This window comes from Chenopodium album, chromosome 19 (assembly GCF_948465745.1).
Source record: "Chenopodium album chromosome 19, dcCheAlbu1.1, whole genome shotgun sequence".
NCBI lineage: Eukaryota > Viridiplantae > Streptophyta > Magnoliopsida > Caryophyllales > Amaranthaceae > Chenopodium > Chenopodium album.
In genome coordinates this window covers 13,720,533-13,781,480 of record NC_137852.1, presented here as the reverse complement: position 1 = coordinate 13,781,480, position 60,948 = coordinate 13,720,533, and the positions used below count along the sequence as shown (strand labels likewise).

The window sequence follows — 60,948 nt, the reverse complement described above, 5'->3', positions numbered from 1 at the left end:
ACTATGTTGCCATGTAAAATATTTTTGGATTAGTTTATAAATGGTCAAATTATGCATTGATAGTTTTCAAAAAAAAAATAAAATAAAATTATGCATTGGCATGTGTATTAGTCAAAATGTTACAATTATCATGAAATGGAAGAAGTATTTCCTCAAAATAAATTCTTAATAATGACTTTGGTCACCCCTATTTAGGTGATCATAAAAAGTGAAACTTTAGGTACCAAATGTATGCTTAAGGTCTATACTTCATAAGTTCTTATATTTTCCGAAGATGCTCAAGTTATTGTATTTTTTTTTTTTTTTGGTGTTTAGAGAGCCACATGGGCGGGGGTGAGAATCGATCCTAGGATCTCCTGGTACCGGGAGGAAGTTGTAACCACTTGAGCTATCCCTCACTCTCAAGTTATTGTATTATCTCCTCTCATGACTTTATGCATTTATTTATGGGTTGCATTTTTTTTTTATTAACTTTTATTTATGTGTTATTTTATCATTTTACCTTTATTATTTTTGCCTCAAAAAAAAAAAAAACCTTTATTATTTAAAAAATAAAAGGAAAAAAAAATTATTTTGTGATAGGAGATACGGAGTATATTTAGTTTTTTTTTTTTTTTTTTTTTTTTTTTTTTTGAGGAAAAGTATATTAAGTTATTTACCTACGAAGTATTTATTTATCAAAGAGAAAAATTTGGATTTTCTCATATTTCTCTTTTTCCCCCTTTAGGGATTGTTCACACTCGAGCGCATCGCTGCACCCCTTCCCCTCTCTATCTCCTCCATTGAAGCAGTTCGTGAGCTTTCTCTCCTTCATTGAAGCAATCTCTGAGGTTAGATTTTTTTTTTTGGGTTTTTTTTTTTTTCAATTATCGAGAATTATTTTCGCAATCTAGTGTTAATCTCTAATACAATTGTCAGTATATTCAATTTAGGGTTCTTCTAAAGTGGATTATTGAACTATTGGCTGTGATTACTCGAAGAATTTGATGTAGTTTTTGTAGCCTACTTTGTTAATTGAATCAATTTTGGTTGTTAATGGTGTTGCAGGCTTTGGTTTATACCACCCTTCAATGTCTGAACGAAGCCATGAGAAGAGTCGATCATCGAGGAGAGAGAAAAGAAGATTTGAGGATGATGAAAGTAATGGTAGGGTTAAGGAAGAAGAGGTTAAGGTGAAGAAAGACGAAGAAGGCGGTGGAAGCCGTGATGGCGGCGATTATAGTAATAGTGATAGGAAGAAGAGGGCTAGGAGGAGATTTGAGGATGGTGAATCTGTTGCTGAGCCTAGTAACAGGAGTGGTTCTCGCCCGAATGTAAGATTATTTCCTTTAATTTTGATTTGTGGTTGTTATTTAAGGTTCATTGATTTTGAATGTACGTTGGTAATTGTATTTGAATTAGAATGTAGTATGATTGAGTAGTGTTAGTGAGCTTTGTGTAATGGGTTGAATGTTTTATTTTATGGAGTTTTCGATTATATGAATGCGTTAGGTTATGATTATCGACGATTGGTTGGGTGTTGGAGGTAGTGCAGTGTAGGAAATTGCAATTGAACATCTTGGTAAGTGTTTAAAAATTGTAGAGTAGGTTGCAAGATTTAGGATTTATGTTGCTGGCAACTTCGCCTGGAGCAACTGAATATGTCTGGATTCTCCACTTGCTGTGTATATTATTTAGGTTATGATTATCAAGGTTTATTGCTTTAGTTGTTTGTTCATGTGTTTTCTATGATACAGGCATGGTGTTCCAAACTCTACTTTCACTTGTGTAATGACCCTGCTCTGTAATTATTTGATAATTTTACTCAATGAAGCTTTGTGCTGTTGAAAAATGAATATAAAACTCTTCTTCTTTTTCTTTTTTTTTTTTTTTTTTCCTCTGTGGGAAGGAGAAAGAGGGGGAGGGGGTGCAAAATTAAGTGCTTTCCCCCTTTCTGAAGCAGCAACACCATAGTGTAAGTTTCAAATGTTTTGTCGTGTCTTATTTGGATTTTGCTACCTAGGTCATTGCTTTATCACTGGCTGTTTACTGGTAGTTTCTGTGATATGAATTTATGCATCTTTATTACTTTTGATCTGCCGAAGTGATATATTTGGGAATCAATATCAAGACAAGTTTTCCTTTGTTGGACACCGTGTCTAATAACCTAGATTATTTGGGGCGATGGTTGAAAATTTTACTCAAAGCATCACAAACTTTTTGATGCTGATTATAATTCTTTTTTCTCTTGCAGGATGGGGATGAGGAATCACTCAACGTGTCATCAAGATTTGCATCCGAATCTTTCTCTGCTAATAATCATACTGCCACCAAGGTATCTTCAATTTCTACCACCAATGAAAATAAGGGAGTTAATATTACCGGATCTCATGAGGTTACTGGAAAATCTAGTACAGATGGGACACCTTCAACTGCTGGCAAGAGTGGCAATTTTTCCCTTGATGCTTTAGCAAAAGCTAAGAAAGCTTTACTGATGCAGAAGCAAATCTCTGAAAGAATTAAGAAGACTCCTTCGGTGCGTTCCTTTTATTTTCTCTGATTTCACATATGCCACATCTTTTGTGTTCAATTGCTACCGTTATGAATTGAAATTCTTTCACAATATTTTCTGCTAATTGCCGCATAATGTTGTAATGGGTCTATTCTAACTTCTTATCCGTTTGTTTGTTTGGGGTGACAGTATAATAAAGAAGAAAATAAATCCTCTAATGCTGCTGGAACTCAGCAGACACCACCTGAAGTTCCTCCAGCTTCTTCTTCTGCTAAGACAGTTGGCATGATAGACCCTGCCAAGTATGAAGCTGTGAAGCGTGCTCAGGAACTTGCTGCCAAGATGGGCTTCCGCCAGGATACAGAATTTGCTCCTTTGATTAATTTGTTTCCTGGGCAGTTGCCACCTGATGCTGCGGCACTTCAAAAACCTGCAAAGGCTCCCGTTCTTCGATTGGATGCTTTTGGTAGGGAAATTGATGAGCACGGAAATGTTGTCAACATATCTAAACCAAGCAGTCTTAGTACTCTTAAGGTTGGCCTATTACCTGTTTATCATTCCCTGCATTATGTGCAAATCTGTCTGTTTTTGACTTAATGTCTTGCGTCAATTCTTTCAGGTGAACATCAACAAGCAGAAAAAAGATGCATTCCAGATTCACAAGCCAGAATTGGAAGTTGATCCAGAGAAGAATCCTCATTTTGACCCAAGGATGGGTATTGACAAAACCAAACTTCTCAGGCCCAAGAGAATGAGTTTCCAGTTTGTTGAGGAAGGTAAATGGTCCAAAGATGCTGAAATCATCAAACTGAAGGTATGTACCTCTTTCTAGGAATATTTTGTACTGTATTCTGGTTTCTTGTGCACTTATATCATGGATATGGTTCTGCTATGTAGAGTCAATTTGGAGAAGCCCAAGCCAAGGAGCATAAGGCTAAGCAGGCACAGCTGGCTAAGGCAAAGGCAGAGCCGAACATAAATCCAAATTTGATTGAAGTTTCAGAAAGAGTTATCACAAAAGAGAAGCCAAAGGAGTCGATTCCTGAAGTTGAATGGTGGTGAGTATTATAGTTATATTTCAAGATAAGCTGAATACATCTTTTGAAAAATTTAAATTTCTTCATACTCAAGCAATGTTCTACATGGATTTTTCTAGGTTGCAGTTTAATCATTGTTAGAGTTAGCCGAGTTAGCCTACCTTATCTTATATATAAAAACAACGTATTTTTTGTTGCATGCTACTATGCACCTGTTGTTCACACACTTAACTGTGTACTGTGTGCTGCTTCTTGAAAATCTTGGTGGCCATTACTCCATTAGGTCAATATCAGTTTCATCTCATGTTCCAATTTTCCACCTTTATTGGGTTGTTCCTTCTTTCTCCTCGGTGGTGGTAGTTGGGGGGGGGGGGAGGTGGTGGTGGTGGTGGTGGTGGTTAAGGAAGGTAGGGTAGCTACATGATGTGCCGGTACATATTTAAGATTTCGACATGTCAAGGTTAGCAATTTTCGAAAAGGGGATTCTGTCTTAAACATGGACATGGGTGCAGGGATATGGCATAAATGGAAATTATTCCTGGTTTTTAAAGACTTTTTGCATGAACTTTAACCTAGAGAACTCAAATACATTTACAAACAATGCTTGTTTGAAGCCTATTTGTGAGCACATGATGCACATGCTCTTTTTCTCCCTTTAATATGTACATTTTTTTTCTTTTCAAGATGATTATATTGTCTGAGTGGGCATTGAAGTATCGGGTAAGGATTTCATACCCTTGTCAGAATGTCAAGAGTGGTGGACACTAATATGGAAGACTATATGAAGAGTTGAAGTTACATAGGCTATAAGAATAGCTGAACATTGTTAATGTTGAGATAGAGTAGTTTTTATGGTGGACACTAATATGGAAGACTATATGAAGAGTTGAAGTTACATAGGCTATAAAAATAGCTGAACATTGTTAATGTTGGGATAGAGTAGTTTTTATGGTGTCAACTTGTCAGTTTTTAATGTGCATGAGTTTAGTTGTTTTTTTTAAAAATCCGTGTTACACTTGCTTTGTTCTGTTTTTTTTGGGAGGCTGATGGCCTGATGGGGAATATGAATGAAATAAAGAGAGGGACCTAAAGGAAAGGATTGAAAAACCCTCAAATTGCATACTGTGATTTGTTGAATGAAATAAATACTACCTCCGTTTCAAGTTAGTTGCAACTTTGGGAGGTTCGCAGACTCCTATGCAAAATTTCATAATGTGTAATTAATGAATTAAATGATATACAATTAAGGGTAAGAGAGAGTGGGGATGTTTAATAATTCAAACCCACCACCAGTTCACTCACTCACTGCCAACACCAATTAGTCAACCACCACCCTCATCAGCACCACCCACCATATAGCCACCACAAACCCACCCCACTCACCTTGAACCACCTCGAACCCACCCCCACTAACATAAACCACCACAAAGAACCACCGTGAAATCCACCCCTTACCTTAAACCACCTGAAATCAGCCTCACTCACCAGCCTCACTCACCCACGAAAACCACTCCCTACTCTAAATCACCTCTAAATCAGCTTCACCAACCGTAAAATCTAACCCGTCGTCACCGTGAACCAACCCGAACTCACGGAATCCACTCCAAACCATCAGATCTAAACGATTAGAAGAGAGAGAGAGGGAAATAAGAACACTGGAGGTAGAGGCGGTGGTCAGAGGTGGCGAAATCGAAGGTGATCTTCAGTGGTGGCGAAATGGAAGGTGGTCTTCAATGGTGGCGAAATGGAAGGTGGTCTTCAGTGGTGGCGGATTCGAAGGTGGTCTTCAGTGGTGGCGAAATCTAAGGTGGTCTTTTGTGGTGGCGCCATTGAAGGTGGTGGCCAGAGCCTTAAAGGTGGCGCCGTGGCGGCGACATTGAAAGTGGTGGTTGGATGAGTTCGTGGAGCTAGGATGAAGATTGATGGAAGTTGCATGATTTATGTTGATTATGTTAGGTTATTATTTAATGATTCATGATGCAGTGAGTTAATTGTGCTTAAGTAAGGATACTTTTGTAATTTTTTTTTAAAAAAAACTTACTAAAAAGGGGGAAAAAAAATGGAAAGTTGCAACTAATGTGTAGCACCCCAAAATGGCAAAAGTTGCAACTAATATGTAACGGAGGTAGTATATTAAATTCTTATTGCTTGATTTGCAGAGGCATAGGAATTAAACTTCCCTTCTTCAGTCATTATTCATTAGTCACTCCATTGTTCCCTACTTTTAAGTGTTCTTATAACCTTTTTTTATTATACCAGCTCAATTGCGTGCTTTTGCAGCTACCATCATGCTGAATTGCTGATGCTTCCTTCCAGTTGCTATTTGTGACTATTGCCACTGCAGAACTTTGTGTTCATTCGATTTGATTTAAAAAAAAAAAGTTCAACCTGTGAGCACATTGAAATACAAGCGGGATCTGATTTTGAAAGGGGGGCTTATATTTATTGGCAGACAAGATCGCGTGGTGTTCAGTGATGGGTGTCTTAGATCACTATTAACATAAGTCTATCGACAATACAATCATGAAAGCAAAGAAAACTTAGGGTAGGAAGCTTGGATACATCATACCACTGCCCCGGAATTGCTTTATTTTGGAATTACATTTTTTTACCATAATAATATTTTCTAAGGTATTGCAAAGTTGCAAACTTTTGAAAAAATGACTTAGAAAGCATTGAAGATATTTAGGGGGTGTTTGATTCACACTATAGTATGGTTTGGAATCAAGAATGAAAACAAGGTGGGAATTTGATTCTTAATACCTTGTGTTTGGTTGTTTTTAGGGAATGGATTTTTTCTTTTATATTTGATACCTTGAGTATGGTATTAGTCATATTGATACGATACCCACCTTTCCCCTTTGGTTTCTAAACCCCATACCTTGTGTGTTTGAGGCTTTGAGCTATGAGTCTAGAAATTGAATTTTTTTTATTTTTATTTTTAATTTTTTTTTTTATTTTTTTTTTTTATTTTTTATTTTTTTTTTTTATAGTTTTTTAAACAAACATTAGGTACAGAATTTACCCATTTTAAACCATACCTTGTACCTAAAATCTATGAACCAAACGGCAAACACTCCCAAACGGAAAACACTGTAGCCTGTAGCATTTGTGGGTTTATGAAGAAGGAGATGGGGAGTTGTGTGGCAATTTTGGGTTGTTGGGCTGCGGTGGTGTGGAAAAATGGGTTAACCACATGATAAGGGGTAGGGATTTGGGTGGTGGGGTTGAGCTTTGGGCTCGGGTTCAAGAAGGGGTTTGGTGTTTAGGTTGATGGTGGCTGTGGTTTTTATTCAAGGAAATGGGATGACTGATGGTGGTGGTGTAGTGGTATCTGGTGTTGGTGTTTGAACTGGATTGTTGGTAGCTTGTGGTGACTGGTGGGGATAAAATATAGATAGAGCTAGTTGCTGATTGGATTTAGATGTTGGTGGTCTAGGTTGGGCCCTGGTAGATAATTTAGAGGAGCTTGGGTAATTTAAGTTCCTTGTGGGGGCAATTATGACTAGATGAGGAATGAGTTTATTTTGAAATATCAATCAAATACGAAGTACCACTTTATAGGCAAATTAAGTATTACCTCCATTCTTGAAACTTTCATTTCAAACACTCTTTAGTATTGTTGAAGTATGTGATTTATGTAAGTTGGTTAATTTCTAAAATGAACTAAAGATCCATTCCTACTCACCTGTCTGTTGGGAGATTACTGTAATTCACATGTCGACAGAAATTTTGATAAATCCAATTATAATTTGCTGCAGATTGCATTTGCTTGCTTACATGTCATTTTCTTCATTGCCAATGTTGTTATTTTTTTCCCTTATTGTCTTGGATTCAAGTCACTTCTAGAACATAGAGGTTGTTGATGCCAACTTTTTGGTTGCTAAATGAGAGAAACAGAATTAGTTTCTTGGCTAGCTGATGTGCTTTTTATCGTATAATTGAATGCTGAATTGTACTTTCTTGATTAATTGACTTATCCATTCTGGTTGAACTCTTGTTCTTTTTTCTTTTTTTTTGTAAACCCTCTGATCTGTGGTCTGTAAATTTGCCTTGTAATGTGCTCTATTGTTGACCAAGGGAATGTCAATATGTCATCATCTATGTGCTGTGAAGTGTGAACCAGCTCCCTTGAATCTGTTATATGGTGCATTTGTTGTGGTTAGGTTTGAGCTAGTACGATATGCTTGCTGTATGTATTTGAACTCGGAGAGTATCTCTTTTGCTTAATGATGAAATAGTGAGACTTACTCCCATGAAAGCGAATTCTTAATGTTTTGTACTTGCCCTTTTCAAAGTAGTACTGTCAATTGCAATGGGACTTATTCTGCACTTCTTAGTTTTTTATTGTCTGTTTTCAGTCAGCAATTAAATATAGAGACCAAATAAGCAGTTTTCTGGTTGTTTTACAGTAAGGGCATGTTAGTGTCTTTCTTAGTTTCAGTAGAACTGAAAGTTGAACTGTGCTGTTATTATTTTCATTTGATTTATCTTCGGTTTGGTTAACCATTGTTTGTGAACATATTTTGATCTTTAGTTAATTGCTAATGACCTGATATAATGCTCAGGGATGTTCCTCTTCTGCGTTCTGGTGATTATGCTGATATTGCTGATGGTAGCACCATTGAAGATAGAATAAAGATGGAGAAGATCACGATGTATGTTGAGCACCCCCGTCCTATTGAGCCTCCTGCAGAGCCAGCCCCTCCTCAACCTCAACCGCTAAAACTTACTAAGAAGGAACAGAAGAAACTCCGTACACAGCGTCGCTTGGCCAAGGAGAAGGAAAGGCAGGAGATGATTAGGCAAGGTTTAATTGAACCCCCCAAACCTAAAGTTAAAATGAGTAACCTCATGAAGGTGTTGGGCTCTGAGGCAACTCAAGACCCCACAAAATTGGAGATGGAAATTCGAACTGCAGCAGCTGAGCGTGAGCAGGCCCATGTGGACAGGAACATTGCTCGCAAACTCACACCTGCTGAGCGGCGTGAAAAGAAAGAAAGGAAGCTGTTTGATGATCCAAATACCCTGGAAACTATTGTATCAGTTTATAAGATCAATGACCTTTCACACCCAAAAAATCGGTTTAAAGTTGACATTAATGCACAAGAGAATCGTTTAACTGGTTGCGCTGTCATTTCTGAGGGTTTTAGTGTTGTGGTCGTTGAAGGTGGAAGCAAATCCATTAAGAGGTATGGGAAGCTGATGCTTCGGCGGATAGATTGGGCTGCCAAGCTGGAAAATGAGGATGAAGAGGATGATGATGATGAGGAAAAACCACCAAATAAATGTGTTCTCGTGTGGCAAGGAAGTGTGGCAAAACCTTGTTTTAATCGGTTCTTCATCCATGATTGCAGAACTGAGGCTGCTGCCCGCAAAGTTTTTTTTGATGCTGGTGTTGGCCACTACTGGGAGTTGGCTGCAAACTTTGTGGATGACCAGATATGATGTTCTCACTGTTTGTACCTGCTAGTCACGCTACAGAAATATTTCTGCTTTCTACGGATAATGAATTTTTGGTAATGGTTGTGTAATTAAAATTGCTGACTTCTCAGGACATACTGTGGAATGGAAGGAAATACTACTATTAGATACGTATAGCTGCACAACCTCGGCAATCTTTCTTTTCTTTCCGGGCAGTAGTTTTTATTGGCTCTTGTCTGTAGTGAATAAGGATGACTACTTCAACCGAGATAGTATGAAATCAAACTAAACTCCTTTTGCAGCAAGATATCAGCTTGACCTGATCAAAGTTAGCGTTTTGAGTACGAGATCAAGTCTTAAAGTAAAAAGTTGTCATTGGACCAAACTTCTACTGATATACAAGCCAGAGATCTTTGTTCCTAATCCTTTGGCCTTATTCTCTGCAGTAGCTTGTTCGACATCTCTGATCACAACTTGTATTTTCCTGAAAGTTACAGCTCCGAGATCTTTGATATGCCTAGCTAAGATTGTTAGTCTTTATTACATTTTACTTGTTTTGATCCTTTACCATTTGAGTTTGTAGTTTGTCTGTCACTTGTTACTAGTATATTCTAATGAGTAACTTGTGATCTTTCTTGCCATACTGTCATTTCTTAAGACCGCGTTGTCGACATCCCGATTGAAAGGCATTGCTCCCTCATCTTGAAAGGGATAGACCGGAGCACACGAGCTTAGAACTTTCTCTTTCACCATCTTCGTACTCTACACATTTTTGGTAAGTTTAATCATGCAAGTTTTACTTTTTGTTAATCCATGTGCACATCTACACAAGTCAACAAAGTTGGGGGCTTGTGGGGATATGTTTATACCTAAAGATTGAACTACCTTGTTATGCATGAGAGGTTCTACGTCACTTGAAAATCTTGCAAATATATGTTAACGTGATCCTGTTATGGGCGTAATATCATAACTTTAAGTCTTTAATATTCGATGATTGTAATCTTAATTATCAAGCTAAGGATGATAATCCAAAAATAACCTAGCATTATTAGTTGATTAGTTATGTTCAGCTTACTTTAATTTTGCTGAATTGAAACTATTTTTGCTCAATTTTTATATTCATATTGAAGGCAATAAATTCCATATCTAATAAAAACTAAATAAATTTATAGGGTGCTAGGCCTTAGAGCCTTAATGAAGATCGTCTCCTACTTACGGTAGACATTATTAATTTTCCGATGAAAACTCAGATTGCATATTTAGATGGAATTGGAGCTTAGTTAATAGTTATTGCTTGAAAATATTACTGAGTATTACGTAATGGGCAGTTTAATTTGTGCATGCAAATGTTTCTAAGCAACAAATTGTTGTGAATGCAATTGGCACTTATGAGAGCAAGTTGCTTGTCCTATTTAACTGTCTTTGTACTCCATATATTGTTACACTCGAAAACTACATTTTAGAGTAATAACTTTGTAGTTTTGTACAACATATAACTTATCACTTGTATTCCATAATTGATTTTATATATTAATACATCATCCATTCATCTATAAACCACTAATGAAAAAGAGCAGGTGGAGCAAGCCAGTGAGGTTACTACCATAATTAAATGGCGATAAAAAGTTCACCATTTCTTTTGAATTCGGCACTCAATTACTCATGCATCAACCTAACATACTGTTATTAGGTTTTTCAAAACACGCAAAACTCAATTTATTACTTATATATACGAAGTAAATATTAATTGTTTCTTGATTTTTTTAAGGGTTATTGATCAAACCCAAATGATTAAGTTTTCGTTATGTCAAGATCTTTTTGTTTATTATCAGTTTAATCTTCCTTAAAATGACTACCATCAATCAATCAATCAATAACATAATACTAAAACAGACACCAGGAATGACACGTGTCATTTTCTGGTGCTGTCTTTTCCCTCCAAATCTCCTCCCCTGTTTTTCTCTTTTTTTCTTCTTTTTTTAGCCAATGACATTAATCTATCTATAACTTTATACTAAAGGCGAAACCAGGAATGACACATGTCATTTCCTGGTTAAAAATTTTCCCTCCAAAAGTTTCTTTTTTATTTTTTATTTTTATTTTTTTTGGCCAAAGCTTCTTAGAGAAGTTTTTAATACAAACTATGCAATAATAATTCACTTCCTATTTGATAAGTATATCTTATTTATATATGCAATAATAGTTTTCTATCTATAACGTTGTAATGTAATTCATAGTTATATTTATTAGTCATGCATATATTATTCTCTCTGTTTTCTTTAGTGTGATAAATTTTTTAATTTTTTTTTTGTAATTACAGAACATTAATTTCATCCTATTTTGCAATTAGGTATAATTTTTTTATAATTAAATAGCAGTCTTAAGCTAATGATAAGTATTAAAAATTACCGTGCATGGCACGGGACTTAACCTAGTTACCTACTATAAGTTTACACAAAATATTCACCAAATTATATAATCTATTTGTGATTATATCGATTCATATACTTTCCGTTTCAATAATTAATATTTTCCATTCTATGTAATTTTAGACTACACATGTAATGTAATATTAAATAAATATTGAGTTTCCAAATTTTAACTATACAAACCTAACATAAAATTAAATTAACGTAGATAAAAAAAAGATACATCTAAAAGTTAAAAAATATTTTTCAAGGAAAATTTATGCTAAATTTATTACTCCGTATTATAATAATGATAATAATAATTAAAGATTTTTGTGAATACGACCGTATTAGATTGTAGCTATTGAAGCGGAAGGTATGACAATAATATTTAATTTTTTTTTCTCTACGGGAGATAGGAAATGAATGAGTCAACTTCTCCTACATATTTATGTGGATTAATATTCATTTAATTTTCAATTAATAATATGAATTTATAAAAAATAAACAAATAATTTAAAATACTATTCAATTTACGTTCCTTTATTTTTGTAACGATCATTAGTAAATGAGCCCTTTATTACTTATTGAATTATATTTGTTTTCTTCCTACGGGATTAGCAATTTAATTTATAAATCATGCATCGCACGGGCACTATGCTAGTTATTATTAGTTTTCAGTGTAAAAAAAATAGTTTTGATTGACTGATTTATTTATTTATTTTTTTGTTGGTAAAACTTAATTAAAAATGGCAGTAAAGGGTATTGGGTATTTACATTATGAAAAGAGATGTTTGATTTTCTGTAGAAAAATTGTGCAATATTTATAAAATCTCCTTAAAATGAAATTCTTGTACATTTTAAGAGCTATGGTAGTATATTAGGAAAGAAAAAAAAAATGTGAGAATTTTTTTTCCTAATGAACTTTATTTTTTTTGGGGGTACCACTTTGATTGTTACACTTTTGACAAATTCTTTTTTTTCTTTTACCATATTTTTTATTTTTATAAATAAATAATTATACACTTCTTTTGTCTTAGAATGATTTATAGTTAAATTTGACACACATGATAATACATTAATTTGATTTTAAATATATACAATTAAATTATTAGTTAAAAATATTAAAAAATTGATATATAAAATTTTAAATTATTTAACAACATAATTCAAGATAAAATATATTTTAATACGTTATTATTAAAAATCATGGTCAATGTTAGTATATAAATAGTAAAATAAGTCGAATAGGTTAGTTATTCTGGAAAGAAGGGAATTTAAATAAATGTTATTATGAATGTTGTTGCTATATGACGTTCATCAATGTATATTTTCAGAATATTGCTTTTCTTTTCTACAAATCAAAATACACATAATAGATCACCTTATTTAAGGTGAAATAACATTGTCTTAATTACTTTCGTTTCTTCTCCTCATATAACTAACTACCAAAATATCAAAGAAAAGAGTTTCATAAAACTCTATTTATATAGTTGATAGTTGGTTTCCTAAGCTTTCCTATAATAACTTACTAAAAAATATCTAGCAAATTAAGCAATCAAAAAAGTCCATGGACTATGGTTCCTTCACATAAGAATAAGGGAGAAAAATGGAGCTAAAAAATAAAAATACATGATGTAATAGTAGCAAAACTATAATAGCAACTAGAAAGTCCATCCTTTTTACTTGGACCAAAATTATTAAAAAAGGCCAACAGTAGATTAACACCCACACCTAATTCCTCCATACTCCCACCCTTTTTTCTCCATACTATATTACATAAGCCATGACTACCCTTCAAACTTAAACACCCACTTCGCCACGTGTCCTCTTAACATCACTAGTAACTACCCTTAAAAAATAATTATTTTTAATTAAAATTAAAAATCAGAATAAAATAATTAAAAAAATTAAAAACCCTTTTGTTAGAAGCCTTGAATGATGCATATGATTTGCTCACTCAAGAAATTTGAGGCGTGTTGACAAGAGATTAGGAGATTTTAGGTCACCTCTCTCTCACCCTCCTCTCCCTCTTTTTAGTATCATAAATTCTTCCGTTTTCTCCACTATCACACCCAATTTCACATTCACAACAAACTATATCTTATAAAAATCAATTTAACTCAACCATATTTTTATCATATCAAAACTATCCTATATATATACATTTCCCATATTTTTTTGCATTTGAGCTAAACTAAACCATCCCATAACAAAAGGGACACTACTTTCATATATATGAAACTACCAAATAATTTTCTTTTTTAACAACAAACAAACAAGCCTTTTATTTGCATAGTTGAAGTAAATCTCTTATTACCAAAAATAGTTTTTTTGTTTTTCTTATAACTAGGAAGTTGCAAAGCTGGAGATCCTAAGAGGTACAACTAAAATGTCTCGTGTGGTAGATGATGACTCTGCTAGTTCATCACCTACTCTTTTACCTTACTTTGGATCATCTAATAATTACCACTCCATGGATCTTGAATCCAATGGTGTTGGTGGTGGTGGCGGTGTTGGTGCTGGTGATAGTCGTCGTGTGTCATTCTCACCGACTTTAGGCCAGCTCTTGAAGCGAGTTGGGGATGCTCGGAAGGAGGCTACTGGGGACGAGACCCCCGTCCACCATACCCTTAACATGAGCCCTGAGACGCGGGCTCTTCCGTTTGTGTTAAGGTTTGCTAACCTGACGTACAATGTGAAGATGCAGAGGAAGTTAAGGATTCCGGGAATTACTACTCATAATTTGTCCCCTGGTGAGCAGTTTCCTGGAGGAGTTTTTTCTCGTACGAAGACGCTTTTGAATGATATATGTGGTGAGGCTCGAGACGGTGAGGTGATGGCTGTGCTGGGTGCGAGTGGGTCCGGAAAGTCAACGCTCATTGACGCCCTTGCAAATCGTATTGCAAGGGGGAGTCTGAAAGGGAAGGTAACCCTTAATGGGGAGCCGCTTGAGTCGCGGCTCCTTAAGGTTATATCGGCGTATGTTATGCAGGATGACTTGCTCTTCCCTATGTTAACTGTTGAAGAGACACTGATGTTTGCTGCCGAGTTTCGGCTTCCTCGGACCCTGTCTAAGTCCAAGAAGCAAGCCAGGGTCCAGCAGCTGATCGATCAGCTCGGGCTAAGGAACGCGGCTAAGACCATCATTGGTGATGAAGGACACCGTGGGGTGTCCGGTGGAGAGCGTCGTAGAGTGTCGATTGGTATCGACATCATTCATGACCCCATCATCCTCTTCCTCGACGAGCCTACCTCAGGGCTAGACTCCACTAGCGCGTACATGGTGGTCAAAGTGTTGCAAAGGATAGCTCAAAGTGGTAGTATTGTCATAATGTCAATCCACCAACCTAGCTACCGAATTATGGGGTTGTTAGATCGTCTTCTTTTCTTGTCTAAAGGACAGACAGTCTTCAGCGGTACACCCTCCGACTTACCGGGGTACTTCGGTGAGTTCGGAGCTCCAATACCTGAGAACGAGAACAAGACCGAGTTCGCCCTAGACTTGATCAGAGAGCTAGAGGGCTCACAAGGAGGAGCAAAGGCTCTAGTCGAGTTCCACAAAGGTTGGCAAATCAAGCACAAAAGCACCCTACCCAACATTGAAGGTGCACCCCAAGACAGTAGGGGTGGATTGTCCTTAAAGGAGGCAATTAGTGCTAGTATCTCTAGGGGTAAACTCGTCTCCGGAGCTACTAACACTGATGCTAGCCCCGCCTCCATGGTTCCAACATTCGCCAACCCATTCTGGAACGAGATAGTCACTCTATCAAAGAGATCAGTCATGAACTCCCGTCGGATGCCAGAGCTTTTTGGTATCCGACTAGGAGCAGTGCTAGTCACAGGGTTTATACTTGCAACAATGTTCTGGCAACTCGATAACTCCCCTAAGGGTGTACAAGAGCGACTAGGATTCTTCGCGTTCGCAATGTCAACAACCTTCTACACCTGTGCAGACGCTCTCCCTGTCTTCCTACAGGAGAGGTACATTTTCATGCGAGAGACGGCCTACAACGCCTATCGACGATCCTCGTATGTACTCTCACATGCTCTAACCGCGCTACCTTCTTTAATCTTCCTTTCATTTGCATTCGCAGCAACTACATTCTGGGCTGTAGGCCTAGACGGAGGAGCCTCAGGCTTCTTCTTCTACTTCGGAATCATATTCGCCTCCTTTTGGGCCGGTAACTCCTTCGTGTCCTTCCTATCAGGTGTAGTCCCTCATGTCATGCTCGGCTATGTAATAGTAGTCGCGATCCTAGCATACTTCCTCCTCTTTTCGGGTTTCTTCATCAACCGTGATCGTATCCCTGACTATTGGATTTGGTTCCATTATATCTCCTTAGTTAAGTACCCTTACGAAGGTGTCCTACAAAACGAGTTCGAAGACCCTACTAAGTGCTTCATTCGCGGTGTACAAATCTTCGACAACACCCCACTCGGGGCCGTGCCTAATGCTATGAAGGTAAGGCTGTTGCAGACCATCAGTGGCTCCTTAGGGATGACGATTACGCCGTCGACATGTGTCACTACCGGTGCCGATATACTCCAACAGCAAGGAGTTACTGACTTGAGTAAATGGGGCTGCTTATGGGTTACCGTTGCTTGGGGATTTTTCTTTAGGATTTTGTTTTATTTTACTTTGTTACTAGGAAGCAAGAATAAGAGGAGCTAGGTGAAATTAAGGGTAAAAAAAAGAAATTGGGGGTTAATTATACTTTGTTAATTAATTAATTTACTTGTAATTAGGATTAGCTAGCATCATGCTAATTAATCCTTTTGTTGCATTTTTAATTTTAATTTTTTTATAAATACAATTGAATGTTACCTTTTTGATTTCAATTGGAAGTAAGGTGGAGTTTGGTGTAAAATTGTTTCATAAATTTATGATAAGAAATACAACGTAATTACTTATTTTCTGATCAACAACTTTTGGACCAACCAATTTTATTTTTGTTTTTGAGTATTACTGAATTTGTATGTTATATGCATGACTAAAAGATTTATTGGTGAACTACTAGTTAACAAGTTTGCTATTCTTTGATTTTGACGTATGTATATGCAAACAAAAGTCAAACATAACCAAGCTAGTCTAACAATGTCTTAAATTTCAAAGGTTATATGATCGAGTTATTCACACCATATACTTCATCTGTTTTGATATAAATGCATTGTATTTTTTTTTTCGATTGCCATAATAATTACAACACTTTCGTATTTGTTAGGTATATTATGGCAAAAACTATAGTGTCACTCAAGTTTTTTTGTTTATGATCTCTATCTATCCTTACCCTTAAAAGGGTGGTATTGTCTTTTAATACTTCATACTACGTAACATCTTTCATCTTTCATACAATAATATTGATGTGCCGAGCAGTGATTCAAGTTATTAAGAGATTATTTTTACTACGTATTAATTTTTTGGAGTTGATAGACTAATACGATTTGAGTATTTTAGTTTTGGAGCAACGTGATTAAAACACACTCTTCAATTAATATATAGGTACCCACAAAACAATAAATAATCAAGGTACATTTTGACTTTTGCATTATGTACATAAAAGTAATATAAAAATAAATGTTGAATGGTGGATTATGTAATTGAATTTGTACAATATAACACAAAAAATTTGCGAAATCTATTAAAGATCACATCATAAAAAAGAGAGCATGCACTACGTTATTATAAATCAACATACAAGTACTTCTTATTTGTTAGTGAAATGTCGTCAAGCGAAGTAGTGTGGTAGTCTTGCTATATCAAATATCCTATCAATAATTTTAAGAGAATTTCAACCAAAAAAAAAAAAAAAATGATGCTTGGAGAGGTATAAGGGCGGATGATGAGAATCGATCACAGGATCCCCTATAACTGAAAAGGCAACTGTAATCACTTGAGTTATTCTCCATTCTCAAAATAATAATTATTTTAAGAGAGAGCGCCAATTGGTGGTGTATTGATCAAGTGATATACAATTTTTTTTTTATTATATTTATATTGAAACTTTGTACATACAAGTATGTGTTTAAGTCTAAAATTTAGTAGCTTTCAAAAAAAAAATTCTAAAATTTAGGGCATGTTCACATTTATTGAGCTGAACTGAACTGAACTGAATTGAACTGATTGAAGCTGAACTGAACTGAACAGAAATGAATATTTTATGAGATAGAAAAATTAGGAGCTGAACTGAACTAAACTGATTGAAGCTGAAATGAACTGAACTGAAATTAAGTAAATGTGAACAAACCCTTAGTATATGTGCTTGAGTCAGTAAATTAGTTTGAGACTTTGAGTAGCACTAGTTTGATAGTCATTATTTCTTTTATATATTATTGTTAATTTTTTTTAAGTGAAATTTATATACTACGTATATTTTACATATTATTGATCATTTTTTTAAAATTAAATTTAATAAATTGGTTTGGTTGTGGTCTCCTTTTAATTGTTCAACAATGGAATATATCAATTTGGTTTGATTGTTTCTTTTTGAACATGTTTCTAGCTGTCAATTACAAATGGTTTTGACATTTTACGTTGATTGATGCTAATTATTTTGAATAGTTGATTGATGCTAATTTATTTTGGGCTTGATTTGTTGATTTTTTAGTCAAATATTTTAGTGGGCACCAGAGTACCAGACTACCTAGCCCTTCATTTGTCAAGGAGTAATATACATGTAACATTGCTTTCACAAAAAAAAAAATAAAAAATAAAAAATAAAAAATAAAAAATAAAAAAAATAAAAATAAAAAATGTAACATTAAAAATGGCGCAATTATATTGCAATGTAACGGTATAATACTTCATTCCGCGGTTCTTTTTAATATTTTCACTTGTATTTTGTGCAATCTCCAATGCATATGTTTGACCAATTATATCTTTAATTAAGCTATATATATTATGAAAATTTAATATTTGAATAATACACATTGAAACAAATCTAACAAGATTCATGATTATTTTTGCTCCATATATATGTAATAAATACGGTCAATTTTTTTTTATTTTTTTTATTTTTTGTTTGATTCAATAAATAATAGGCGAACAAAAAAAAAGAGAGAGAGGTAGTGTAACACTATAGCAAAATTTTTTCTTAATTGGGTTATTTGATTGTAATTTTGTGCATAACTTAGTGGGGACTAAATTCAAGCTAATTTGAGTAAATATTAGGTACCAATAAAGGGCTTTCTCTAGATAGTTAATGCTGCGTGTAAATTAGCCACACGCCAAAGCAGTGTATATTCAAAAATAATAAATGAAAGAAATTGACTTGTAAGTAAGGTAATGAGATACTCACAGCACATTGATTAGAGATTAGACTTGTAATTGTCATTATAATTTGGAATTTTCTTGTGGCGTGATCTTATCTTATATAGTTGTTTACCAACGTACATTTTGGTCAACGGTTAACAGGGTTGTGTATTAGTATGCCACTTCTCGGCTTATATCTTGAATTGACTTATTTTCGAAAAATAAGTTTAAATAAGAGTTTAAGAAAAATTCGTTTACAAAATAAGTTTAAGAAAAAGCAACGCGTTAATACCATGTGGTCACTTGTAAAAGAACCAAGTAACTCCAGTAACACTTACCGAGTAATCTCTAAAACACTAACCGAGTAATCCCTATCAGACGAATTAACTCATGTAACACTAACTAAGAGCCTGTTCACATTTACTTAATTTCAGTTTATTTCAGTTCAGTTCAGCTCCAATCAGTTCAGTTCAGTTCAGTTCAGTTCCAATCAGTACAGTTCAGTTCAGTTCAGCTCTTAATTTCCCTCTCACATAAAATATTCATTTCAGCTCAATTCAGTTCAGTTCAGTTCAGTTCAGTTCCAATCAGTTCAGTTCAGCTTCAAGTTCAGCTCAGCTCAGTTCAATAAATATGAACAGACCCTAAGTAACTTCTATAAATTAACGAAGTAACCACCATGTTGGCTAGCTATACAAAAGTTGGTGAAAAAAAATAAAGTTTTTAAATATTAAATTAATACAAATAAGAGCTATTTAAATTTAATTTACAAAAGCATAAACACTCTCTTTCTTCTTTCCTCCTCCTTTACTTTAGCTAGAGTTTCAATTATTATTTTTTTTTTTTTTTTTTTGCTATTTAGGCCGGAAGGATATTCCACTTCAAAATCATATGACAATGAGGGAAGTAGCCCCTTAGCCTAAGTGGACACAACAATCTTGTTTCCTCAATGTGGGATATACTTTTCAACACTTTTATTCTCTTTCAACTAGAATATACTCGTGCATTGCAAGATTTAATTTATTATTATTATTATTATTATTATTATTATTATTATTATTATTATTATGTATAAGATAAAGTTTTATCATATGTGTAAAAAAGAGTGGTAATTTTTTTTAAAGAAAAATGTATAGTGTAGGTTAAAAAAATGAAATAAATGATGACATCATAAATAGAAAAATGGAGAGAATTTTTTTTTTCTTTTTGAAAGAAGTCCTAAAGGACATTAAATTTCATTAATAATAGCCATACGACATCTACAATTGACAAATAACGATAATGAAAACGAATTTAACAAAACCAAACAAGAATTAATCGGGGAAAGGCTAAGAATCCAAATACATAAATATAACAATTCGACACATTCTCGGTGCGTTGTCTCATACAACTTTTTGAGTGGATCTGTCGCCGCTTCGCAATTTTGTGAGAAAGAAAATTCTTGTGTTGATTCTGTAACCCGAACCTGAGCCATAATCAATAGTAGCCCCGCACAACCATAGACCAAATCAAACACAGATAAAACTTTGTCTTTCGAAGGATTCCGAACAACCTTGTCTTTCGAAGGAGATCGAAAAAACCTTGTATTTCGAAAGAGATAAATCCATTCTTCCGATGGAGACATTATTGTAACCTAAGAAACAAATTAAAAAACTTAAAAGAAAATAAAGATTGGGGCTTTCAACCGGTGAAATCCGATGGAAGCCCCTTCAAAATTGATAAGGAGAGAGAAGAGAGAGAGAGGAGGCTAGGGTTTTTTTTTAATAGAGGGAAAATTTTTAATGTTAGAATGACACATATGATAATTTGAGGGTTGATGATGTCAGCAATGTATTGTTTTAGTAATAGTTAATAGATGTGGGACTATACTTTCACTCACATGTGAATTTGTTCATGGGCTCAATAGATTTATACTGGATTGCAAAGATTGTCGAATTTTAAACTACATTTAAATGATAAATCAGATGAAATCATCCTCATGGAAACAAAAACTCGTTAGAGAAAAAGAAACAACCTACAACTAAATACTTGTATATTTTATGGGGTAATAAGTTTAGATAAGTATATTAATATGGTTTTGAGTTTCAATTCATTTGAGAATGCAACATCATTGGTAGGTTTGGAAGAGCTTTCCCCCGTTGGAGGAATGCAAGCACAACCGACTTGATTTTGACTTAGTCAAATTACAAAAGGCTTCGTTACATCATCTCCTCACATCAATTATTTCAATCGATCATGCTCAACAAATTAAATACTGTAAGGAAATGAAAAACATCATATCAATTAACTTAAGTAAGGAGATGAACGAACTCAACCAAGCAATTTCAAATTGAAAAACAAATTGACAAAATTGCTCACCAAATTAGAAAATTCAATCAAAGTTCTCACACCACAAAGACAACCACGTTATTTATCTCAAGAATATCTGCTAATATAAACATTTTAAAAAAAAAAAAATTGAAGCATCAATTTGAATTTTAAGTTGATATAAATAAATAATAACTAAAATTGGTAATACAATTATATTTGATATGCATAACAATGCGTCTTTTGTGTGGCTGCCCACGCCACATGGTCGCTTGTAAAGGAACAAAGTAATCCCTATAACACTAACCAAGTTTTCCATCTATCTATAACTCTGAGTAAAGTAGAAACCGCTGACATCACCATTGCATATGTGTCAGCTTTTTATTAAAAAATTTCCCGCCAAAATTATAAGTGACATCATCCTTGTTTTTTTTTTATTTTTTTTATTTTTTTTTTAATTCTATTTTTCCCTTTCAAGATAAAGCTATTGTTTGAAAAAGCTAAATTAGTTACACATTTTCATAAACTTTATGTTTTTTTTTTCCTTCTAAATTGACTAACAGCACAATTTTCTTATTGAAAAATAAAAATAGTATGTAATTGGTGGTAGGCTCTTTCATTTTTCCTTCTTTCCTCCTATATTAACCACTAAACACTAATGCTACCATTTTTTTTAATTTTATTTTAATTATGAATTTAATTAGAATATTTGACATCATATCTTCTAATGTATATGATCAACTATTTTATTGTTAAAATAAATCATGCATCGCACGGGACTAAGCTAGTGGAATATTATCGGAGTAACTCATAGCACTAATAAAGTAACCTTTGTAATACTGACCAAATAACCCCTATAATACTAACGAAATAACCTCTATGATGACTGACCACATGAGCAATGTGGCCAACCACATATAAGGATTTGTGTATGCATAAATATTATAATTAACAATATGATTAATTTCTGAGAAAAAAAGGTTAGAATAAAAAGCTTTTATTCCAAAACCCCAATTCTAACCTCTCGGTAGCTATATGCTATATCATATACTCCCCCTGTCCCCAATTGTTTGTCCCAAACCATAAATTCACTTTATTAAGGTTTTGGGCAAAAAATGGTGCACATGGGTTGACACAAATATCAATGAGGAGAAAGATAGAGAGAGTGCAGCGCAAGTGAGAAAACATATCAAAAGTAGTATAAGACAATCTTTTGGGAACACCTTAAAAAGAAAAGTGACTGGAGCAAACAATTAGGGACAAAGGGAGTATCCATTAATATTGCATTATCTCCACCCATTTAAAGAGAAAAAAAAACAAATTAGTTAAAGACAATCAAAATTGCAATCAACATGTCAATTAAATGAAGAATATATTCAACAAAAAAAAAATGGAAACATCAAATAATTGGAAAAAATTGGATCATTTTGAATAATCATTGATGTTTCCATTTGAGAACTTGAATAATCTAATCCAACTTGTACTGTCAAATAATCTAATCTGTCATTCTTATAACATTGGTACGAGTATGCCTCTTATTGTTGAGGCTATGACCCTTTACAATGGCCTTCTTTTTGCCCGATCCTACAGTTTTTTTCGTATTTTTATTGAAGAGGATAACTTACTTATTATTAAATTTTTGCAAAGTAAAGCTTAATGTTTGTGAAAGATTTAGTATTTGCTGGAAGATAGTAAATTTGTTTTGAAAAAAAATTCAGTTGGGTTAGATTATACTCTTGAGAGAAGACTGACTTAACTTCTTATATATCTTTCCATTAAAAAAAATATTGACACAAGCACAAAGTCCCACACATATCAAGTTGGACAAGTACTTTAATTTTCTTGTTCAAAGGTTTTTTTTTTTTTTTTTCCTTTCTTTTTTTAAAGAAGTTGCAATAATAATATGCCTTCCGTAATCAATTTTAGAATTGATATGATTGAAATGGATTAGTCTAAACTCTAAAGTCTCCAAGCTATTCTTAAGTCTTAAGTATAAAAAAAAAGGTAATTAACATTAAAGAAGGCAAGTAAATAGATAAATATTTTAGAGGATATAATTGTTCAAACACTATTTAAAACTTATAAGAGGCAACTCAAACTTTAAAAGGTATGGATATTTATCTTTTGAGTAATAACCAGGAAATTTTGACAATTACCACCTACGATTCTTTCCATTTTAGCAATTATCACCTTCTATTATTTTTTTTGAAAATTACCACCTACTCTTTTCTAAAACATCAAAAGTTACCACCTTCTTGCCTCCTAACTACCACATGAAGTCATCTTGGCCCTACCCTTTACCTTCCCTCTATATTTCCCTCCCATTTCTCATTCCTAACTCAATTCTCATCTCCTCTTTCAATTTTTTTCCCCCAAAAAAATCTGAAACACTTCAATTCATTCCTCCAAACCAAAACTGACGAATAATAATTGGTGTTGGTGCAACATGACAATGATTCCCAAAAGAAAAGTATGTTGTTCATCTTAATTTAGGGGGTTTCAATTGAAGTTAGGGTTTTCGTTTTTCAATTTGGGAATGATATCAGTGTAGTTGAAATTAGGGTTTTGCAAATCAAATTAGGGGTGAAGGTGTTCAATTGGTGAACTAATTAACAACAATTTGTGAATTATTACCTGCTTCTCTAACTTATAAGTAGTTGTAGCTAAGTAATTGTTTGATTCTGTGCAGACGGATTTTCACATCTGCAAGTGTGGATATCCAGCTTCCAATTTGACTTCATGGACTAAGCAGAATCCAGGGAGAAGGTTTCAAGCTTGCCAATTTTATGAGCATGACACTAGTAGAAAGGGTTGTGATTATTTCAATTGGGTGGACATTGAAATGACTGAATGGCAAAAGGATGTGACTAATTCACTAATGGCTTATGTGAACACGCAAAAGATTGAGTTGAGGATGCTCAAGAAGGAATTGGATGATGTGAAAGCTGAAAATGGCCGCCTTGAACATGAGAATGAAGCACTTAAGGGTCAATTGACATTGATGAAGCAGCATGGACTTATGCTCCCTGCATTTTGCTGTTTGCTAGTGTTTGTGGTTTTTGTTGTAATTCTGTTTAGGTAGTTCTTGTAGTTTAGGTTAGTTTAGATGTTGGTGAAACCTTGTTGGTGATTTCCTTTTGTTGAATTAGCTAAGAATGAAGCAATGTATGTGTTGCCTAGAATGAAGTGTGATGTATTGAATGAACACAAATGTACCTTTTGGATCCTTTAATGAAAAAATGACACTTTCATTCACTTTTTGTGCAAAGTCTAATGCTTTACATTGTATATGCAACATAACACAAAGAATTTTAGCATAAAAACCATAATTGGCACTTTCATTAATCATGTTAATCTAGTCATGTACAACAAAATATCATTCCCAAAAGCTAACCATAGTTTAAAAAAGCATACATGTGGTGCTTTAACCATCATTCCCCAAAAAAAATACATACCACATTAGTACATCAGTTGTTCAAACATACACTACTACTAGTTATACAAGCTACCTATAGTCTTTGTTTTCCCCTTTCTAACAGGAATCTTCTTCCTAGCCTTGCTTGGTGTTTGTTGTTGTTGTTGAGGTTGGTTTTGACTTTGCTGAGTGGATTGAAGTGGGTGGTCAACAACGTGAACTAGGCTGAGAAGAAGAAGCAGCTTGTTGGGTTCCACCTGCAGCCACCTGTCACAAAATATAAGCACAAAGTCAGGTAGTGATGAAGACAGGAAATGCTTGACAACCTAAGTTTAAATTGATTACCTTACTCAATGCCCTGACTTGCCTCTTCTTCCTTTGCTCTTTAACCCAAGGTGTGTCTAAAGGTGGTCTGCACCTTTGTTAATATCTTTTACCACCTGATCAACAACAACTTCATTCTTGCAAGTCAGTTTGTTGTGTTCTAATTGCTTGCACTTGCTACATCTTGTGGTCATCTTAGGAGGGGCAGCTTTATCTTGATCTTCTCCTTGCTCTTTCTTTCTTTTTTTAGACTTAGGTCTTCCTGGTAACACTCTTATGGCAGGAGGTAATGGTTTCCTGAAAGCTCCTGGTATAGGAAGTATAGGAGTACAATAAGCTTTCAGGTAATTTCCCCACTGTATGCGTCATCAACATAATCATTTGGATCTGCTCTTTTATCCATTAAACAGGGATAAGCATGGATGCAGGGGATTGCAGTAAGCCGCCAATGGTAGCATGCACATGTATTTTCCTGAATATCAACTACAACTGTATCTCCTTCAAACTCCACCTCATAGTTGTCATCCCTTGACAGCCGCACTATGCATCCTCTAGCCACATGTTCAATCCTTTCAAGTGTATTGATGATGTAAGGCATATTCTCCCCATTCATTTTCAGCACTCCCTCCCACTTCTCATTGCACCTTCTCATCATATACCTTCTCATCCACTCCATTTGAGTGAGAATAGGTTTATCTCTTGCCTCTCTTATGACAGAATTGAATGTTTCACACATGTTGTTCAACAACATGTTTGACTTGCAATTGGTTGAGAATGCATGCCTACACCAATGTCTTGTAAGGATGTAGACAAGATATTCATATACATCTTTACTAAAAAATTTTATGCTCTCTATGGCAATTTCATAATCAACCTTCAAGTACAAAAGCTAGTAAGCAAAAAAATTCAAAGAAATGAATGCTCAAACATTAAAAACTGAACAAATTAACCAAAGTTACAGGGCATGTACCAAAGTTGTTGCCCTTGCTGCTTGCCAAAACAGATCTTTGAAATGGGTACTAGTGAACTAAAGCTTGAAGTTTTCCCAAATATGTCTTACACAATATCTTGTTTCTGCTTTAGGCACAACTTGGTTGAATGCTTCAAGTAATCCCTTGTGAAAGACACACATAAAGCCATATAAAACTACTATCACAAATAGTAAACATATTAAAGTAAAAAAGAGAGGTGGATGGGAAGCAATACCTTCTGTCTGTCCGACATGAAGGTCCATCCTTCACCTTCCTCACCAGACAAGTCCTTCATTAACATTTGCAAAAATCAAACCCAAGTCTCAGTGTTTTCCACCTCTACAGTTACCCAAGCAAATGGAAATATGTTGTTGTTTCCATCCTTCCCAACAGCAACTAGAATTTGTCTTGGGTATGCACCCTTCAAGTGACAGCCATCAACACCTATGATTGGCCTACAACCATTTGTGAACCCCTCTGTAGTCCATTAAGTGCCATATTGATGTGTCTAATTTATATAGTATTTTATCCCCGTCCCAAGGTCATTATTAGTGGTGTTTTTGGCTCTTTAAAGCCACTTTTATTACTAATTGGTGTTTTCTAGTGTTTTTGTAGTTTTGGTTAAGTTTTGTAGGGAATTGCACTTTTGGAGTATTTTCCCGGGTTTTCTTAGAGCAATTACAGACATTGGAGGAGCACGACCGTTGATTATAGCCCAAGGCCGGTTAGAGACATCAAGTTGGTGATTAAGGGCTCGACTTGTGGAATACGAGCGTTGGATCGAGCATTCAAGACCCTAAGTGGATATTCGGATTGGGCTAAGATATAAGCCCAATCAAATTTCAAAGCTTCAAGGAGAAGCCGGGCCCGATCGGGCAAGCATCAGCACGATCGGGCGGATGCGCAGCTTAGGGGTGCTAGCAAGGAGCCGGGCCCGATCGTGCGAGCATTGGCTCGATCGGGCGCGGCTGCTCAGAAGAGAGGTGCGAAGAAAAAGGCGCGCCCGATCGGGCGCGTGTTTCTGGAGTGTTTTGTTCGACGAATACTTAGTTTCTAATTAGGAGTAATTAGAGGTTTTGTATAAGTACGATTTAGTAGTTTTATTTTGTGGATCTCTTCTCTTAGACTTTCTCTCTCTACTTAGTATTTTTCTCTCTGTAGATTTCTCTCTACAACCTTACTCTTGTTCTTGACTTAACTCTTTAATTCCAATTACTTTGTTAACGATTTCTTCTTATTTAATTTTAGCAATTTTATTTCTTTACTCTATAATGACTTGTTTAATCTCTTTATTTAGTTTGGATTTAATTATGTCCGAGTAGTTTAATTCCAGGGTTTATGGGGATCCATAATCAATATGAAGGGATAATTTGTTATTGTTGATTAATGATCTTGCATGATAATTTCTTATTGAAGTGTTTTAATTCTTTTCAATCGGATTATGAATCGAGCAGATGTGATTTGATTGTAAAAGTATAGCAATATTAAGTTGATGAATCGAGCAGGTGTTAATTTGATATTAAAGGCTATTTTCAGTAGGAACTTAGATCTAATAAATTGCGAGAGTCTGTTAGATCTATGTTGATTAATAAATTGCGAGAGCATGTTGATCATGTTATTTGTGTAATGTTAATTGTTATGTTTTATCCCGAAATATTAATTATTGGTGAACCTGTCACCCTAGGCTTTTTATTATTGATTTTCTCTCTAAACTTATTCTTCGTAGTATAATTCCTTTAAATAATAACTTTTGGTTACTTAATAATTTAGATTATAATAATTAATTTGGAATAGAAAGACTTGTTTCCTTGAAGATTCGATCCTACTTCCCTATCTGCATTAGTTAGAGGATTTAGGAATTACTTTTGATTTGTTGATACGACTTTAGCCTATCACATATACATCCTCATGAATATAGGTGGCTCCGGCCTATCCAAACCATCAACTGCTACCCCTAGCCTACTGCCCTTATTGTATTTGGTGATTGTTTTCCCATAATCACAAACTCTCTCATACTCTTCAGCTGCAGAACCATAAATCTTAAGTTTTGCCCTAGCTCTAGCCAACCATGCAGTCCAGTACGTAATTTTAATTCCATTTTCATTCAAAATCCTCTGCCTAAAAGCTTTTAATTTCCAACTTGGATCAGCTTTCCAGTGCTCTAAGTACTTATCTAAAAAACTCTAAATTCATCTTCTTATTTGTAGTAGTTCTTACACAATTGTGGTCTAGCCTCATAGATTTAATTACCCAGAAGTTTCCCTAGGTAAGCATCTAAAAAACACTGTAAAAGGGCATTGGTTTTCACAGCTACACATGGGTTTTCTACATGTCTTTGGATTGCATGGACAACCACATTTGTACTTCCAATAAGTTCTAATCCTAGACTTATCATTGTGCAAGAAATAGAAGTCATACTTGTTTTCTATGGCATGTTGTCTAAATGCGTGCCTGACAACAGTGCTTGAAGTAAACCTCAACCCCACCTTCAATTTGATTGGTTTGCTGAAATCAGTGAGAGCATTAAATGTTTTATATGGTTCCTCTTCAAAATTTGAACCATGTAAACTCCTTAGCTCTTCAGAAGCATCATCTTCTTCTTCTCTCACTTCAGCCCTGCTCTTATCAGGAACCCCATCTCTTCTCAGCCCTCCAGCTAGACTGCTCTGTACCTCCTGCAGTATTCCGTCCCCTCCCTTGCTTGAAAAATATCAGCAACATTCAATTCACAGTCTTCTTCACCAGGATTCCAATCAACATCTAAATCACTAGGCTCAGAACTAGATGAACCAGATTCTTTGTCATCCTTCTCAAACAACATCCTCTTTGCCTTCACCTTCCTATGTTTTTCTACCTTATCATGTTTCTTTGCCCTTTTACTTTCTTTCCCTTTCCCTTATGTGCAACATGCTTCACCCTAGGAGTAGATCTAGTCTCTTTCACAGTTTAAACATGCTTATTGAACTCCGTTTCAGTTATCAGAACAACCTCCTCAAGCACACTAGGTTTTCTTATTGGTTTTAATTTTTTAGATTTGGGCCTGGAAGTTGGTTGTGCAGAAGGTAAGATGGGCTGGGATTGTGCTGCAATTGGCTGGTTGGGCCCAGGTTCACTAATTGTGAGTGTTGGCAGTTTTGTCCTATATGTTAGCAAAGTCAATGGCAAAGGTTGTGGGGTGGGCTCCAAAAGTGGCTCTATTGTACAATACATCTCCAATATTCTCATCTTATCTATTATGTCTAGGAATTTGTCAATGTCCAAATCTTCCTTAAACTCTTTCCTCCCACTACCTAGTGCTCTTCCCTTCATCCTATACCATACCTTAAACCTTTGGGGAACATCCATTCCAACATCCCTAAACCCAGTGACAGTAGCATATCTAAGTGTTGAAACCCTCATGTCTCTCACACTAACTCCAGTAGTGAAATTTATCCAACCACCTTGATACTCAACAACCTTCCTGCTTTTATGTATCTTAGTAACAAATTCACCTCCTAATCTAATCCTTAAATCAACAAACTTGGGATATATGCTCTCCTCCATAGTGCAACATCCAATACAATAAAAAAGCAAACATTATTCAATCAATTTCTTAGCTTGTAGTCAACTACAAACACACCAACCACAGTAAACAATAAATATAACAACATGCATAACATTTGCAACCATTATTTTAATGACAGACCAATTAATAATCAAAATCGAAACATGTAGCTTTGAATTTTAAATTAAATCCACTAATTAAACAATAAATACCCTACTTTACAACTAATTCGTGAATATAAAACCACATTGCACAAATTTGCATGCAATTACAGCTAGTAAGTTTTTTTAGGGTTTGACATTTTCATTTTATATTATCAAATTACCTTCTTTTTTAACTCCATTTTGCTAATTCCAATAACCAAAGGCCTCCTAGCTTGGTCCGCCCTTCAACAATGATGTTTCAGACCTAATTGTACTCTCTTATTGCGCTTGGAACAAGGTACAATTTTGGGGAATTTAACAACTTCTCTGACCAAGAATTATGAGGGAGAGATAGGATATAGTGACACAAGAGAGTAAATTTTCTGAAAGTATTAGGTGGGTGAGGATGAATTGAAAGCCACAAATGGTGAAGGAGAGAGAAGAGAGACAAGGGAGATGAAAATCGAAATAAGAATGAGCAATGGGAGGGAAATAGGGAGGGAAGGTAAAGGGTGGGGCCAAGATGACGTCATGTGGTAGTTGGGAGGCAAGAATGTGGTAACTTTTGATGTTTTAGAAAAGAGTAGGTGGTAATTTTCAAAAAAAAAATAATAAAAGGTAGTAATTGCTAAAATGCAAAGAATAGTAGGTGGTAATTGTCAAAATTTCCTAATAATTATGGAGAAAACAATTACGAATATTAAGACCATGTTCTCTTCACCTTAAAAAAATTATATTAAGTAAAAATAATTCCAGTTCAATAAAAATAAGTTCAGTTCAGTAAAATTAATTTCAGTTTAGTAAAAATAACTTCAGTTCGGTAAAAATAATTTCAGTTCAGCAAAATTTAGTTTTCTTAAAGAAGAATTATAATAGAATATCAGTAAAAATAATTTCAGTTCAGCAAAAATAATTTCAGTTCAAAAAAAATTAATTTAAGTTCAATACAAATAATTTAAGTTCAGCAAAAATAATTTCAGTTCTATAATATTAATTTAAGTTCAATACAAATAATTTAAGTTTAGCAAAAATAATTTCAGTTCAGCAAAATTAAGGTGAAGAGAACGGGGCCTAATTACAAGTATTTATCTTTTATTTTGTTAGAGATTTAGTTTAGGGAATGATTATCGTTTTATCTTAGAGTACTCTAGAATTTATGTCATTTTAGTCAATAAGTCTTGTATAAGGCAGAGACTTACCTTAATTTTTTTTTTTTTTTTTTTTTTGTAAGGCTATCAATTTGATTCTAACTTTAACATTTTTTATAGTAACTTTAACTCCTATAAGGGTAAATTTTAATTTGTAACGAGTTTGATTGTATTTTACTTTAATGTTCAATTTCTAATAGATACATGATATGAAGGTTAGTATGATAAATTAAGTACATTACAAGTGTTGTTTAAGGGTAAAATGTTTGTTAGAATAATGGTAACTTTTGTAGTATATAAGGGTAATTTCAAATAAAGGTATCTTTAACCAGTCTTACAATAATTTAATGAAAATTTACCTTAATTAAGAATTTGTGTATTTTATGTGAATGTGATTGAGATTAATAAAGTTAAAAGTTTTGTGATAAAACATATGAGAGTAGGTGAGATGCTTGTTTGCCCAACCTAGCGTTTCTAGTTCGATCTATTATTTAAACAGTGTTTGTTTGAATACGTTAGTTTAGGTCCGTTTGATTTAAAATTAATACACTAGATTTTGTGAAGTCTAGTTTTTTTTTTTTAACGGGATGTTTTAATATCAATAAATAATAGCCATACGACATCTACAATAGTAAAGATCTGTAAACCACAGATTTAGAGAAAATATCATAACTTTTACAATCAAAATCATAACTAATTTGCATATTTGGCATAGCTCATACTCCACCACTTCAAGCTTGACGCGAGCAATGATTTTCGATGTCTTTGCATCTTTCCAAGTTGAGACCCTCGTAATCTGCGTTGATGTTTTGATCGCCGGTTGATGACAAATCCCAGACCCATAGGAATCCAAATCACCTTCCCAATTATTGTAAGAACCCTAAAAATAAAATTCTCATCTATGAATGAGAATCAAAATCCTAGAAAATTGGAAAAAACCCAGAAAGTTGGAAAAACTCTCACAGATGGAGAGAACAAAACAAAACAAGCAAACCAAAATGTAAAACAAAGAAAAAAACTAAATTGAATTAAGGAAAAAGGGTCGGAAATAGTCTAATTTTCGAAGAAATAAGACTTTTTCCGGCCTAAACGACCAAGAAAACTAAAACCCTAGAAGTGAGAGGAGAGAGAAGGGAGAAAAAGGAATTTTTTTTTTTTTTGTGAAGTCTAGTTGACGTAGGTCCGTTTATGTTAAATTAATAATCTTATCCGTATAATATTAAAGATTATTAACAACAAAAAAAAAAAAAAAAAAAAAAAACTTAAAAGAATATGAGGTGCATAAAAATAAATCGAACTTCAAACCTAAAATGGAATAGTCTCATCGTGCAATAAATGGTGAATGAAATTTGAAAGTGGTGAAAAGGAAAAGAGAAAAGGAATTGAATCTTCTTTATTTATAGAGTGAATAAGAGTCTTAAATTATGAATTTAGAGAGAGGATATGAACTTATGAATATAGAGAGAGAAAATAAGTACTACTTTGTATAAATTTAGAGATTAAAAGTGGAGGGAGAAAATGAGTCTTATGATTAAAAATATTTGATTATTTATTTTGTAAAAATGATTAAACAAAAAATTATTTATATAAAATGAGCTAAAATATACTTGTTCATTTCATCAAAAAAAAATTTGTTCATTTTGAGCAAATGAGTATACATGTCTATTACATGATAGATGATTATATAGTAAAATCGACTTAATGATAATAAGTAATTGCCCCAAAATTTGGGTGTATTTACTTTTTGTCATTTTATGACTTACCACACACTCTTTATTGTTTTTAAAATACCTCGATAAACCCTTTCTTATTATTTATATATATAAATTTCTTACTCCGAATATATATTTATACGGTAAAATAATCACATTCATTTGGCATTGTTTGTCATTGTATCTAGGCTAGAGGTGAAATAATATATTCCTAAAAAAACAAAACAAAAATCAAAAGATGAAACTTACCTAAGCAACAAGTTTCTTAGGCAAAAATTACTAAAATCAAATTCTATAGAGGTGAGGTAAGATGTCACCAATTGCTTAGATCGAAGAGTTAGAACATTATTATTCAAAAACTATACACAATGACAAAATTTTATACTTACCACATGTTTACATTCTCATCTTACGTCAAGAATAATGATTTTTAAGCAAATAAATGAGCCTTTTCCTTTTCTTGTAGGTAAGTTGCATTTTCACATAATTACTAGATTTTTTATGAGATTGATAGATACAAGCTTAAAAATAAAAAATATATATTATATAATTAATCAAATGTTTCATATATAGTCATGTTATCTTTACATGATTTTCTAAATTAAAATTAAATATATTGCCAATTTATTAAACTAATTTATACACGTGAAACTAGGCATGATTTATTGGATTTGGTTGCATCTTCATATCTTATTGTAGAAATAAGATAAAGGTTAAAGATGAAACTAGGCATGATAATGATGATGTGCCATTTATAAAGTATTACTCTACATGTACTAAGTGATGCATTATGCCATTAAGTGATTGTGTGATATGCATTTTAAATTTAAACTTTAAACCTCTTTACAGGTGGACTGTTTTTGCCTACCTCTTTACGAATGGGCTGTTTTTGCCTGTTACGGATAACACTTTCTCCACTAGTGGTGTTTTTGGGTTCAGAGCTAGACTATATCCTTGTTTAATGGATCACTAGTAGAGTAAGAGGACATATATAATGGACTTCCTAGGATTACGTTTTTTTTTTTTGATTCATACTTCCTAGGATTATGTTTGATTGTCGTTCATTAAGATTTTAAACACTCTTAGTTTGATCACAAGTAAATATAGGAACGTTATTGTAAGAGATGTGTAATCTAGTTGAAGATTTTGGATGCTCATTTGTTGCTCTACCTTAAATTAAGTGTAATTCAATTATCTTTCACCATAATGAAACCCTTAACAATTGCAAGATTTAAAACTATGGACTTAGGGCCTGTTCGCTTCAGCTTAAGTTCAGTTCAGTTTAATTTAATTCAGTTCCTAATTTTCTCCTCTCATAAAATATTCAGTTCAGTTCAGTTCAGCTCAGTTCAGTAAACCAAAACAGATCTTTAATGCTAAAAGCATTATACGTTTAATTAGTGGCATTACATAATTCACACCTCTTCGAGATCTCCAAATAAGAGATCCACTCCCCTCTTTTCCTCGCATGTTCCCAACTCCATCCTAGTTGCCTCTCCATCCAATCCTTTCAAACTTAATTTTCATGGTTTAGTTATCAACAAGGGGAATCATCATAAAAACAACAAAAGAGTAATTGAAGTCTTTATAGAGGAAGCTACAACTTTGCACAAATGCATCCTTATAGCACATGAGCGAGACATTAAAAAACATTCCTAGTGATCTCTTAGTCATCAATTAAGTCCAAGGTATCAATCAACATTTTTCGCAGATTAAACTTTTTACCTTAGACATCTGTTATCTTCTCAATGACTTTAAAATCTGGACCATTTGTTACATTTATCAATCGTAAAGCAAATCAAACAAATAGATTGAATCGCTAAACTTGCTCACTCGATTAGCAATGATATGGACTCATATCATCTCTTCTTCGTCCCAATTGTTTTTTTCCCTTACCATTTCAAAAAATAATACGAAGTACTTTGTATTGAATACCTTCAAAAAAAATTAGTTTGTGCTGAACACCAATTACTTTATTTTTTTTGCAGGGAGAACACCATATTCCCAATGAATGTGCTTTAATTTTATTTAATTTAATTTTTTTATTTTACTTTTTCGTCATCAAAATAATTCAAGAAAGACAAGGATGACACACCACCAACAAAACACCTTATCCACCACAAAAATTTGGACCAAACTCAAAACACAAACCTCAAAAAAACTACTTTTAACTAAATACAACACCATCACCAATATATTCAATCTCCAAAACTAGCATAACCATCAACAATGGCAGCAACAGCAGCTTCTTCATTCGCATCATCCCATCAATTTCTCACAAATTCTCCTCGCACAAACCTCTTCATCCACCCATCAACCCGGTTCAACTCCACCCATCTCACCTTCATTCCAAAAGCCGCTTCTGAACCGGACCCTGAACCGGAATCCGACCCACAATCCCCTTCTTCTGATGATGACTTTGATTCCCGGATCTCCCAAATGCGGCTCAAGTATCGGTCTGGGACCGGGAAAAAAGCCGAAATACGAAAGATTAAGAAAGGAAAGCAATCTGATTCTGTTGGAACCGGAAAAGAACCGGTTTTCCTGCCTCCGGTTCCATTGACTGAACCGGTCTCAGGCGGTCTGAAGGTGGATTTTGGGTTTAGTCCGTATACGGAACGGGTGAACGGGCGGCTTGCTGGTGTAGGATTGGTGGCGTTGTTGTTGGTGGAATTGGCGACGGGGAAGAGTGTGATAAGCTATCATACACCTTCAATAGTTTTTATTCAGATATATTTTATGGCTGCTGTTAGTGCTGTGTATTTGAAGTTTGAGAAAGAGAAGGTTAGTGTTTGGCCTCAGACTGATGTAAAGAAATGAAATACAGAGAAGTAGAGAATTGCTTATTTTTTTGGTTTCTGATTGTGTAATTTGCTGTAAAATTGTTGAGTTATAGAGTATGATTTAAGTTATGCTGCGTATAAATCATTTTCCGTTGCTGTAAAATACTAGATTCGTCACTGTCATATACTCTGAAGATCGGTGAATGGCTATTGTAATGATTCGATGTAAAGATCAGGTAAATAAGGTTACTCTAATCAGTCGAATGACTGTTAAGTCTCAAGATATAAAAAAGCTGATATGCAACAGAACTACAGAAGCAATTGATGTGAAAAATGAGAACTCTATAGCTTGCCAACTTTTTTGATGGGTAAAACAAAAATTCTGAAAATAGCTAACTTAGAACAAAAATTTGGCAAAAATTACATCAGATACATGGATGACCACCTTATTCGCGTTGCTTTTCTTGCCTATATGTACTTTTACTCGAACAAGAATGAATAGATGTTACAACTACATTCACTAACAAGTTTACAGACTAATCTTTGACAATTTAGTTTGCTGTAAGGCTTCGGTGCATCTACAAGCCACTCGCATGCTTGTGCCAGATTCCGTCTCTAGCAAATCCAATGCTATTTGCATATTCCATCCCTCACCAATATAAAATCCTTTAAGATCAGCATCAGAGTGCCAGACTTTCTAAAACTCTAGTCCTGCCCCTTTAATGATCATTTTTTTGTCATCAATTATACTGTTGAGTGTTGACGGCCAAATGAATTTCAATACCATGACTTCCCAGTGCTATCTCAAATCCTTTTTTTAGTAAGAACAGTTAAGTGGATGCTCGAGTGAAGAAATCGTTCACAGCAAGATTGGCATCTCCATGAGCCACAGCATCATCAGGTTCAGGCATGCAGAGACTAGATGAGGAGACCTGTTTACAACACCAGCCATTAAGTAAAAGAGAAGACCAATTTTTGAAGTAAAATTAAGTTGCATCACATACTTGGACTTTGACTATAACAACAGCAACAAAAACAACAAAGCCTTAGTCCCAAAATGATTTGGGGTCGGCTAACATGAATCGTCATAAGGAATCGTACAATATAAAGAAACGGACGTAGCAAAACCATCATTTAAAAGAGTGAAAAAAAAATGAGTAAACGAAAGAGCATTTAAGAAAAATTAAGGCAGTTTTAAAAGAGAATCAAGAATATATTCAAGAAAGTTTAAAAAGAGTGGTTAAAACATTCAAGTTGAATACATAAAGGTTTGAAAAAACCTTAGCAAAGGAAAACAATACAGTTCATAAACATTAGTGGGCTAAAAATAAAATTAAAAACAAATAAATTTAAAAATTATATATAACCATGACACGATGACGTAATAAAAACCAAAGTCATGGATGAATGTTGAACAGCTTGTAATCAACTTACAATAATGCAAAACTAAAAAGAAAATTTTAAAGATATTAACACAAACGGTTGATGTAAATGAAAAGCGAAAAGTGGAAAGGGAAGTTTGACACAACCAAAACCAGCAAGACTGCCTTGCCAAAATAAACATATTGCACAATTCACGGTCCACAAGAAGTCAAAATTGTAACAGCTAAACACAGTGCCAGAGCCACCACTTAACAATGACCAATATAGAGGGTCCTGGATAGAAATATAATGAGCCAACTCATCTAGCCATCTATTTGAGCACGGCTCAGCTCCAGACCTTTACAAGCTAAGATGAGCAAAGCTCAGCCTCAGCTGTAGACCTTAACAAGTCAATATGAACCAAACATGGCTTGAAAAGCTTGTTACAAGCACGAATTTAAATAAAAGATAGTTAACTTTGCAAGGAATCGAGCCATACCTTTGCATCAATCATCATTTCACCATTATTATCTGCAATAAGGCACGCACTATGCGCCTTCAACCATTCCATGCATTCCTCCAAGCCATCCACGTCTCCCTCATCAAGCCCTTCACCTTCAGATACACTGCTGAATCCCAAAACTTGAGCAACATAAGAAACAGGAATTGTAGGTCTATACGTACGAGACATGCATTTCACAGCCTCAAAGCGCATTTTTTCTACACAGAGATCTGTTGAATAACAATCATACATGTCAAATGATGATAGAGATTAAATTGAACTGTACTTGAAAGAGAAGATGACACATACAACATACCCATGAGACAAGTGTTCAAATTAGGTGCTGACTTATACAGTCTGAAGAACAGGACATAATTTCCTGATGTAACAGCCGACCTAACTGAAAGTGCATGCTTCACAGCTTCATGCCTTTTAGTTTCATCTGATAATCTGCCACGCAAATTAAACAAACATACTTCAGCATAAACATATGTTAAACAGATTTTGACATTTTAGGAATACAAATGGGCCTAAAACTAGTACAGCTTAAAAGACTTGATAGATCGAAAAAACCAATTATAAATTCATACTACCAAGTTAAACACAAGTCAAACAGCTGAAACATTTATACATTATCAACCAGATTTCTCTAAATAAACAATAACTTCTACCAAAAGACACTATCTTTGTAGCTCTGGCCCTACAGGCAAGCCAATTCACAACCCAAACCAACATGGCCCAAACATAGAATAGCGCCAAATTTAAGGTCAGGGATTGCTGTCCGAAATTGACTTACCCAAAAAATCACATTTCCCTCTCATTCACAAATTACTAATAGCCAAAAATCACGCCACTCCTGGAGAAAAGATCCCTTATCAAGAAGAACAAAATAATGACCAAGCAAAAACTTAACATTTGATCTCTTATCAAATGTATGACAAAAACACTACTCCCAAGTGTATAGGCCCTTGTGAACCATGAGGAAGATTTTCCATGAGCACAATATTACTTATATATTAAATCAGCTCAACAATCCATAGGCACCTACTATGATTTCTTTAACACACAATCATGCATCTTCACGCACCACAGAGAAACAAATGAACAATTCTTGAAATAGGGACCAGATAATAATGAACAGTGCTTAAGTAAAATCACACACGCACTAAATAATACTCCCTCCGTATTTAAATAGATCCTCCACTTCTCCGAACAGAGAGTTTTAGCAGGAATAATAGAAAGCATTAATTAATGATTGAAGTGGGGTAGGTTGAAGAATAAAAAAATATAATAAGGCAAGTGGGTATAAGTGGGGATGAGAGAGAATATGAAAAATATTAAAATATGATGAGCTGACCACTAGAGGGGTGGAGAATAGTAAAATATGGTTGTAAGTTTTTAAAAACAGAAATGGAGAACTAATTCAAATGTAGCGCAAAAGGAAAATAGAGCAATTATATATATACAGGAGTACTCAAGACTACATACTCTGATTATTTGCTTCTTAGATCAAGAGTGAGCCTAGTACTCCATAGCAGTTTTAGTCTATATATAAGAAACTTGATACAGGGAAGTGTTATTTCACAATTTATCACTAACCTTGACATCAATGATAACAGATCTCTTCTATTATTGGAAAGTAAACTGATTGAAAGCAAATTGTAAGCAGAAAATTCCATGTGGCAACCTGCAATTCCTTCAGCGTACAATGATTTCAACTGTGATTGAGACTGCAAGCAAAGCAACAACCCAGTTCATCTTTTTTATCATAAAAAAAAAAAAAATTAATAATAATAATAATAATCAAAAAAAATACATATATATATATACACAATTTTAACTAGATAACTCCAACCTACTAGCAAGCGATCGTTACACAGCAGCAAAATTCATTGACAAATGATTATTTTTGAGAACAGGGGCTAAATTATTAGATAAAGAACACAAGTCCACATACACAAACACATAACATTAGATTTAAATTACAGACTGCAATTGTCCTGCCTAACTTTTTCTAAGACCAACTGTGAGTCTCATATCCTAAAGCAGATTTAGACTTTTACACAATAGGAACAAACACTGATCATGAGAACTGATCATGAGATCCATGCCACACAGTAAGCTATATCAATTTAAACTGAACAAGATATAGCTGATGTTTTCACCATTGCACAAAGACCAACCTGATTAAACTCTGGCAAGTCCCCAAATTCAAGAGCAAGTCGAGCATGAGTTTCATACACCTGGAAGCATCAGAGAATTATAAAAGTCATAAAAATGGTATGATGCAGAACTTAAAACAAAAACATAAAAACGCCTTTTAATTCATGTAAAATCAAACTATCTAGATAACAAACTAACTTAAAGAGACAACTAACTTTAAGAGGCAACAAAAATGTTATTTGAACAAATCGTAATGCTTAAGTTAAAAGTGCATAGAATATAGTACTGATATACCTTGACTGTCAGTTCATTCCGTATCCTCTGCACAGTCAAATCTTGACGAATCGATTTTAATTGATCACATTTGTATAGGTAGTTTTTCTGTGAGTTTTGAACCATGTGCAAAGCCTTCTCTAACACTTCCTCAGGTCTAACCTGAAGAAACCACATTGCTCATTAATGTTATCAACCTGAATTTGCCACTTACATACAGTAGACAAAGACAAAAAGTTATTGTGTGGGAAGAAGGTATTACAGTTGATGGATCAGGTGCAGAAGTAAGTCGCAAATAGCGTTTCTCAATTTCCTGGCATGTACCCTTAACAGTAAGGGCATCCCAGTCTATATCTTCAACAGCCCTGGAAACTCCATCTTCTAAAGTTTTGCTAAGCACCAGCGCACTGGCCCTTCTGGCATACAGATTTCCAACACTAGTCTTCTTTGGTCTAAAACGATTCTCAGATCTTTGTCCATTACCTTTCTCAAAACGTTTTGAACGGTTCTCACGCCTTTTCCTTTCTTCTGGTGAGTTGGCAAGTGTAATTGCTCCAGAGTAGTATGCTGTCAAACTTTGTTCCTTATCACTATCACTTGAGGTATCACCATTTTCAGTGGCACTAGAGTCGTTAACAAAGCGTTGTCTTTTAGAAGGCCTGTGGGCACTTCTAGCAGTTGTCTGCTCCACGGTAGAAAATCTACTGAAAGTTGCATCTTTTCTCTCGGATTTTCCGGCAACAGACTGCAAGGATAACTGATAAAACTGGTTATTAAGGAAGAAAAGGAGATAGGTTTCAAAATATTGTAAGTGGCAGCATTCTAAAACATAAGAGTCTCCTGAAGTTCTAATCAAGTCTGTCCACTTAAGTGAGATGCAAACTCTTTGGTTTAAGTAGATTGAAAATATATATAACAGAGTGATGAGAAGGTATATCCTGTATGTGAGATCTAACCTGTACTTCTTCCTTCGTTTAAAAGAGTGTGAGGCGCACCAAGTGACCAAGGCACAAAAGTACTTAGCGCCTAGGCACATGGTGCGTGCCTTTTGTAGGTGAGGTACACTTTATTTACTACCTTTGTTCATATTATTTGCAACGGTTAGACATTTTTGCTCTCTACTTTATGTCAAAACGTTGCAGAACTTAAAGTATATATACTAATTGTCTTTTTTATTTGGTCTTTGAGGTTACTAATTTTTATTGATTAAAAATTATTTTTAGTATATTAAACTTAAAAAATATTTTTACTAAACTAAACTTATTGTTACAGAACTTAAATTATCATTACAGAATATTATTTGTTATGGTAAAAGGGACATGTGAACAACAGCTAATCTGACCTTTGCAAAGTCACGTGGTATTTTTTTCTTTTTTAAAAAAAATAATATAAAATCTTATGCGCCAGCTATCGACACTTTACAACATTAGGCGCAAAGACACAATAAACAGGCTAAAAAAAAGAGCATAGGCATGCGCCTGTTGTAGGTCTTTGGACTTAGCAAGGCTAAGATGCCAATTCTCGCGCTTGACCGCACCCCCCAAGGAACACTTTTTAAAACTAAGCTTCTACATAAACTTTTCAATGTGCAAATACAAAGGCTTGCTCTTCCTGTACATTTGCCAAAAACAGAAAACCCTCTTGATCCACACCAGCTCAAAAAGATGATGAAGAGCAATGATTAATGAGACAAATATACTACACTTAAGTGAGCACAAACAAGACAGGCCATATACCTTATGATCCCTTCCATTGAAATGAGCCCAGACACCCTGCCTAGCAGAATCCTGATGTGTTGATGATGGTTTCTCGATCGGTTTATCTTCTGGTAAAGGCTCCCACCGACTTTTAGTTCGTCTGCTAGGGCTTCTTTTAAATATGGACAATGATACTGCTGGTGCTGCACTCTGTCTGCAGATAAGCAAAGCAAGTGAAAAAAAAAATTAAAAAAAAAAAGCAAATACATTTAAAAACACTTCATGCAGAAAAGATGATTGACTAACTTCCAAGTTAGCTCATCAAATACATTGACACCAAAGAAGTAGAACAGGTTTATACAAGGAAATCAGGATATGTTGAACAATGACAGCAATAAGAAAATGATAAAAGTAATCCTCAGCATGAACATGTAATCACAATAGGTAGTCACTTGACAGAATAAGAAAGGCCCACAAGCAATTTGGGCAAGCTTCAAAAATATAAATGCAAAAAATGCTGCACTGCAATCTTTTTTAAAATTATACACATAGTAATAATAAATGCACATTGAATGTTTGTCTGAAGAGGAGCACATTGACCAAGAAATGCAAAAACAGATACTAAAACAAGAAATCCCTGCACCCACCAGTAAAGCACCACAAAAATTAGGGGCCCCCAACTTCTAACAAATTCATTCAAAGGGGAGACTTAGTAGTTAATTTTCTGAATCAAGATTAAAGAAGCTTAATCAAATAACCCAATCTCTACTAGATGTTTGATCAGAATTTTTAACATCATTACCAATACCAGCTTTACCACCAACTCTCACCACCAATAAATATAAACTGAGCACTAATCACTGTTAGGTTGACAGTGAAAATGGTTTTTTTTTTTTTCCACCCATAAACCCCAGAACTTGGAATGTCTTAGAGACAGAAGGCTACACATTTCCTATATGCTATATTTATGTATTACCTTGGTTTTCATATGATCTACCCACCTCCTATGTAGGGGAATATATTTTATGTTAATCATATTTTTACTTATTCTATTTTTAGCAAACACATTTTACCCATCTTACCCCCCGTCCCCCCCCCCCCCAACAAATATCACCTTTTTACTCTCTCCTGGTGTTAAAAACAAGGCTGCATTGTTTTGGTTGGGCCTTATTGTAAAGGATTTTCAATTGACCAAACTAAAATTGTCCATATCAACGAGGGGTGTATCAAAAAGCCATGATCTTGGCTGAATTAAATGTTCCAGCCCCAAATCACCCTGCATTGTACGTTATATGACTTATATCTCTGGTTTTACACAAAAGTTACTTCCTATGCAAATATATAGTGAATATTAAGATTCCCCATGTCTCCCCACTAATGGATCTAATCCTTCACTATAATACTCTAACTATTCTAATAACCTAAAACTAATATAAAATCTTAAAAAGACATTGAAATTAAATTTGCATCGCAACAACAGTGACACAGTCTGTGATCAACGTATCATATCCGAATCGTGACGCTCCAACAATACCCACAATCTATGTATAAAAAGGCTCAAGGCGCACCAAGGCGTTTCAGAGTACCTTGCGCCTAAGGCGCGCCTCATTGAAGTGAGGCACATATAATAAGCAATAAAAAAAATTCTGAAAAAACTCTTTGTGCGCCTCAGTTAAGCTGCACCTCACGCCTCTGTGCGCCTTATCTGCGCCTCATTGAAGTCGCCTCGCCTAGACCATAAAAAGCGCATGACCTCTAACGCCTTGCGCCTCAGCGCGCTTTTTCAAACACCGCCCACAATTGCAACCAAAACCGCATACCCACCTTTATACTCCATCTATTTTTACTTTATCTATCTTATTCTTAAACTCATCCACCAATTTCCAATTTCCAATTTCCTTGGTTTGTGGATACTACAGAGTAAAGCACATGAAAATGAAAGAAGTACATGGAAAGTTTGTGATGAAATCTTTTATGGCTGATTCAGATTTGCTAAAGGTCCATTTCTATAATTTAAAACAATATTACTTCTTAACAATAAAAACCTACCCAATAAAATTTAAATAAAAATTTTTTTTTAAAAAAGATGGTAAGCTATAAGATAATAAGAGTCTAATTTAAATTTAAGTTCTTCCACATCATCATATAGGCAAGTAATCTTACCCTGGGTTGTAGAATAGAAAAATTATGATGGACATCCCCAAGTTCAACACAGAGTATAGGTAAAGCATTTAAAAAAAGAAAAATGAATGAATCACCAAACATCTTTTATGAGGAAATGCAGTGCACGAAATCCACTTGATTCCAATACGTTTATCTATTTGTTTATTTTTACAGAAGGGTCCAAAAGGAATTGCCAATAAAGTACATAACCCAATTTTATAAATAAATAAATAAACCCACTTTTGAACAAAAAACAGCACATGCAGGTCATCCAAAAGACCAAACACAACAGACTAAGGAGTCGTTTGGTTTGCTAACTTGGAATGACTGGTATGGGATCTCATACTTGGGAGGTATGGATTCTAACCCCATACTTGTCTAAACTTGTTTCGTTCATTCTTTGGAATGGTTATTACAATTTCCTTAAAGGAATGGATTGTGAATCTTTGGGGGTAAGGTGGGTATGGGATTCTAGGGGGATGGGGTGGAATCAGAACCCCTAGGTATGAGATTCCATACTTAAATTTGCCCAACCAAACAAGAAAATGATTGGAATAGACTTTAACTCCATTCCAATCCATTCCAAAAACTCCAACCAAACGACCCCTAAAGTCTTCCAACTGGCAGACAAGCATATCCAACAAAGCAATTGCCAATAAAGTATAAAACCCATTTTGGCTTGACAGTCTTACAGAAAGAGAGGAGACAAAAATAAGGGAATACCTAGTTGTGTTAGAAACTTGAGCTGAAAGATGGCTTTCCAAATGAAGCATTGTATCAAAAAAAACTTAGAGAGCTAGAGATAAGCAGAAATAGAGACAGAACCTCTACTGCCTCAAATTCAAGACAAGAGATTTTAGGAAGAAGCACTGGAACAAATTACAGTAAAATACAAAAATAATGACTTAAAACTTAACAAAACAATGCAGATAAGTCAGCCTGAACAAACTGCAATAACTAACAATTACAAAATCAAGGACAAGACAAACCACGAGGCACAAGAAGTAATTCCGTTGAAAGACATATATATATATATATATATATATAACAAGCAACAAATCTACAAGAAAGAGAGAAACACACTCATGATTCACGGTGCTTGTATCAGGTAGCGGGAAAAGGGGTTCAATATCCCAGTCTCGCGAGTAAAGTGTTCCGTCAGCAGTTGCTTTAGTGATTATCTGGAGTATTAAACATCAAAGACAAAATAAGGTATCACCTACAGAAATATACAGGAACTGAACAGGATATATTAAGTGACACTATGGATCTTCCAGTAATACAGAAATATAATCATCTAATGAATACAAAGCAGTCAACCAAATTGGAAATATGTCTCAATTCATATGGAAAATCTAACAGAAATAATGTGCAAGTCTGTAAGCAAAAGCATATGTTTATAAGCATAAGCAAAAGTAATTGTTCTGCGCAAGACCTTTTCTAAACATTATTTCTATAATTTAAAATTTGTAAAAACATACAAAATTTTAAAAAAATCAGACACCATTAATGCTCCACCAGCCTATCCACAACAAAGTCCTGGGTGCACATGTGTAAACACAAACACATAGCCACGTACACAAATACAAAAAGAGCCCATCAGTAAACATTCCTATATTATATGGCTCACCTCCTTCATCACTTCTTGACAAGCAGCTCTTTGTTTTTCATCCTTACAACGAGCCAAGGCCCTCTCTACATAACCTCGAAGCGATGCTGGGAACATTCCAGGCTGCAAAACAGTACTATAAACATGAAATATAGAGAAAAAGTTTGGGAACTGATCATGGATCAACATGGATAAATGTAAATTATCAACAGAAACAGAAGTTGCTCGGTTTGTAAGGTCGTAAGGATACTTCTAATTGGGTCACAATGAACATAGAAGGTAAAAAAAAGGTATAAAAAGCCTTACCTTGAGATTTGAGTCAGAAGCACTACCAGACAGAGCCTTGTTGGCAGGTTTTGGCAATGAGACACTAACATAGGCAGGCTTTGCTGTTACACTTGATGTGACTGCATCTTTATAAGTTTTTGGCGTGGACAAAGCCAAATTTGAGGCAATTCTAGGATTTGATGGAATCTGAAGGTTGCTTACCCTAAGTGTATCTACCGGAGTAAGGGGTTGCAAGGGTTGAGGGTGAGTTTGTTGCACCTCGGTGTACATTGAATTGGGTAGCTGTGGTTGTGGTGCAAGAGTATGCTGCTGATCCTGAGCACTAGGATGAGAAGAGTTTACATCTAAAGGCTTCTGAAAATTGGACTGCGAACTAGAAGCACTCTGGTTTTGGTAAGCTTGAGTTGCATGTTTCCAGTATTCATTATAAGCACCTACTGGACTGCTTGTCTGGTAAGACAACAAAAGAAGAAAAATATGTTAAATACAATGTAAAAGGGAAACAAAACAGTGACTACATACCAAAGAAATACAATGGCTATTGAAAATGGAAACAGAATAAATAAAACGCCATACGACATTCAGAGACTGTACTCAGAATAATAATTGGGCAATTGCTCCCTTCATCCAAAAATAAACCTCCCATTTCTCCCTAAAAGATTGATAATATTATTCTTCATTTTTATTACTTTTTCTATTCTTCTTCTCTCTCCACCCTACTCTCGCCTCAATTAAAAAACAATAAGAAAAATCCACTGTCTTATTTTAATTTACTCGCCTATACACAAAAAGCAACCCCAACGTTTCTCTCCCACATCTGTAACAAAAGAGATATAGAGGGAGAATTACATGTAACCACAAAGCGTAGAAGGCTGCAATATATGGAATGCAAGCACTGACTCATAAATCATAAGCATGTCAAATGCAGCAAAAAGATAAGTTCGGTACCCATCAAACAACCATAATATAAAAGTAACAGAGGAAAAAAAGAAGCAGCCCTCACAGCTTGTCAAACATGCACATGGTTTGAGATATGTTCAGAACTTCAGATCACAACAAAAAGTGCAACTAAAAAATTATCATGGCCACAGAGCATGTGGTTCAATAGGATATTGTTATCATTAATATGCCACCTTGCACAGAGTACTTTGTTGTGTTAAAAGGCAAACCTTGCAATAGGATATTATGGAAAACATAAAAAATAAAAAAAAATTACTAAATGGTAACCGCTCATAAATAAAAACAATTCAAGATGGAAAGCACTATTGTTATGACAAGTGAGAGACAGCAAAGAGTAGAGCAATCACAAGGAGCTCATAAGACCCACTTACAGCCTTTAATATTCTGGGGCTAGGATTTAGCAACGACAGTGGGAGATTGAGGCCATCACAAAGCAAAAAATTAACCAAATGCCTTTATTTTAGAGGGAACCTATCATAACTCATAAAATTTAGAAGTACAAGTTTTGACACCAATTACACAAACCAAATTATTATAGCAAGAGCCCTGGCTCACATTACATCACTATGTGAGGTCTAATGTAAGATTATGGATGTGGTTCATGAAGATTGAGAGAGAGGCTTTTAAACAGAAAAGGAGAGGAAGAATAAGGTGAAATGAAGCCCTGCCTTTAGCACCCAGTACTGCCTATGCCTTGAAAGAATTATGCAGTTGACCTCAATGAACTTCATGCCTTAGACATGTTGCATCATGATTCACAAGAATCAAGACAATGGGATAAAAAGACAGAGAAACTTTGGAGACTGGAGGAGGCTTGACATACAGTGGTACCCTTTTCTTTCTTATGTATTGCATAGCCTCATTCTCATGTATTTAAGAATCTTACATTCTTTCAGCCCTTAATTCTCTCCTCTCTTCTCATACTGATATACATAAATAGATTACTAATACAAGGATAGGTAGATGTAGACATAGAATTATAAATATTCACTAACACCAATTAACCTTTCTTGAAGATAAATTCTAATCATCATCTAGGCTGCCTATTATACAGTTTCTGAACAACGTTTAAATTGATCTAACAAACTAAATTATTCAGTTAAAGAAACACCAGAAGCTCGAGAATTGTAATTTTTTACCAAAAACAAAAATTATCTAGCACATTATTCAGTTAATGTTCTTAATTTTCTAACAGACATTGTCAAAAAACCTAACGACATGTTATACCAAAGCTCAAACAGTCAGACTAGGACTTGCATCAATTCTACTTGCTGCTATCCAATACACTCCCCTATATTCACACCATCTTGGCCCTATATAATAAGGCTTCACTAAATATTCTACCTTCATACCTTTCTAATGACATAACCGCATCAGATTTTTGAGCCTCCATGCATACAGCTTACACAAGTCTACAATTTCTAGTATAGATCAGGAGCCTGAAATCCTTCCAGGCTTTTTCCTCCTTGGCAAGCTTAGCAATTCAGGATCCTCCTAAATTCTGCCTCAGCAACAGAGTTCAAGGAGCAAGTCCTTCAAATTCCAGGGTTAAGAGAGTTTATAAGAGGTTAGATGGGTATAAGAAGGCAGACTCTTGGCTTTGTATCACTCTAACAATCCTTCTAGTTCAATACCACTTTACATAATTACATCATCTGTTCCTCTTCAAAATTTTGGTAGGGATAATCAAGAAGGTTGACAATGATGTTTACATTGTTAGGCAGTTAATTCTAATTATATCACCTATAGAGTTGGACTATGTAGACATGAGGAAGGGGTCTGGGTTTGGGTAACTTGATTTCCTATATCATCACATAAGTGAAAAATGAAATCAGTTCACATTGTAACCAAACCCCAGAGGCATAAAGTAATTAGGAGCAAGTATGGTTACAGTTTACAGAAGAACTGGGACATTGTTAGAGTGCATAAAGAGAAGTGGGAATTAATTCTCTACTCCCTTTCCACAGAATGTCCAGCTTCCTTAGACCTCACCTACAGGCCTAAATAAGCATCTTCAATTATAAAAACGAACCCATTGAAATCATATATGAAATAGATCACAGATACATCAAAAATTCTTGATTGCTGCAGTCCTGATCTGATTCTCTCCCAATTAATCTCTAACAAGTCTCTACACACATGCGCAAGCGCGCACACACACTCATAAATGGAAAGTCTACAGTCAAAAGTACAACATAAAGAATCAAGAGCACGATCAGATAAAAAGTAAGCTATTAAGAAATTTAACTAATGACCAAGGCTAACCAAAGACAAAGAAATAAATAGCATTAACCAAGAAATTCATCTATATTTTCGAAATATCAAAATTAAACTCAAACCTGATGTGAAGGCAATGCAGAGGGGGCAATCTCGGGCTTCCAAGCTGGGGCATAAGCTGCCTGTGGCTGATTCACAGGAGCTGCATACCCACTAGAAACTCCAGGAACTGGACACGACAAAACCGCTGTGGTCGCAACAGTAGTATTTTCTGTACCAGGAGCACAGGTAACTTCAGTGTGACTACTGTAATAATCTGCCCATTGCTGATAGTGCTGCTGATAATTCGTAGTTGCAGCAGCACTACTAGAACTATAAGCATTGCTTGTGTCATGGCTATAATTCCCATACTGCTGAGGGTAATTTGTGTAGTTCCCTTGACTCCACAAGTTAGTCTGGCTGCTGTAACTGCTTCCGTTGTAAGCTCCCGTTGTCTGATAATCAGCAGGATTGTAATAAGTGCTTGGATAACTTGTAGACCCAGCATAAGACCCGGTATTCTGAAATGAGGAAATAGGCTGATAAGAACCTGAGTTTTGATATGTTCCAGTTGCTTGAGTGTATGGTTGAGTTGGCTGCTGCTGGTAACCACTATAGTAATTGGTGTATTCAGAACTTGGATAACCATAGGGATTACTGGAAGTAGGGTATGTAGCATAACTAGGGTACATGTGTGAAGCATTATCAGTCCCTGATGCTGTTGACGTAGAGGCAATAGAAGGCATGTTTGTAGCATCCTGGACAGTAGTAGGCTGCTGCTGATTATACTGGTAGCTCACATTTTGAACAGTTCTGTTCCCTAAATTTGAATGGTCACCCCCATGCACAGGCCAAGCAATAGGCGTAGGTGCAGCTGCTGACGGGTAATATTGATATGTGTGCCCCTGGCTTCCTTCAGCTCGATACTTCAGGATAAACAAAACAGAATAAATAATTTTATAGATATTCGTTAATAATACTCCTCTATCAATAGGCACATAACTAATATCTATATATTAATTTAGGAATCACTTTAATGTGAACGTGCCAAATGCCTAATTCCTTTCCCTCACACACAACCACCTAAATTACTTTTCAAACATTTAACTGCTAACTTACTCCCTTGTGGGAGAGAAACAAGAGATTACATGCATATAACAATAAATAAATAAATAAAAAGAACAAATATCATGTAACCACACATATTTATCAACCTTAATTTCAAGGAAGAAAAACTAACCATGAAGACACTTATTCGGATGAAATTTAAATTTTTGCATGGAAAGTGAATGATTTTCTATAACATTATTATCACTGCTACCAAAATAAAAAGTCCAAAGGCGTGTATTAATCAAGATAAATAGCAGACTAATTTTTGATCAAATTCTAAGTCTGCTCATCTTCGCGAATTTCACCTGTTTTTCTTTGACTGCAAATTTATTCTCATTCTTTTACTTCTCCTAATATTGCAACAATTACCATTTTAGGATGCTTCACAAATATTGCAACATTTCTCTTTATACCTCTCCTCATCTTTAACCACCCTTGCTGCAATATTAGGGGAACGGAGGAGGTATAATTCAACATTTAATTGCATTAATATAAACCCAAGATCAATAATCTATTTTCCTATTGATTCGATGAGCAATTCAATTAAACAATTATGCTATGATTTTCTTCCAATTTTGGCCAAAACTATATATATACCCATATTTTGCTTGATTATTCATATCCTAGAAATTCGTCAGAGCTATGATAGTTTAACACCCTGTTCTACGTTTGGTGTCGCGTGTCTTATCCTGTGACACTTCAACACGACACGATACCCAAAATATATAGTGGCCTTGTATGAAATTTTGCAAAAATCTAGAGGACTTGACACTGTGTTAGACACAACACCCAAAAGTCCAAAACCAAGCATGGAAAACATATCATCAAATTATTTGTTTCAATTAATGTATTGAAGAAGACATTGTCGGATTGTCCATTACAAATAGTCAGCTAAGGTATTATGAATTTATGATTTGTATAAGGTTAACCTAAGGTGTAATTACCCAAGCAATAGAAAAACAAAAAATGTATACTGAATGTACTAATTGAGTGATTGGTGCATATTTTGGTTAAGTATTACTGTGCTTAAATTTATGCTTTACTTAGATATAATTCTATGTATAAGTATAATGTTTAGTGTCAAGAATTGGTAAATATTAGAAAATTAAAAAAAGACCAAGCAACTGTTTTTCTTAACAGACTAAGAAGAATGGAGATGAATATATTTAAAGCTTAATCATGGAAAACTAAAAATACATACTTTGCTTATGCTTTGCTAATTAATGAGATGTTCATCTTACAATCCATCTGACTTTTTTTTTTTTTGGGTATGCGTGCAGTTGTTGCAAGGTACTAAAGGTAGATCATGCTATTTTGTGGGTAATATCTATGTTACTCGGACTCTTCATTTTACCTCAAGTACCCGTGTCGGACTCTCGACCCTTGGACATGGGTATGACACATGGACACTTCATTTTAGTTGAAAATCATAGAATTTTTTCACAAAATAGCCGAGTCGGACACTTGGACACGTACCCGTGTCGGACATGGGTACCCGAGTCCGAGTAACATAGGGTAATATAGGATTAGTTTTAACTTTTAAGTTAAAGTTTGGCGAAATGGATTGAATATATCGTACATGGTGAAGTTTTACATATTTGTTTTGTCAAAAAAATAGATAAATTATTTCGTATCTGATTTCTTGCTATACTAGGGGTTTGTTTACTAAAGAGACCCACTAATGGTCCCATTTTTGCATTTTTATTATACTTAAATACTTCTAAATGAATATGAAAATATTAATATGGACTACGTAAAATTTCCTCAATTTTTCACTTGCAACATTTAAATAGTGTACGCGATTCACATGCTAAACTTTAATTACATTATGTGATATATACTTACAAAGAACAGTCATTGAATCTTGTTAAATTCGATGCAACGTCAACTTTGTTAAAAGTTAATTTTCATAATTGTTACAAATGCATAATTAAAAATGTAAACTTTAATTTTCAACTGATTATCTTGTTATGTCCCTTTCTTTAAATCGCACAGTTCCTTATGATGATTTATGTTAGGCGACCCAAATCATTTTGGGACTAAGGCCTTGTTGTTGTTGTTGTTGCATAATTAAAAATATAAATGATTAAAGTTATGAATTGGCAGACGTGAAAAACTGAAACATTACAAGTAAAAAAAAATACGGGGAAATATATTACAAGTTACGTTAATTAAGTTAATAACAAGAAAAAAAATAATAGAATAATGCAGGACAATTACGGTCATCTAATGGGTAGAACCTTTATTTATGTGATTGTTATCTTATTCAAAACTATTAGAAAAATTCAAGGGTCAAATCATCTTTTCATATAAATCTAGGAAAATGTTATACATAGCCCTTAGGGCTACATACAAGCATTAAATTTACACTAGAAAATCGTTAAAAGTTAGGAAATCATAAAAATATAAACACTAATTACACTGATTAACACGTGTTTTTGACATGAATTCCTAATTTTATACAATTTTCAAGATTATATTTAATGTTTATACCCTTAGGGCTAAATATAGCATTACCCATAAATCTATACACTTTTATATTTATAATTTTCTCACAAATAATTATGAGTTATTCATGTTTAGATCTCTTTTGGGACTATGGGATTGTTGTTGTTATAGTATTCATATTTAGATCTCTAATGTTATTAATACTGCACGAGGCACACTTTAGTATTATGTTACGATTCTAGAAACACCTTTCCTATAGCAATGGTTTATAATAAATATCATTGTGTGACTACTCAAAGTTAAGTAATAAGGAGGGGATAAAAGTAACACAAATGTTTCATACTTTCATGCCATATCCTTTACTACAAGAGGTGATATCCTTGACTATAAGGGCATGCTTGGATTGGGGGAGAAGCAAAATGAATGTGAAAATACGGAAGGATATAGTGATGGTGTAATTGTAAGGAAAATTATGTAGTGATGGAGTGATTCTGGTGAACAAAGAGGAATCAATACCCTTATTTTGGGGGTAATATTTACACAAGGGGGAGGGTGGATAACTATTACCCTCATTATGAGAGTAATAATTCCTCCATCTCTCTCTTTTCCTCATGGCCCTACTACCTTGTTCATTTGTAAACACCATATCTTCTACAACACCACCTCAAATTACTTTTGTTTTTTCATGTTTGACTTTTATTACCTCCTTAATATATTACCCTCAATCCAAGCATACCCTAAGAGGTAGGGACAGAGTAATAACTTAATTAGGTGGAGGGTGTGTTGTTCAACCATGACAAGCTCTCAAAAATTACAGGACAATGTTTATTCTCAATATGCAATGATTGTATATCCAGAACAAAGAAGTATAGAAAAACGCTTGCCTCAACCTAATAGGTCGTACATATTATCACAGCAAAATTACTATGACTCAGCCTTTCTGGTACAAGGATCCATACATGAAAGTCCAATCCAAACATTCAAGGTTTAGAGGGTCAAACACTCAAAACTATGACACAGTTGGAATGCGTTATCAAGGAACAAATGCTAAAAGCTAAAATCAATAGAATTGCAAAATACAAATATCCAAATCAGTATAACTAAAGGTTTCAGTCCTCTAACAATATACCAAAGAAGGCATAAAAAGTGTAATTGAACCTCATAAATTAAAACTCTATTCTAGCAACTTAATGCCCAACACCAAAACTCGAAAACATATACATCATCGTATATCCCCATACAGTTTCTTCAATCAATACATAAACGGCTTAAATCGTTAATTAAACGATGACACAGTCCACATAAGATTGTAGTTGCAGCTAACTGATTCACAGAAACTCCAATACAGAATAAAATTGATTGAAGTTGGCATGAAATCAAATCAACCCAGAAAATTAAAAATGATACAAATCAATAATTACCTCAAGTGAATTAGGATCAGCAGTAGCTGCTGCTACGGCTTGAGCACTGCCTCCTTCACTCGTCATTATTTCTTTACCATTCTGATCCATTATTAATTTCCAAAAAACAGAAATTCAGCACAAATAAACTCAATGAATTGAAATTGACAAATATTTCACTAATAAGAACCCTAATTCCCAAAATAATCACCTAACCTTCAATTAATGCTTAGGAAAAGGTGGGTTTATCGAATTGAAGAAAGAAGGGGCAAGAATTTGAATTGAAACACAACAACAATTACACAAAAAAAAATCCAAATTTTTTTGAAAAATCACAGATAGAAAAATAAAAAAGGGTGATTTTGAAAACGATAATTAGCTGCAAAAAAATGATATGAAAATAAGATGAATTAGAGATATTAGAAAGCGGAAGTACAAAATTGAAGGGAGTAAAGGTTGTAAAGATGCGAGGGAGAAGGGAGTTGGTCGGCCGACTCGTCGGAGGGGATCGCCGGAGTGTTGAGGGTGAGGGGTTACTTAAGGTGTTTTAGGGCTTGAGAGGAAAGGGAGAAGGGGGTAATAAGGGAGGGTAATGTAATAATAATCACCTCCACGTCCTAGCTTCATACGGAATTGTAGAGTAGCAGGGAAATTCTCATTGGTAGCCTCATACTTTGAGTATTTCCATTGGTAGCCACTTTATATACTCCCTCCGTTTCTTTTTACTCGCAACAAATACCATAAATAGTCATTACACATTACTTGCAACAAACTACTCCCTTCGTTTCTTTTTACTCGCGAGTCACAACAAATACCATAAATAGCCGTTACACATTACTTGCAACAAACTATTTTCTTTCCTTTTATAGTATTTTTTATAGTAAAATGACAATTTTACCCTTATTTTTTTTTAACTACTTTTAATTATTTCACTCTTAATCTTATTCAATCTTTATAATCTAAACTAACCATTCCCACCAAAAATTACCCACCTACATCTAATTTCATAACAATTCATTCAACTCCTCAACTACCCAATTCAATTGGCCTCGACAATGGTGCCCAGGCTCTTCTTCTTCTAGAGTCTCCAGATGAACTTCATAAACCCTAGATCTACTCCAATTTTCTCCATTCTCTCTCCTCTTCGTACTCTGTTCTCTCTCTTCCGTTTTCAAAAACCTTAGATCTACTTCAATTTCCTTTGAATTTCTGGAAAAATGAGTCCCAAAAAAAAGAAAAAAAAGTCCCTTGATCATCCTAATAAAGAGGGTGAGTCCACTTTCACTCGATATAGGCCTCAACGGGCAACTGGCATCATGAAACCGGTTCGGCGTTGCTGTCCTTTTTCCAGGTACTCTGGTGGTAAAATTGGGGCGAAATTGGTGGAGTACATCTCCAGCGACGACGAGAAGGAGGTTATTGAAGCAGATCCGATGAAGACGGTTGATGTTCAGGTGTCGGTGGTTGTAGATTTGGCTGCTACTGGTGGAGAAGTGGTTGATGCTGATGATGGCTTGAAGGGGAGCCCTAAACTTGCTGAGTCGGAGAAGAAGGAGACCGCTTGTGAAGGGTTCGGGCAGTGGTGGGTCTCCTCGGGGAAAGAAGCGGGCTAGATCTGTTTGGAAGGAGGACTACAACGACTGGGATCCCTGCTACTTGGCCTACCTGAGGGACAAATACCCTCATGACTTTCCCCCATATCTTCGATCTTGCAGCGTAACTATTACTAAACCTTATTTGCATGATTTTTTTTGGTAGATTTGAGTCCCTTTTAATGAGTTATGAACATGTTAATTCTTTCACTTCATTTAGGCAAAAACTGTTAGAGTTTTAGCAGGGTAAAGTCGTATCCCCTAATCAAAAGTAATACCTAAGTCCTCTAACTAAAGTAGATAGGGAAGTAGGGTCGAATCCACAGGGAAACTGGTCTTTCTATTCCTAATTAATTAATATAATCTAAATTATTATAGTAACCAAATTGTTGTTTGTAAAAAGAGATTATACTACGGAGATCAAGTTTAGGGAGAAAATCAATAATAAGAAGGCCTAGGGTCACAGGTTCACCAATAATTAATATTCCGGGATAAAACATAACAATCAATAAGTAACATTGCACAAATAACATGATTAACAGGCTTTCGCAATTTATTAATCAACATAGATCTAACAGGCTCTCGCAATTTACTAGATCTAAGTTCCTATTGAAAATAGCCTTTAATATCAAATTAACATCTGCTCGATTCATCAATTCAATATTTCTAAACATTCACAATCAAATTACATCTGCTCGATTCATAATCTAATTGCAAAGAATTTAAACAATTCAATAAGAAATTATCATGCAATATCAATAATCAATAATAACAAATTATCCCTTCATATTAATTATGGATCCCCACAAACCCTAGCTAGAATTAAACTACCCGCACATAACTAAAACTAAACTAAACAAATCAATTAAATAAGTCATGATTAAAAGCAATAATGTAAACTCAAAGAAGCATTATTAAAGAAAACTAAGAAAGGCAACTAGAATAAAACTAAGTAAAAGCATTAATTAATACTAAAAAAACGGAAGTAATGAAAACTAGTCAATTATGAAAGTAACAAAACGAAGATTAAAATTACCAAACTAATGAAAACTATAATCATAAAACTAAAGTGCGTAAGAGTAAAATAAAACACAACTTAACTTTCTAAGCAAAACATTAAAAAACTAATACGAAGTAAAAAGCTGCGGAACAAAAACTAAAGACTAAAAATTTGACCCCCTCAAATTTGCCTACTAATGGGCTTTTTATACTTACATATCTAACCCACAAAAAAAACGAGTAACCGACAAACAAACAAACTCGCCCGATCGGGCCAGGCCTTGCCCGATCGGGCCCGGTCAACTGAAGTTGGGTTGCTTTGCTTCTCCTTGGACTTGGGCTTCTTGACTTGAGTCCAAGTTCTCTATAATGCTTGGTCCATTAATCCATAATAATAATGTAGACCACTCTCTTCTCTAATCGAGCCCTTATTCACCGAACTAAATTCCTTTAACTCGATCTTGGGCTTTAATATACGGTCATAGAAATACAATCCCTCTCTAATATCTTCATAGTGGTTTAATAAACTCAGGAATCGTCATAAATCTGCAGATTCCTACAAAATAATACCAACTCTACAAAAACACTAGAAAACGTATATTAGTAATAAAAATAGCTCCGTAGAGATCAAATAGGCACAAATATGACCGTGGGACAGGGAATAATTATAAGTATAAAATAGACTTATCAAACTCCCCCAAGCTAAACCTTTGCTTGTCCCTAAGCAAAGCAATGAATAAATAAATCAATACTTCACCCCAAATACAATTAAAATCAATAAATATAATTCAACGTAAATTCGATAAACATGTATCAAAGTCAATCAATCAAATCCATCCAACCACCAATCTTCCCCAACAATTGTCAAATAGAGCAAACCACAAGAGCATATAGCATTCAAGACTAGTGCTCACACACTCAACTCTCATCTATGTGGCGAGTAAAAGATGTACTCGATCGCTCTCCAACCACCCCTTTAATGTGAACAATGCCCTCCCAAACTCACAACACTCGTGTGTTTAAAAAGACATACACTCAACCTATTAGTCAACTCGGAATATGTCAAGTCATAACTTGCATTGATAAGCAACACTTTCACATCCACATAACTCTATGCACAAGGTCGGAAGGTCTTTAAAGTTTGTAATGTAAGGCTAGGGTAAAGGGTAGGAAATATTTGGGAAAATGTGAGAGAAAAGCTATGCTAAAAGGGAGCCAAATCCTAATAAAACCCGTGATCAAAATAGATAATGATCAACATCTCCAACATAACCAACTCCAACAAGAATAACACCATATACAACTCCAAACATATTAATCAATCCCAACTCTTACAATTTCACTCATAAGAATATAATAATATGGAACTCGAGTGAATAACAAACTTTAACTTTTCAAATTTGATTTTATTTCATTGAAACTCTATTTTTTTTTCTTCCTTTCTTTTGATCAACCTTCACTTAGAACATTTGAACATTAAACAATTTTTTTTCTTTTGCTCTTTTCTTTCTTTTTTTTTTCTTTTGAATTCTTTTTTCTCATTTTTTTCATTACTTTTTTTCTATCTATTTTTTTCGAACTTCCTTTTTTTTCATATCATCATACTTTATTTTTTCAAGAATATTCAACTTTTAAACTCATCAAAACAAAAATATGATCAAGAACAAATAACTTCTTAAAACCCACCCAAATTGTGCAAATACTAATTAAGCACACCACAAACTCCCCCAGCTCACTCACTAATAGCTCCCCCAAGCCAAGCTTGGGACTAGTAACCAATGGGGCAAACATGGCTTGTAATGTGGCTAAATAAACAATGAAAGGGCACAAGCAACAACATGGGTAGCAAGAAGGAAACAAATGTATCTAAAATCATTTGAAGGCTACCTAAAGAACAAATGCCTTCGTTCTCCACATATGCATAATATTGAGTCATGAAACACTACTCATAGTTGCAAACCAATACTCAAATTCATTGACATACCAGGAACTAATCACACATTCCTAACCAAATCAAATAGTCAAGCACTATATTCACAAGTAGTTGGACAAAATTGACGCATATTTAGGAATCCAAGTAATTAAACTTCAAATCATGATCAACAAATCCACAATATTTATCATCGATAACCAAGAATCAAAATAATTTCGAAAAATTTTCATCAAGGGGCACAGGGAAGCATGATTCACAATTCATTGGAACGTATTTTTGGATTTTTTTTAATTTTTTCAATTTTTTTGTATTTTTCATATAGCAAAGCAATAAAACTATACTAGAAAGCAATAAATCTAGTCTAAGAAAGCATTAAAAACTAAACTAAGCACACCAAAGAAAAATAAAAAGAAAGGGAAAGAAGGAGTACCTATATATACAAGAAATCCCCCCCAAGCTAAATCAGACAATGTCCTCATTGGCTTAAAGGGAAGCTAGTAATCCAAGTGGCTAGCCCTCATCATCAAACTCGTATCCACCACCATCTCAAACATTGCAATGCATCACCTTGGTACAATTTTGGACAAAATAGAAACAAAGTGTTAGTAAGAGAAGAGGCAAAAATGAGTCATGTCCACTATTTTGCTCATAATTTTTTTATACAAATGATAATGACGTGATTCCAATTGAATTGGAAGTAGACTTGAATAGCTTTCCAATGATAGGTCACACACAAAATTTCGTTAAGAAACGCAAAAGTTATAGCGTTTTGAAGTTGCCTAGTTTTGCTGACGCGGTCTCGCGCCCGACCGGGCGAGTGTGGCCCGACCGGGCCCGCCTCTAGGGTCCGAACTTGCGTCTTCTTCTTGCTTGCTGCTCGACATTTATTTTTACACTTTATTTTCTTCGTTTTTCCACAAGATTGAGCATCTATCACCCGATCTAGTGGGACTTTCACCACTCGCTCAACTTTTGCAATTTGTTCCTCTTTCTCTACTTGTTTATCCTTAAATCCGAACCCTACACAATTTAGAGCTCTTTCTATAGCATCCACTTCATCTTTCCATGTATTAGTTTTTCCTGTGGAAGATGCAAGACAAAATATCGCCTCCAAGGGATCTCTAACAAGAGCTTGGGGCTTATTAGAAAAATTATTTACATCAACCACATCAACACTATAGCACTTTTACTCTAACATGGGGCTTTTAGGGACATTATTCAGATTAAAAGTAATATTATCATCCCCTACACATAATGTAAGTTTACCACTTTTCACATCTATTATTGCCCCTGCAGTATGAAGGAATGGTCTACCCAAAATAATCGGAATTTGCAAATCTTCCTTCATATCAAGAACAACAAAATCAACAGGTATATAAAATTTACCTACTCTAACAGGAACATCCTCTAAAATACCTAAAGGATATTTAACAGAACGGTCGGCCATTTGCAGAGTAATATTGGTAGATTTTAATTTACCTATATTTAATTTAGAACTCACAGATAATGGCATAACACTTACACTAGCACCCAAATCACATAAAGCTTTATCAATCATCAGATTACCAATATGACATGGAATAGAAAAACTACCCGGATCTTTTAGTTTAGGTGGAGATCTTTTAGTTTCCCCGGCAACGGCGCCAAATTTTGGCAGGGTAAAGTCGTATCCCCTAATCAAAAGTAATACCTAAGTCCTCTAACTAAAGTAGATAGGGAAGTAGGGTCGAATCCACAGGGAAACTGGTCTTTCTATTCCTAATTAATTAATATAATCTAAATTATTATAGTAACCAAATTGTTGTTTGTAAAAAGAGATTATACTACGGAGATCAAGTTTAGGGAGAAAATCAATAATAAGAAGGCCTAGGGTCACAGGTTCACCAATAATTAATATTCCGGGATAAAACATAACAATCAATAAGTAACATTGCACAAATAACATGATTAACAGGCTTTCGCAATTTATTAATCAACATAGATCTAACAGGCTCTCGCAATTTACTAGATCTAAGTTCCTATTGAAAATAGCCTTTAATATCAAATTAACATCTGCTCGATTCATCAATTCAATATTTCTAAACATTCACAATCAAATTACATCTGCTCGATTCATAATCTAATTGCAAAGAATTTAAACAATTCAATAAGAAATTATCATGCAATATCAATAATCAATAATAACAAATTATCCCTTCATATTAATTATGGATCCCCACAAACCCTAGCTAGAATTAAACTACCCGCACATAACTAAAACTAAACTAAACAAATCAATTAAATAAGTCATGATTAAAAGCAATAATGTAAACTCAAAGAAGCATTATTAAAGAAAACTAAGAAAGGCAACTAGAATAAAACTAAGTAAAAGCATTAATTAATACTAAAAAACGGAAGTAATGAAAACTAGTCAATTATGAAAGTAACAAAACGAAGATTAAAATTACCAAACTAATGAAAACTATAATCATAAAACTAAAGTGCGTAAGAGTAAAATAAAACACAACTTAACTTTCTAAGCAAAACATTAAAAAACTAATACGAAGTAAAAAGCTGCGGAACAAAAACTAAAGACTAAAAATCTGACCCCCTCAAATTTGCCTACTGTTGGGCTTTTTATACTTACATATCTAACCCACAAAAAAAATGAGTAACCGACAAACAAACAAACTCGCCCGATCGGGCCAGGCCTTGCCCGATCGGGCCCGGTCAACTGAAGTTGGGCTGCTTTGCTTCTCCTTGGACTTGGGCTTCTTGACTTGAGTCCAAGTTCTCTATAATGCTTGGTCCATTAATCCATAATAATAATGTAGACCACTCTCTTCTCTAATCGAACCCTTATTCACCGAACTAAATTCCTTTAACTCGATCTTGGGATTTAATATACGGTCATAGAAATACAATCCCTCTCTAATATCTTCATAGTGGTTTAATAAGCTCAGGAATTGTCATAAATCTGCAGATTCCTACAAAATAATACCAACTCTACAAAAACACTAGAAAACGTATATTAGTAATAAAAATAGCTCCGTAGAGCTCAAATAGGCACAAATATGACCGTGGGACAGGGAATAATTATATGTATAAAATAGACTTATCAAGTTTACATAAGGACTATTCCATATTCAGTTCCTAGTCATGACTGCCTACCTACTCTATTTAACAACAAACACCTAACCATTACAAAAACAAACAAAAACCTAGTTTTAGTGTTTATGGTTATGTGTGGCAGTC

General features: G+C 34.6%; 4 protein-coding genes and 1 pseudogene across 7 annotated transcripts; 3 read left to right on the top strand and 2 right to left on the bottom strand.

Moving 5' to 3' along the window:
- The first annotated feature begins 334 nt into the window (after window positions 1–334).
- On the top strand, window positions 335–9,593 carry LOC145596182 (protein RDM16-like). Of its 2 annotated transcripts, none has more exons than XM_081652608.1 (7): window positions 335–830; window positions 1,048–1,313; window positions 2,234–2,515; window positions 2,681–3,025; window positions 3,111–3,305; window positions 3,389–3,549; window positions 8,097–9,593. In XM_081652608.1, the coding sequence occupies exons 2-7, from the start codon at window positions 1,071–1,073 to the stop codon at window positions 8,974–8,976; spliced, it is 2,106 nt and encodes a 701-aa protein (XP_081508734.1). In that variant the 5' UTR covers window positions 335–830; window positions 1,048–1,070; the 3' UTR covers window positions 8,977–9,593. The 2 variants fall into 2 exon arrangements, with proteins under 2 accessions (XP_081508734.1, XP_081508735.1); XM_081652609.1 differs by lacking the exon at window positions 335–830 and having other exon boundaries at window positions 1,060–1,313; window positions 2,234–2,314; window positions 2,392–2,515.
- Window positions 9,594–13,571: 3,978 nt separating this feature from the next.
- Window positions 13,572–16,272, top strand: LOC145594744 (ABC transporter G family member 6 pseudogene; annotated as a pseudogene).
- Window positions 16,273–24,998: 8,726 nt separating this feature from the next.
- On the bottom strand, window positions 24,999–28,450 carry LOC145594080 (uncharacterized). Its single transcript, XM_081650420.1, has 6 exons — window positions 28,302–28,450; window positions 27,532–27,747; window positions 25,979–26,084; window positions 25,865–25,918; window positions 25,719–25,772; window positions 24,999–25,547 (listed from the first exon to the last, which is right to left on the bottom strand). The coding sequence occupies exons 1-6, from the start codon at window positions 28,448–28,450 to the stop codon at window positions 24,999–25,001; spliced, it is 1,128 nt and encodes a 375-aa protein (XP_081506546.1).
- Window positions 28,451–34,405: 5,955 nt separating this feature from the next.
- LOC145594079 (uncharacterized) lies at window positions 34,406–34,996 on the top strand. The gene has a single exon (XM_081650418.1). The coding sequence runs from the start codon at window positions 34,406–34,408 to the stop codon at window positions 34,994–34,996; it is 591 nt and encodes a 196-aa protein (XP_081506544.1).
- A 290-nt stretch (window positions 34,997–35,286) lies between these two features.
- LOC145596179 (SAC3 family protein A-like) lies at window positions 35,287–53,782 on the bottom strand. 3 transcript variants are annotated; one of them, XM_081652605.1, is made up of 14 exons: window positions 53,407–53,782; window positions 53,212–53,292; window positions 48,316–49,158; window positions 45,035–45,466; window positions 44,750–44,851; window positions 44,203–44,300; window positions 40,996–41,170; window positions 39,522–40,016; window positions 39,281–39,421; window positions 39,007–39,066; window positions 38,423–38,553; window positions 37,140–37,273; window positions 36,821–37,053; window positions 35,287–35,891 (listed from the first exon to the last, which is right to left on the bottom strand). In XM_081652605.1, exons 2-14 carry the CDS (start codon window positions 53,275–53,277, stop codon window positions 35,790–35,792), a joined length of 3,012 nt encoding a protein of 1,003 aa, XP_081508731.1. In that variant the 5' UTR covers window positions 53,278–53,292; window positions 53,407–53,782; the 3' UTR covers window positions 35,287–35,789. The 3 variants fall into 3 exon arrangements, with proteins under 3 accessions (XP_081508731.1, XP_081508733.1, XP_081508732.1); XM_081652607.1 differs by having other exon boundaries at window positions 39,522–40,004; XM_081652606.1 differs by having other exon boundaries at window positions 53,627–53,782.
- Between the last annotated feature and the right edge of the window lie 7,166 nt (window positions 53,783–60,948).

Excerpts from the sequence above, each read along its gene's own strand:
- LOC145594080 (XM_081650420.1), bottom strand. The coding sequence starts at position 28,450 with ATGTTGTTTGAGAAGGATGACAAAGAATCTGGTTCATCTAGTTCTGAG. Across the intron at positions 26,085-27,531 it reads CCACCTATATTCATGAGGAT|GCCAATCATAGGTGTTGATG; the intron begins GTATATGTGATA and ends AAATGGTTGTAG. Across the intron at positions 25,773-25,864 it reads TCATGTCGGACAGACAGAAG|GGATTACTTGAAGCATTCAA; the intron begins GTATTGCTTCCC and ends GTCTTTCACAAG.
- LOC145594079 (XM_081650418.1), top strand. The coding sequence starts at position 34,406 with ATGGCAGCAACAGCAGCTTCTTCATTCGCATCATCCCATCAATTTCTC.
- LOC145596182 (XM_081652608.1), top strand. The coding sequence starts at position 1,071 with ATGTCTGAACGAAGCCATGAGAAGAGTCGATCATCGAGGAGAGAGAAA. Across the intron at positions 1,314-2,233 it reads GGAGTGGTTCTCGCCCGAAT|GATGGGGATGAGGAATCACT; the intron begins GTAAGATTATTT and ends TTTCTCTTGCAG. Across the intron at positions 3,550-8,096 it reads ATTCCTGAAGTTGAATGGTG|GGATGTTCCTCTTCTGCGTT; the intron begins GTGAGTATTATA and ends TATAATGCTCAG.
- LOC145596179 (XM_081652605.1), bottom strand. The coding sequence starts at position 53,277 with ATGACGAGTGAAGGAGGCAGTGCTCAAGCCGTAGCAGCAGCTACTGCT. Across the intron at positions 49,159-53,211 it reads CTGATCCTAATTCACTTGAG|TATCGAGCTGAAGGAAGCCA; the intron begins GTAATTATTGAT and ends TTTATCCTGAAG. Across the intron at positions 38,554-39,006 it reads ACTTGCCAGAGTTTAATCAG|TCTCAATCACAGTTGAAATC; the intron begins GTTGGTCTTTGT and ends CTTTGCTTGCAG.